Raw genomic sequence first — 72,089 nt, 5'->3', positions numbered from 1 at the left:
TCCAGGAGGGGTCAGAGATGGGTACTAAGATGGTCAACAACGTTGTGGAAGAAAAAGCAGGTAATTTTGGCTAGGCGGATGGGACAGCTTTGAGACCAAGGAAACTTCGAAGGATGGAAGCTTTTGATGGCACATACAGGGTGGGACATATTGAGATTCACAGCTATAAGCTGGTGAGGATGGGCTTCCCACAGAGGAACTGGGTCCTGGGGTCTCTGGCCAGCTGCTTGTGTTCCTAGGTCTCCTCAAAATGTTGATCATTCGGAATTTGGGGAAACAAATTCCAGTTGCTTCCAGGGCAGGCCCTGAAGGGCTCTCCAGCACACAGATAAGTTCAAGTGAACTTTGGCCTGGTTAGGATTTGAAGTGGGCAGGCTAGGCCCACTGGGGAAGGGGACACAGAGCCAGTGTGGTCTCAGAGACCTGACCGGATGGAATGGAGGTTCCCCCAAGCTCCCCCAAGCTTGACTTCCAGTTCCCTGTAGGCAGTTGTCCTGCTTGGCCAGCCTGCTGGTCAGTGGGGCAGCCCAGTCTTTCTTCTGCTGGTCACACTCCAGTCATCAGGGCCACTGTCTGATGGTGGCCTCCCCTCTACCTGGCCCAAGGAAACTGGCTCTTTCACGGAGATGCTGTGAAGTACTCCAGAGATGATCGAGGCCACTGTTGGTCAAAATGTGGCCCAGGGCCACATGAGGGCACTGGTTAGCCAGGCACATCCCTGAATCTTATTCCAGGTCCCTGGCACCCCATCTCTGGGGTGGGCCTGGTGATGCAGACTGAAAACATCTGAGCCAGCCCAGCCCTCATTTCATTTCACATCCAGTGAGTGGACAGGGGCCTGAGAGGAGGAGGGATTTGTCCTGAGTGCCGAGCACAAGAGTCCATGCCCACTGCTAGTCCAGCGCTGGTCACTGTACTCAGCACCCCTGAGCTTCACTTCTGCCTTCTTCTCCCTGAGCAGACCTGGAGTTTAGGTCCTGGGTGTCCAGTCCTGGCTGCCAGGTTAGTGGCCTGACAGTTGCAGTAGGAGCGGAGAAGCCTGGAGTTGGAAAGTGAAGCCTGCAACTGGCTCCCTGAGGCGGATTCTCAGTGGTTTCAGCCTATGGCTGCCTTATGGACAAGCCCTTTCTCCACCCAGCCCCCAGTCCTCCAGCACACCCAGCTACCTGCCCTCAGCCCCAGCCCTACATGCATGCATGTCTTCATAAACACCCACGTCGCATTCAAGCCCCACCTCCCCAACCTCAGGGGTCTCAGGCCCCTCCGCCATGTGCCCCCTGCATCAGAATGTGAACCAAGATGTATGTGCCCTGAAATCAGCATTGAAAGACCCAAGTTGCAGCCCTGTGTGACCTTGAGCACGTCACCACATCTCTCTGGCCTATGCAGGACATCACTCTGTATGTTGTCAATTTTGCTTCTCATTCTGGCTTAGATCACCCCACCCTCAACCTGGGAAGACAAGTCAGACAAAGCCAACCCCTCCCCAGTGTGCCAAGCGGACCCTGGTTTTGCTCAGTTTTATTCCCTGCAGTTAGCACGCTGCTGTTGCATAAAGATGCGCAATAGCTATTTGTTGAATGACAGATAAATGTGAATGTAGAGGCACAGAGATGCCAGAATTGGGTAGAAAAGGCCCCTCCCAGCTGTACTTCTGCCAATGGGTTCTGTAAACTCCTTCCCTGAGTCTTTTAATAAGCCCCACTTTGCATTTGAGGGTCTGATTATAATCAGTAAAGCCCTAAAACGTGGTGGCTTTAGCTATTTCATCTGTAAAGTGATAGACTGGATGAGATGGTCCCAATTCCTCCCTCTGCCTTTCCTCTCGTTCTCCCACCTCCTCCTATCAGTCAGCCTCTGGCTCACAGGTCCCTGCTGGTGTCTGTTGTCCTGAGCCCCCTGCCCCCATTCTCCCCTTGTTCATCAGGGTGCGTCTGTGGCTGTAATACCTCAAGGGCTGGTGGAGGGGAAAGAAGCTCGACCTTCTTTTGGCTCCACCCTCTCCTCTTGATCGTGTACCCTCTTCAGTCCTCCGGGACCGCTCAGTCCACAAGCGCCTACTGGATGCCAGACCCTGCCCTGAGCATCAGGGACGATCAGACAGGAGACGTAGTTCCCGCAGTCCAGAAACCAGCTATGTGTCTGGAGGAGGAGGCCAAATTGAAGATCAAGTGACTATAAGAGGTGCCACCTGCCTGCACGTGGCTCACTCCCCAGGGAGGGTAAAGAGCTTAGCATCAGAGGCGGTGCTTTGGTGCCAGAGTTCTGCCTTACTGGCATGAGGGACCTGGGCACACTGCCTTACAGATCCGAGCCAGTGTCCTCATCTACAAAGTGGGGAAGGCTCATGAAATACAAGATCACCTTTAGGCCCGTATCACAGCAATAACTACTGCAGGCAAGATCCACAGATGGGTCTCAACTCAGTGGGTGGGAGTTGGAAGGGAAGAAGGATATTTGTAGAGTCTGAGTATCTCTCCCAAAGTATTTACCAGTTATGAAGAGAAAAAGAGTAGCTTTACTGTGGAGAAAGCTGGCCAACCCCATCATAAGTGGTCAAGGCTGAGATGACAAATTTAACAAAATAGGACACATCCACCTCATGTGCCCCCTGTAGGATGCACTGAGGGCACCCCTCAGGAGGTGGGGGTGGGGGCAGTTGATGTTCTGGGCTGAGGGGGCAGGGAAAGCAGGTGGAACCTGTCAGGAGCCCCGGGAAGCTGAGCATCCTGTGTAGAAATCCAAACAGCCTGTTTGCTGCCTCCTGGTCCCAGAGGGTGAAATACAACAGGGGAAAAGAAGGATGCTGGGAAGCAGTCCAGGAAGAGTGTCTGGGAAGTCACCCCAAATGCAATAGGAATGTGACTCTGTGTTCTGAGAGGTGGGAGGCCTGATGGCGTGGATACAGGAGGAGACTGAAAATGAGGCTTAAGGTCAAGTTCACTGTATGGGTGAGAGGGAGTGGTCCTGCCTGGAGCTTCCTGACACACCTGGAGGAGCAGCCTGTACCCTCCCTGAGCTGGCATAGGTGGTCTTAGAGGCCCTCGGGAGCAGCTGATTTGAAGGTCCACCATGAATAGGGTGGGGCAGCTTGAACGGCCTAGAGGACCCAGGTGAGGGCCTGGTGGGGACCTCCTGCTCTAAATGCAGCTCCCATCCTCTCCCCTCTGAGCAAAGATGTTAGAGCAAATGGGACCAGAATGGGACTTCCTATGTCTGGTGGAAAGTGTGGGTGGTTCAGCTGCTCAGGGCTTGGGGGGACCAGAGAGTGTCTAGTCTGGTGTTCTCAATCCTGGCTGCACAGCAGACTCTTTTGGGGACTCCTTTGTAAAAACCCCAGTGCTAGGCCCCAGCCCCTAGACATGCCAATGTAGTAATTCCAGGTGAGACCCAGGCATATCTAGTTTTAGGGTATCAGTATTTCTGCTTTTTTAACTTTTTATTCTGAAAAACAGAACAATATTTCCCACCCCCTGCCCATTTGCCCATCACCCTGATCAAACACTTTCCAACTCTTGGCCAGTCTTGCAGCAGCACATTTTCCACCAACTCCCCCCGACCTGCCCCTAGATTACTTGGAATGTAGGAATCTCAGACAGCAGGAATGACTGGGGCATCTCCAGATGGTTTTCATGTGCAGAAGGGTTGAGGCGGGCAGATCTGGTCCAATTTCTTCTCTGTACAGTTAACTGTGGCCCAGAGAGGAGAAAGGACCTGAAAAAAGTCCCACAAAATGTCCCTTCCTCCTTTCACATTCTATGAACACACGAACTTGGAGGCACCATAGAGACTTCTGGAGCATCCTTGTCAGAATGCTTCTGGGAAGCTTCACCCTGGTGCCAAGCCAAAGCCTCCACCCCAGGTGCCAGCCAAAGGGTTCTTTTCTTCTGGTTCCTGGCAGTGCTCTATCTTGCTTCACTCTGCTTAGTCTCATCACAAGACTGCCCACTTAATGGCTCCGTTCAAATCCTCTCAAGCTCTCCGTTCTGTTGCTTGAAATTCAGTGGTTCTGTTTTCTGGCTGCAGGACCAGGTGGGGCTGTGATGACTCAGGGCTGGGAGAGCCGGGAGTTTGGAGCCCATGGGCTCCATGAAGCTCCAGAGACATGGAGGTGAGTATTCCCAGAGGTTCCTGCTCTCTGAGGGCCAGGTGGTAGGGCCCCAGCAGTAGGTGAGCTTCCACTGGGGCCTGCCTGCTGCTGGCCTCTCACAAGCCATGTCTGTCTTCAGGGAGCAGGTCTTCACTGAGAAATGTATGTTGTTGACTCAGGACCTCTTTCAGAGGAACTGGATCCTCAGTGCCCCCAGCGCTAGGGAGAGCTGGGCTTGGCTCGGCTTTGGTCAATGTGCAGAAGCTGGAGTTGTTTCCTCTCCTGCTTTTATGGTTCCCTCCATTTTCATCCTTGGCTGAGGGTTGGCCCAAATCCTGGTGCCCTTCAAACTCCTGTGGGGACAGTCAGCACCCCCTCTTCCCTGTTCTAATAAAGAGGCTGCTGTTGTGGCCAAGGCCGTGTGTGGGGTGAGGAGAGGGGGTGTGTCAGCACCCTGCTTCACTGCCCACACCTCCCAATGAAAGGATCAGGGATGCCATGTCTTCATTTGACAATTAGCCTGAAGTCCCAGGGAAAGTGGAATTTGTCACCTTAAGAAAGCAGTAGCTTCCAGGAGCGCTACACCTGGAACACGGACTTGAGCTATTTCCACGTTCGTCACCTGCATGTTTAACCTCCAGATGGCTGGATAGAACTGGTGCACAGGGGGCTGTTGGGGGCATAGGGTTGTCAGTGTCAAACCTGGGTCTTCATTACAGACCCACCTCTGAAGTAGAAGAGAGCTGGAGAGTAGGATCCCTCTCTGGAGAATAAGGCAGGGCAGGCACATGGGAGAGCCCCAAAGATGCTTAAATTTCTGTGTGCCAGCAAGTATAACCTCGAGGACAGGTACTCCTTGTTGTACTGTTGGAGAAAAGGAAACTTCAGCGATGGGTGGAGGAGACTTGCCAGAGGCCATGATGAAAGCCTGACAGCGCTAAGTGTTGGCCTTGGAACAGGATGGGAAGGTAACCTCCAAGTCCCACACCCACCTCTGGATGTGCACTGTGGGGTCAGCTCAGTTCTGTCACGCCCACCCCAGCCATGGCAGACAGCCTCCTATTTCACCTTCTGTAAACGTATCCTAGAGACCCAAGCCAAGCCTTCATTCTTCTAGAAAATATGCAGATGCACTTTGTTATTATAGGCACACATGTAATTTTTTTTTTTTTTTTTTGCTTTTGAGGGCTGCACCCGAGGCATATGGAGGTTCCCAGGCCAGGGATCCAATTGGAGCTACAGCCACCAGCCTACACCACAGCCACAGCAACACAGGAGCCAAGCCATGTCTGTGACCTATACCACAGCTCATGCAACACCGGATCCTTAACCCACTGAGTGAGGCTGGGGATCAAACCTGCAACCTCATGGTTCCTAGTCGGATTTGTTTCCTCTTAGCCACAACGGGAACTCCCACACATGTAATCTTTATTTTATATAAATGCGCATGCTCTCCAGGCAACTCTCAGTATGCAAGAATGTACTTCCCTAAAATAGATGGTGGCAGGTTCCAGGCTCAGCTTAGGCTGGGAAGAAGTGGTTGGGCTTGTAGAGACTGCTAAGCTCTTCCCTCTAAGTGGGTCCAGGGTGGTGTGACGTGGTGAGCAAGGCTAGGAGGTCACCTGGCCCTGTCACACGTGCGATCTGAGGGAAGTAAGAGATTCGCTAAAACTTTTATCTTCAAATTGCATGGACTGATTTAGCTTCTTGCTATGGTTGTGTTTGGTTAATTCTTTTTTCCTTCCTCCCCCTTTTTGGTTTATTTAAAAATTAAAAATCCAGAGATTGCTATGCCTTGAAAAATGGAAACCTTCGATGGTGTTACCAAATTAGGAGTTCTTCTCTTCACTTTCAGAATCCTAAGGAATTTTATTTCAAGAAAACAAAAAATCGTAGCAAGGTGAGCGAGTTCCCATTGTGGCTCAGCATCTTAAGTACCTGACCAGTGTCTATGAGGATGCGGATTCGACCCCTGCCCTTGCTCAGTGGGTTAAGAACCCAACAAGTGTCCAAGAGGATGCAGGTTCTATCCCTGGCCTTACTCAGTGGGTTAAATATCTGGTGTTGCTGTGGCTGTAGTGTAGACTGGCAGCGGCAGCTCCGATTTGACACCTAGCCTGGGAACTTCCATATGCCGCAGGTGTGACCCTGAAAAGAAAAAATAAATAATAAAAAATAAGGTGAGAGTTACTCTTTTTGCCTGTTGCCTGTTGCCAGGTGATGGCAGGCAGACAGCACTTGGGGACTCTCTGGCCGTTCTGCCGAGTGTGGTGGGTGAGGTCAGGGAGACAGAAGGGGCGGCCCATTCCTGGCCCCTGAGAGTAGGAAAGTGTATAAGGCGGCCCAGGGGGCTTTTCTGTTGGCTGCAGCTCTGCGGTCTTTGGGAAGAGGCAATGTCTGCTGCCCCAGAAGCAGGCTATCTCCCAGCTGTCACTGCCCGGCCAGCCTGGGTCCTGCTGACTGGCCGCCAAGTTTGTGTCAAGTGATCTAGTCTCTCTCCCTGCCCATGGCTTTGAGAAAGTCCATCCCCACCCCAGTCCTGGGACTTTTGTATCCTACTGTCCTCCTGGCTTTGAATACTTGTCCACAGTGTGTCTCATTTCTCTGCTCCTGAAAGCAAGGTCACCTCTGAGGCCAGTAAGCTGCTCCTTCTTCTAGGTCTCTGAGCTCAGAAGAGAGTCCTACAGTTGCTTTGTTCCCTGTGGCATAATTAGGCTTTACTAGTCAGATGCCCCCACCACACTGGCCACCTGTGAATATGTGTGTGTGTGTGTGTGTGTGTGTGTAGGTGGGGGGGTAAGGGGGGTAGTTTTCATTCTCTTTTCTGAGCACTCCCTCCTTGCTCCTCCACCCTCAGGATTTAATTCCAAGGCCCTGAGGCCTCTCTCCCAACTCCCCAGATACTGGGGCCTGCTGGGGAGAAAGAATTAAATGGACATGTAAATTTCCACAAAGGCAACAAACAGACCTTCAATAAGGTTCTGACTTGAATCCTGAAATCTAAATATTTCCAGGCAAAATCCTCCCTTCCTGCCTCCTAAATTCCCCTGCCTGGTACAGCTGACCTTAGAGCACAAAGACCTTCAGGGAGAGGTGGCCTGAGGCATTTCAAGTGAAGCCGTGTCTATGGATGAACATTATCATGGGCATAGAAGCTTTTGGCTGAACGATAACCAGGCCTGACCTTCTTAGCCAGAGGCCCTGGCACACAGGGTCCTTGGTGACTTCACTATGGCCAGCCCACCTTTGGGGGCTGGGTCCACTCGAGCACCCAGTGCAGTTCCCCTGGCACTTCCCTTTCATTTCATTCACCTGACAAGGGCACAGTCCCTCACAGGGAGCTGCCCAAGTAATTTCCTCTGGAGGAAATGTCAGCTTCCTTTATTATCTTCTGTTCCCCCATGATGGCTCAGGGCTTCTTTCTTTCTCTGAGGAGAAGACTGCAACCAAGACCCCTATTTAGGTAAAGCTCTCCCGCCCTAAGGGCTTCTCACCTGGGCCTGTCCTGAGAATAGTGCCTTTGGTGCAATCAAGGTCTGTTGGCAACAGCAAGCTGCATGCCCCTTTCTGAAGGCTGGAAGCTGCTGCTTTTCAAGAGGAGGCCACGCTAAGGGAGCATGAGTATGAGGCCAGAGTGATAGAAAGAAATTCAGCTTCTCAAGACACTGGTCTACAGTTCCAGGCAGAGCCATCTCCAGACCTTGGGCTGGCCCAGGAGCAATCAGCAAATCATCAGCTCTTATTGGGCACTTAATGTGTGCAAAGGCTGTAGGGAGAGGAGCCGAGGTGTCTGATCCACCTCCCAGGAAGCTTAGAGACCAGTTGGGGAAATAAGACCAACTCAGGGAGCAGTTGCAGCACTTCAGGGCTACCAACTGACTCAATGACATTGGACAATGCTCTTAACCTCTCAGAGACTCCTTACCTCATCTGTAAGTTGGGAACAATATTAACAAAAGCCAAGCCTGGACCAGCCAGGTGATGTTCAATGGAGTTCAGAAAAGGACAGGTGCCTTTGGGTGCAGTGGTCAGAGAAGGCTTCCTAGATTGGGGGCTCTTTGAAGGTAGGGGCTGTGAGATTCATCTTTTCTCTCCAGGTCCACTCCTGGGAATTCAGCAGGTACTTACATGCATTTTGAATGAACAGATACAAGAGAGGGAGTTCCCTTTGTGGTGCAGTGGAAACTAATCCTATTAGTATCCATGAGGATGAGAGTTTGATTCCTGGCCCTGCTGAATGGGTCAGGGATCCTGGCGCATTGGTGAGCTGCAGCGTAGGTTGCAGATGTGGCTCAGATCCTGTGTTGCTGTGGCTGTGGAGTAGGCTGGCAGCTATAGCTTCGATTCGATCCCTAGCCTGGGAACTTCCATATGCCATGAGTGAAACCCTAAAAAGGAAAGAAAAAAAAAAAAAGATACAAGAGAGGAAGGAGCTAAGGCTGAGGTTTGAAAGATAGTAGGATTGACAGGTGCCTAGGAGAAGGGAGGGCCTTTGGCCTTTCAGGCAAGGAGCAGACTGAGCCTGGCCACCTAGGTGGGGATAAGGGGTGTGTGGCTGTTGGGGCCCATCTGCCTTGCTGTTTGTTAACACTCTCTGCACAGCAAAGCATTTAATGTCTGGACTCTTCTCCAGTCTTCAGGGCTGCTGACTCTGCGCAGTAAGGCTATGGTGTTTGGGCTGTAAGTCCTCTGGGTTGTCACTCCACATTCCCAATTTACCAAAGTCCGAATCGGGTGTATTTGCCAATCTGCCTGTTTTTGACCTAAATGTCAAGGTCAAGGGGGGTGCCCCTCCAGTCTTACTTCTGGTCTTAATGGACAGTAGGTAATGGGTGGTAGAAAATTGCTTTTGGGTTCTCCGAGATTCTTTTTTTTTTTTTTTTCTGCTTTTTAGGGCTGCACCTGCAGCATATGGAAGTTCCCAGGCTAGGGGTTGAACTGGAGCTACAGCTGCTGGCCTGTGCCACAGCCACAGCAATATGGGATGCAAGCCATGTCTGTGACCTACACCACAGCTCATGGCAATGCTGGATCCTTAACCTGCTGAAGCGAGGCCAGGGATTGAACCCCATCCTCATGGATACTAGTTGGATTCATTTCCACTGAGCCACAGTGGGAACTCCCTGGGTTCTCTCAGATTCTAATGTGTCACTCAGCCAGTGCCTAGAACTATGTGAGGCACAGTTGAGAGAGAAAAAGCGTACGACAGAAATGCTTCCCTCAGAAACCCATGGAGGTTTGCGAGATCAAGACTAGCACAATCAAAAAAATGAGACTACTTAAGAGCGGCCATTAAAGACAACCTTTTTAGAACTTAGCCCTGGCTGGCTTCCTGGGGAGGCATAGTACAGCACAGAAGGAAACCCACGAGTGGTGGGGGTGAGACATTTCTAGAGAGGCCAGAATTGCCTCGAACAATAAAAAACCAGACTCAGAGATGGGAGACGTTCAGGCGACAGGACTCATATCCATCAGGTGGCCTCTCTCTCTTCTATTACAAGAATGTTAAATAATAATAGACATTTCTGAGGTCTCAGGCACTGTTCTAACTGCTTTAACAAAAGGAGGCCGCTTGATGCTCCCAATAACATGGCGATATCAGTACTGTAGTTGTCCCCACCTTATGGACGTGAAAGCTAAAGTATCAGGAAGATCTAGCCACACGGCCAGAACCTGGGGTGCTGACTCTGGAGTCAGGTTCCTGATCACATGCTTAGCTTCCTCCCATGGAGCTGAGCTGAGGCTCTGGCCAAGATGTGGGTGCCAAGAACATAGTGGAACTGCAGCAGAGGTGGTAGGCAGCCCGTGGCTCTGGGCGTTCTGAAAGGATGCCCAGCACAGAGGACCCACAGCAGGGCCTCATAGCAGCAGAGACAACACTATGCTTCTCCATCCCCCACCCCCACCTTCCTTCTTACTCCTACATCATGACAAGCAGGTGGGCAGACCATGGCCCCCCAGGTTTATCAGACCTGGGATGGGTGGGCAGAGAATATATCAGCAAAGAATGAATTACCTGGTTACTTCCAGAAGGGAGTACAGGGGGATGCTGGACAGAGCTGGATATGGACCCTGCTTCTTTTGGAAACTCCCAGAAGAGAAAGAGGATGGTAGGACTTCCTGGAGGTGCCTAGGCTTGAGTTGACCATTGCAGAAGGAGTAGAAGTAAGGGGGCCCATCATCCCAGACAAGTGATGGGCAGGACCCTGGCAGGTCCCCTGGGCCATGCAGGGACCCGGATGGCCACCATGAGGATGGGAGGGGCCGGAGGGTGGGGTGGGGAGGCCTTCCTTGTCAGCTTCGGGAGGGTCTGCCTGTCCCGCTCTGAGTCCTCCAGGAGCCCAAGCAGAGAGCTGCAGCTCCTTCACAAACCCTTGTTCACTCTCTCCATGTAAAACTGAAGCAGAGGGAGAGAGAATTTTGATTTTCCTTTCATAAAAGACAAATCTTCTAATAGCTACTTTGCCCAATCCAGCTCCTTTGATAGGAATTGTGTGCGTAGAGCCATTTCAATGAGCTCTCTATCTGGGGTGAGGATAGTTCCATTTCTCTGCCATGTTTGCTGCCACAGTGCTCTGTGCCCGCAGGCTGGCAAATCCTCTCCCAGAGCTCAGCCTCCAACCCGCTCTCCCACCCACTCTGAAGATGCTTCTCTATCTAGAACAAACAACACTCTGTCTTTCTCCAGGCGTGAAAGCGTGGTAGCATTCCTATATAAAACAGCAGCAGCTGGGGACCTTAGTTGTGTTAAACAGGAGGCAGCAAATTTGAGAACTGGATAATGAGAAGCTGCAGCATGCAGATACTGGGAAATACAAGCATGAATAACTCCACCCTTCTCTTCAAGAGGCTCAGGGACCCAGGGAACCCAGAGGAAAAGACAGCCCTTGGCGCCCTCAGAGCTGGTGGGGTGACTGACTTTACCAGTTTTAGCACCCAAAACTGGATGGTTTGGGGAAGTGTTCCTGGGATATGGAACACTTCCCCAAACCACCCCAGTGCCCCTCAGATAGGGACTGTTGTTCACCCTAACAGGGGGCTATGACTGTTGGAATTCACTTCTTCATCTCATTCCTTGCCTCCACCCCCACCTCTATGGCCTTTTCAAATAAACTAGCATTGCATTTAAAATAATAATGGTAATTGATAATGAAAACAATAATACTTTATCCTTTACTTCTTCCAGGGGATCAGGATAGGCCATCCCCAAATATGCCCTTTTGGAATAAGAATTATTTAAGCTGAAGGCAATTGAGAAGCAATAGTTGCAGGAAGAGTTCTCTGCCCTCCCCTTTTCCACCTAAAAGCAGGGTGTATGTTTCCCTTTTGAAGACATACCCGTTCCCGAACCAGGAAGACAATAGTAACTCTTATTACGAGTCAGCCCTGAGATGAGTCTGCATAAGTAATCTTTACTAAAATTACCCTTATCTCCCACTGGTTTTCCCCATGATTCATTGTCCCTTGAAACCCAGACCCTCTTTCCTTTGTGAAGAAGGGCATATAAGCTCCCAAATCTCTCCACTTCTTTGAGTTTTACTTCTTTTATGTGAGCTCCCATGTGAAATATTAATAAGTCTGTATGCCTTTTATTCTGTTAATCTGTATTGTCAGTTACATTTGCAGTCCCTTGATACAGAACCTAAGAGGGTGGAGGAAAAGTTTTTCCTCCCTGACATTTTCAACCCTAACTACTCATTAGCATCGCTTGAGATTTTAAAATAGATGAGTGTCCAGGACCCTCTCCAGAATAATAAATCAGACTCTCCCCAGTTGCTTTCAATATATAGCTAGGGTCACGAAATGCTGCCCAGGATTTAGGATACCAGGGGGGAACAGCAGGCAGGGGCCACCAAATCCTGGTGTTATTTCCTGAAGTGGTTTTAGCTTCAGACTTGGATTGGGGATCACTCATGGATGACAGAGACAGACTCCACAGGTCCTTAGGCAGATGTTCACGCCACAGGTGCTTTACAGGTTCTGTTGTGGGCCACTTTGGTGGGCAGTAGAATGGCAGGAGAGGCATGCCCACACACCCTGGCTCGCTGTGTCTCTTTGGAGGGACAGCTAAGTGTGTGAGGTCCTCTTCAGGAGGCCTGAGAACCCAAGAGGGTCCCTCCCGACCCCCTCCCCGCCCCCAGCCTCCTGCTTCACTTCAAGGTGTCTTTCCGAGGCTGTTTTCCAGGCTGCTCTTCCCTGGTGTTCTGGTTTTCCCATTTGTCACCTCCGTGAGAGAAATTAACAGTTTTGCCAGACCCCATATAAACAGGAAGGCAAGCTGTTAACAAGAGCCTCCTGCCCCGCTGCCAAGCCCAGAGCTCACGTTTCCTTCCTCAGAGCCTGTCAATTGTGAGAGGAGAAAGGGGAGGAATGGGCCCGCTCTGGGTCCTGTGTGGCTCTCTTGTGGCCACTTGAATGCCAGCGGCAGGGCTCGCTGACAGCTGGGTCTGCAGCTGGCTGGTTTTGTCTGCTTTTTGAGGGACAGCCAGGGACAGCCACTGATTACACTGGGAACAAAGCAAGGCTGCAGGCGTGGCTGTGCACACCAGTGCTGCCAACCAGCAGAGAACAATTAAGTGCCGTGTTGCGGAATGTGTGCAAGGGGGCAGGGAGGCAGCTGGAAAATGTAAGAATGTGCAGGAAAATGTCAAGCGGTGTGTGTGTTCATTAGAAGCCAAGATGGGGAGAGAGCGCGCGCCAGCTCTCCACATGCTCTCAGACCCACCACAGTGTGGGGGCCCCTGTCCCCGCCTGCATGTCCCACTGCCCTCCCAACTGGGGTGGTCTGACATGCTGGTGTGTGGCAAACGGGGACACTGTGCCAAGGAGGATGGAGCTCTTGGGATGGCAGTTGTAGTGATTTGCTTGATTATATGTTACAAAAGTGCCATTTCTATGTGTGTTATGACAGGAAAAATGTTGTCTCCCTGCAGGTCGGCTGTGAGAACTCTGCAAGCCAAGTTCTATGCTTGTGCCCTAAAAGCTTGCGGTCTGACTTTTATCCTAGAACCAAAGAAAGGGGGTGTTGGGAAGGAACAGGAGTCCCCCTTGCTGCTGGGTCTTCAGGGAAGCAGAATCAGGAGAACAGCTTCTGCAGAGAGATGGGGGCAGGGGGATGAGAAAGGGGGGAGAGGAGGGGAGGGTTGTGTGCATGTGATTTAAGCCAGAGAAGCTAAATACATTCATACAATAAAAGAGATGGGAGAGAGGAAGAGCAGCAATGGTGTGCAAAGGAGTCTGGAGCAGCTGCGACATGGTTTGGGGCCCAGACAAGGGGAATTTAGAGTGTTGGCTCCTCTTTGATGTATCTTTATAAATACTAAAGGTTGGAGTTCCTTTTCATGATGCCATTATTGTTAGCTGGACTTCCTGCCAAGATTGAGCCTCATGGGGCCTTGGGATTTATTGATTCCACAGAAATGTTATTTTATTTATTTATTTTTTACTGTGCCTGGGGCATGCAGAATTTCCCAGGCCAGGGATCAAACCTGGACCACAGCAGTGTCAGTACTGGATCCTTAACCTGCTGAGCCACCAGCAAACTCCAGAAATGTTATTTTTCCTGTCCTCGGTCCCAAGAAGGAAAGGCTGAGCCCAAGATAAGAGATGGTGGGCGGGTAGTTTATATGGGAGGGGATCCCAGATTGCAGAAGCGAGGCACTGGGAAAAGAGGGAGGGGAACGAGAAGCCCATATAGGTGTGTTATCAAGGTCATCGCTCTGTAAATGGAGCCTAAGCCCATCCAGGATGGTCTCTCAGGATTGTGTACCTGATGATCAGCTGGAATTAGCATTCCTCGTCAGCTCCCGTTGCCTATTGTTGGAGGTTCCACTGGAGGCATTAGCTCCCCTGCATGTCGGGGCTGTGCATAGAGGAGTCCAGGTGGGCTCCCACTAGTGTCCACAGCAACACAACCATCCCCAAACAGAGGCAGCCAGAATCAAACCTGCTCTTAAGATGCTATCAGGGTAAGGCTGGCACCTGATGAGGTCAAGGACTGGGGTCAGGAAGCCAGAGGCATCTCACCTACCATCACAGAGGACAGGGGCTACGCCCCTGATGTACCCATGAAATGACCGCGACACACGGCAGGAAGGATATGTGGCCTTAGGCCAAGATGTGGCAGAGGGAAGCTCAGGGCCTTGCTACATTCCCTGACGTGCCCTCTCCCACCTTGAGGGGCCCCGCACACCACCAGCGCATCTTAAGGCACTTATACGATGGCAACTCGCCCCTGCTCAGAGCTCCCATGCCCTACTGCCTGAATCCTGTACCCTTGCTCCCCAGAGCTCCACCAGCTGCCACTAACCTCCCACTCTGGGCTGGAAGCATCTCTACCCACTGTTATAAAAGGCAAAAAGATGATTAAATGATTTCATACGGTTGTGACTTGGTCTATCATAAGTAGCACTAGGGGTAAATTTCAAGTGGGTGTGTCTAAACAAGAGAGATTTTTTTTTTTTAATAATTTTTTTTATTTTCCCACTGTACAGCAAGGGGGTCAGGTTATCCTTACATGTATACATTACAATTACATTTTTTCCCCCACCCTTTCTTCTGTTGCAACATGAGTATCTAGACAAAGTTCTCAATGCTATTCAGCAGGATCTCCTTGTAAATCTATTCTAAGTTGTGTCCATAAGCCCAAGCTCCCGATCCCTCCCACTCCCTCCCCCTCCCATCAGGCAGCCACAAGTTAAACAAGAGAGATTTTAAGACAGAGTTGGGAGGGGAGATCAAGAAGCCAACAAGCATCCTGAGTGATGCCTTGATGGAGCTCCAAAGTGAAATCACTTGTTTGCTAAATCTACCTCAGTTCATGTGACAGGATGGGAATGCTTCCTTTCTCAGCCAGTGTTGCCTGTTATGAGTTTCCCTACAGAGCAGAGAAAGGAGTAGCGTGTACTACTCTGTTGCTTCCTGTATAGAGAGAGGCAGGAATGAGGAAGTCCCGAGAACACTGTCCTGGGCAGCTGCCACTAGGGACCTAGCCAAGTCTCCAAGTGCAGAAACGTACGTGGCAAGAAATTCCTTTGTTGCACATCCATGGCTGTGATACACACCCTCATTCAGTGGCCTTAAGCTTATATGTAACTCAACAGAAAATAATTCCTGATTAAGTAATCTAGCTCCTTCCCTGGCCCAAATAGCTCATTGCCTTTTGCATGGGCCTTGCCACTGACTTTAGGCAAGTATGAGCCAATGCAGGATCAATAATAGATGGTCCCATTTATTTCATTTGCTGTGCATCTAGGAGGGCAGGATTAGAATGTGGTTGGTGCAATGGTATTTTTTTTCTAGCTTTAAAAAAAAATTATTTTGAAGCTTACCTTAACTGTCAGGTCCAGTTTCATCCTAATTTGTGCTTCTCTTGAAATGATTTCCAGAGTCTTTTTTTTTCCCCCATAAGCCCAAAAGGGAGGCTGAGGGGAGTTTAGAAAAAAATAAGGCTCTGGTATCATCAGAAAGTGGCATGCAATGAAAGTGGCAGAATGACCTAGAGATGTGTGTGTGGCGGGGGGAAGGTGATTTGACCTCATGCTGTCAGGCGAGCTGGTGACTCTGTAAGGCTATTTTCTTTTCTGTCTCATGGTTGCTTTTGAAGTCTTCAGCGAAGATAGTTGGGAAGGGAGGGAAGGTAGGTATAAAGTGGAGAACAAGGATGAGCGGGAGCCCACGAGCATGAGGTGGGACCCAAGAAGGACTGAAACCAGGTCAGTTCTCACTGCCTCTGACTGGAGGCATGAGTGTCCTGCAGGAGAGGGTGCCCTCTATCAGAGACTAAACACACACCTGGCCCAGGAGTCAGAGAAGCTGAAGGAGGTTCTGGGGGAAGGTGGAACTGTTGTAGGCTTGATGGCTGCCCCACAACAAGGTGAGCCAACAGATTAAGTGATAATATGTGTGAGCTACAAAATGCCTGCTGCCTCATTTCTACCGTGGGAATATCTCCTGCAGCTCGGTCTAACCAGAGACACACAAGAAAGGGAATTCTGGGAGATGGAGTTCAGCATGGCTAAGTTGACTGATTATAGAGCCACCACAGGTCCTAAAAAAAAAATCATTGTAAATTATTGGCAGAAACACTAGCTACCATCTTTTGAGCAACATTTCAGATGCTGTACATAAATTACCTCATTTACCCTTGTAATAGTCTTATGATAAAAATAGTCTATCTCCATTTTACAGATGAGGAAACCAAGTCTGAGAAGTTGCTGTAAGCATATTGTTATGGACCATACAGTACCCAAGACTCTTTGCTGTGAGGAACTCATCCAGGGCAATTTGGGTTGGGTTTATTGTCCACCCTGAGGCAAAGGGATGGAGGTGTGACCCAGACCTGACCCATCAGAAAGCCCCATCTTCCTGGTCAGTTACTGGCCCATAAATGGGCACTGACCCAGACTGGGCCAGTCAGAAACTTTCCTGGGATTTTCTTCCAGGGAGGATATGATCTTTGTATCCTGGGGACTTGGCAGGTTAAGTCTGGGGCTTGGCTTCTTCTAGTCATTTTCCTCACCATATAGAACAAGCTTAGCTGAGGATGGATAGAAAGATATCATTTGGATTCCTAGATTTAACCATGCCGTAAGTTCACAGTACTCTTGAACCACCCAGCTTGCATGAGTCTATAAATTCTTTATTTACAGTAGATAGTTGGTTTGGGGTGTTGTTGGTTGCAAACAGAAGAGACTAATAAACAAAACTGGTGACAAAAGAGGAGTATTGTAAGTGAGAGACCCCCTAAAGTAGATTCCTTATACATGAGGAGCAGACCCTTGTGTTTCCCAAGTACATAAACCAATCAAATTTCAATTAAAAAAAAAAGTTATTTGCAACCAAGGGAGTATGTTTAATATAAACGTTAAAGACTGGCCCAAAGTTGCCCAGTCAGTAAGAGGAAGTGCTAGAACTTGAATCTGGGGCTCTTTGGTTCCAAAACCTTGGCTCTTACCCTTGGCCCACACTATAGCCACACTAACTTAGAGCATCTGAGGTCACCACAGGCTCTGTCTCTGCAGCTTCTCAAAGAAGATGGAATGGGCTTCTCAAAGGAAAGCCTGATGTGAGCTTTTCTAACTCCCTTGGAGACAAAGGAGCCTGGAGTGAAGCAAAGGTGGGTAGACTTTGAAGTTGAGATTCAAGGCTGGGATTTGGGATTACCGTCCCCATGTATATGAGGGACCAAAACAAAACCCTCTGGGATTCATGCAGCCACCCTGCCTTCTGCTTGAGTGCTCTATGTCCTGGGTTCAAACTGATCCAAGCAAATTGGTGATCAAGACAGAGTTCATTCTAGTCAATCTAGAGGTCGTGTTGCTACTCTATTTTTAAATCTTTCCCAGGATGCAAATTTGACAGTGTTCCTTCCTGTTCTCTTCCGGTGTCCAGTCACCTCACAATTAGAGATGCTTTATGACTAACTTACAAGCTTCCTGCTACAGCTCTTCCAACAAGTGGAAAACATCTGGTTTTCGCTCAGCAGTTATCATATTTTAAAGTCCAAAGTCACGCCTCACCTTTTTTCCTTTCAAATTTTAAGAAACTTACTTTAGTCTTAATGCCTCTTTCAGAGGTTCTATTTTCCAATGACCTTGGTGGTATTTGTCTAGACTCTTTTCAGGGCTCCTCTGTCTCTAGCTTAGCAGCATCCAATAAAACTTTCTGCAATGATGGAAATGTCCTAGGTCTGTGCCATTCAGCAAAGTAGCCTGGACCCCTTGAAATGTGTCTAGGCTGGCTGAAGAACTGAATTTGAGATTTTATTTCATTTTAACTCATTTAAATTTAAGTAGCCCCTTAGCTAACTCCCCCAGCCATGTATCACACATATTCTGATCTTGTTTCTGGCCTCCCCAGTATTACCCTTAACCTTTAAAGACTTGCTGACTTTTGTGCAGTTTGTGGCCCACTAAGACCCTTTACTCTGTGTGACCTTTTCATGGTTTCCAGCTTCTATTTGAGTGCTTTGATATTTTTTCTTGTCACCAAGCCTGCATTTATTACTACTGAAATTCTACTTCTACCTCTGTTGGAATAACTTGACTTTGACCGAAAAGGATGGTCAAACTGTAAAGTCAGCTGGTGGATAATCAAATCACATAAGAGCGCCCCACATGAGCAGAATGAGGGATAAAACAAGAACAGTCACGGATTTCCTAACAGATTTGTAATTTCTATCACGGGGGCTACCTACTGCTGCAAAAATGGGGAAAAGAAAATATTAGCTTTCATGCTTCCTTGCTTCTTCCCCCTGAAAACTTTCCCTGATCTTTTTACTTTTTACATGTGTTATTTTATGCCAGTGTTTGGAAATACTATGTCAAACTGGCCTTTCTGAGTCTCAGAGAAGGGAGATTATAAAACTTCAACGAAAATACTCATGAAATGGAAGTGGTTCGAACAGTCTGAGAGTGAATAGATTTGCCCAGACCACTTTCTTCTCTTCGTTGTCCTTTTATTGTCTCACTGACCTGTGCTTTTGACCTTGCATTCGACAAGAGAAGAGTGGTACAAGGCTTTTTTTACATAGGCTTTTTGCATGTGTTCTAAGATCCAAGAGATCAGGGAGTATATCTTTAATTTGATTAATCCAGTGTGTCCTTTCAAAAAATTCTAATGTACAATTCTAATTTCACACTTAGTAAAATGCTCAAACTGCTGACAGTTGACTAGGAGATGCCAACAGAAGATGATCGGCATTATATTTGGCTGAATTACATTTGTCTCTATGTTCAGCATCCACCCCAGTCAAATGATGATTCTCCTGAGCAGCCCCAGGAACCCCAGCCCCTCCAGCCCCTGTACAGAGCCAGTGCTGCTCTGTGCCATTTCAGACTTGCACAGAATTAACCTTACACAGTTAATGTTTAATTTTAAAAGCTGCACTTTTTTTTTTTTTGGATTTCCATTTTGGTGAGCAGACCAGATGCTTCACCAAATTTACCCTCAGCTAATTGTGTAGTTCAATGTCCTGAAATGTGCCCTCGTTTGCTTAAAACCTGCTGATTTGCAAAAGAAACTGTTCCAGGAATGCAGGTCAGGGTGTATGCTCCTGTGGAAGCTGAATTGACCAGGAAAGAGCCTCGGAGACCTGGTAGGGATGCTGAGTGTGTGTAAATCTGCAGGAATAGAAGACTCTCCGGGGCAGGATTGTTATTTTAATGATAAGACTCCTGGAGGTGGGCAAGAGCAGGGACCTGGAGGCATGGACAAAAATCAGTTTGGCTCTGATCCATCATTGGAACCCCCTCAAGCTTTTCATCTTGAGCAGGCTTGGGGGCAAGATTGAAATAAAATATTAATGCACAGCTGGAGGAAAATAATTTTCAAACATGGCATTTGCTCTGCCTCTGTCCCTGGAGGCCCTCTGATGAGATGTATGTGAGGCAGGAATGATCTTCCAACAAGAATAGAGGAAGAAAGACGTTGTTCAGTTACTCTGCCCTGGTCCTGAATCTGGAACCTGATGGCAGAGGGGTTTCTGGGCATTTGGTCCCAGGGCAGATGCTCTAAATCCTGCTGCCTGGGAAGTGAGCTAAGAGCAACCTGGAGGAGATTGAAAAGGGTGCCAGCAACCAAAAGAGACAAAGTGGATGCAGCTTCAGTGGAAGGGCAACAAGCAGGAGGAAGATCTGCCACTCACCTTGCTGCTAGCAGGGGGCTGGGGGGAAGGGTGTTCCCACCCAGCAGTTGGGAAGGACAGCAACCTCTTGTCATTTCTAGCATCTGCCTCTACCCAGGGTGTCTTGGGGGCAGCTGCAGTCAGGGCTTTCCTACTCTTGGTTGGCTGGGTGCTCCTGCTGGCCCTGCTGTCTTGGGGTCTTCCTCTTATTAGACGTTTGGGTGATCTACCAGGCAGACACTGGGGGATAGCTTATTGTATTTCACTCAGCTCTTAGAAGCCATCAAGAATTTATTTCAGTCCTAGGATGTTCAATCATTTAAGTGATTGCATTTATTTTCCTATGGCTCTGTAATAAGTAACTGCACATTTAAATGCTTGAAACAACACAGATAGATCTCACTGGGCTGACATTGATGTGTGAGCAGGGGTGTGCTTCTTTCTGGAGGTTCTAGGAGGGAATTAGCTGTATTTTTTTTTTTTTTAACTTTTTGTATCTTCTAGAGGCCGCCTGCATTCCTTGGCTTATGCCTCCTTCCATCTTCAAAGCCAGCAATGACTGGGGAGTCTTCGTGACACAATCACATCCCTTTAACACTTACTCATCTGCTTCCCTCTTCCACATTTAGGGACCCTTGTGATCACATTAGATGCACCTAAATAAACCAGGATCATTTCCCTCATTCAGACCCAGTTGCCTAGCAACCTTCATTCCATCTGCAAACCTAATTTCCCCTTTCCATGTAAACTAACATGTTCACAGGTTCTATCCAGTGGGACTAGGATGTGACATCTTTGGGGGACTGTTGTTCTGCCCACCTTAATAATAAATGATTACCTCTTTCCAGTCTTTTTATTGATGTCATTTGACCCTAAAATAACTCTGCTGAGTGGGTGGGATAAATGATTTTTATTTTTTTGAGGATATAATGATTTTTATTTTTTTCCATTATAGCTGGTTTACAATGCTCTGTCAATTTTCTACTGTACAGCATGGTGACCCAGTTACACATACATGTATGCATTCTTTTTTCTCATATTATCATGCTTCGTCATAAGTGACTAGACATAGTTCCCAGTGTAAATGTTTTTTAATAATAAGAAAGCTGAAGCCAAAGTAAAAAAGGCAAAGTAAACAAACAAAACTTGCACAGATCTCACGCTGAGTTTACTTTGAAATAAAGAATGGAAAATTGGAGTTCCCGTTGTGGCTCAGTGGTAACAACCCCAGCTGATACCCATGAGGACTTGGGTTTGATCCCTGGCCTCCCTCAGTAGGTTAAGGATCTGGCATTGCCATGAGCTGTGGTGTAGGTCGCAGATGTGGCTTGGATCCTATGTTACTGTGGTTGTGGCGTAGGCTGGCAGCTGCAGCTCCGATTAAACCCCTAGCTTGGGAACTTCCATATGCTGCAGATGTGGCCCTAAAAAGACAAAGAGAAAAGAATGGAACATAATTAAGAGACAGGCCATGGTACTCAGCTCATTTCCAGGCTATACTCTAGGTGACAATGCATATTAAAGAGGAGTGTAGGGAGAGTATAGCCTTGTAGGACCAGTGATCAGACCTGGACCCAAGTTTCATGCTCACACAGACTTGATTTGGCTGTGTCATTTCCTCTTCCTGAGTCTGCAGTTCCCCATTTTGGCCTTCCTAAGTGACTTTGAAAGTGAGCAAGATGATAGTTTAAACATAGATACTTATTGTCAAAACGTATGGCCCAAATGCAAAGCTATTTGTATTTATTAAGATGAATGCTATAAAAACATGCCATGTGGAGAATAAAAGCCATGGCCTTAGTACTGACCTTGTTGAATTTTACGTGAAGGAGAAATAGACAATTTGTAACAAGCAATCAGCATATGGACAAACTTTTTTTTTTTATAATGAATGAGGCTTTTTAAAATTGAGATATAGTTGATATATAATATTATATAAGTTACAGTTGTACAATGTAGTGAGTCACAATTTTTAAAGGTTCTCCATTTATAGTTATCATAAAATATTGGGTATATTCCTCATGTTGTGTAATATATCCTTGTAGTTATTTATTTTCTTCATTGTAGTTTGCACTTTTTAAATTTTTTTCTTTTTAATGATTTTTGTTTTTTTCTGTTATAGCTGGTTTACAGTATTCTGTCAGTCTTCTACTGTATAGGAGTTCCCGTCGTGGCACAGTGGTTAATGAATCCGACTAGGAACCATGAGGTTGTGGATTCAATCACTGGCCTTGCTTGGTGTGTTAAGGATCCAGCATTGCTGTGAGCTGTGGTGTAGGTTGCAGATGCGGCTTGGATCCTGCATTGCTGTGGCTGTGGTATAGGCCAGTGGCTACAGCTCCGATTAGACCCCTAGCCTGGGAACCTCCATATGCCATGGGAAGCGGCCCTAGAAAAGGCAAAATAACAAAACAAACAAACAAAAATTTTCTACTGTAAGCAAGGTGACCCATTCACATATACATACATACATACATTCTTTTTTCTCACATTATCATGCTCCATCACAAGTGACTAGACATAGTTCCCAGCGTCATACAGTAGGATCTCATTGCTTATCCATTCCAAAGGCAGTAGTTTGCATAGTTTGCTCCTCATAATCCTTTATCTCTATCTTGCTCCTCCCCCACTTCCCTCTCTCCACTGGTAACCACTAGTTCTTTATTTCGGTGAGTCTGTTTCCTTTTTGGTTTTTTTCACTAGTTTTATTTTTTAGATTCTGTGTATAAGTGCAATGAGCTTTTTGAAAAAGAAATAGAAAACCTATGATATTTAGGGAAATCCAAAAAGTGACTAGCAAGGAGCAACTCTGAGGACATTTCATGATTGCCATTCGGATACATGGGACTCAATTCTGCTGTTGTCCTAAAAGCTAAGTTTCCACTGCAGTTTGGAAAGCAGGCTGGAAAGTTCAGGAACTGAATCCTGAATCTAGGGACATCAATGAAGCAAGAAACAGAAAGTCCCTAAGCTAGTAAGAGGCTGGATTTTTGGTTTTTTTTTTTTTGTATATAATGATTTTTATTTTTTTTCCATTATAGCTGGTTTACAGTGTTCTAAGAGACTGGATTTAAAAGGTTTATACTTGAACTCCTGCTTGCTGACCCTCTCTCTCTGTTTTATTCTGTCCTTTTGGGGGAGTGGAATTGAAGACATCCTCAACCTTGATACAGTTTGGCTCAGGGGCCAGATTTAAAAACAACAAAACCACACACACCCACACACACTCACCCCCCCACCCCCCATACACACACACCCTATTGGAGTATTTGGCTATCTTTCCATCAGTAATACAGGGGCTTTACTCTTAAGCCAAGAATTAAAGCTGCAAACAATGTGCTTCCATAAATGAACACCTTTATCAGGTGACTGAAGGTTGGCAGCATACACCACACGTGTCCCCCGAGGCCTGGAAAGGGTCACTCTTCTGGAGTGGCCCAGCATCTCAGAAAGCGATTCTGCAAAGATTCTCGTAGGGCGGGTTTGCCCCCAGGGTGAGTGGTGACTGATTCTTCTTCTTCCAGCTCCAAAGCTTGGCTGTCTCAAATAGTTAAAATAAAAAGGGAAGGAATGTTTTCATTGGAGAGTCCCCAAATGGTTTCCAACATATTTTCCATTGGCCTGACTTTTACTCTTGACTTTGAATGAAGTAGAAGGTGGAACTTTCTCTCCTGAAATCGTGAGACTCTGGCATGGGTGCCCTCACACTGTTGTTGATATTGCTCACAGTGGTAACTGCAGCTGCGCTGGCTATGAGCGAATTGTTTTTGTGGTGATGATCAGGTTGACTTGTGATTGCCCTGCCATCCAAGTGGGCCTTTTAGTAAAGCTTAATTACTCTTGTATTTTTGTTGAGTCTTTTCCACTCTTCTTCAACTCTTGTGCTGATTTGGGCTTGTTTTCAATAAGAAGTATTTGGCTCATTCCATTTCATGCAATAAAGGCAGCAGCTTATTTCAGGCTGTTTTTATAACCTAGAAGACTGAAGTTTTCAAAAGAAATTTGGCAAGCCCCAGGTGTTATTAAGATTTTCTGTGATAGGGAGCCACACAGTAAGAACACATGAGCCTCACCCTCAACTTTATTTTTTTTTTTAGTTTAAAAAGCAAAGCAAAGAAGTTTCTAGGTGGTGCAGTGGGTTAAGGATCTGGGGTTGTCACTGTTGTGGCGTGGGTTTGAGCCCTGGCCCTGGAATTTTCATATGCCGTGGGCACAGCTAAAAAAACAAAAACAAAAACTTTCCATCAAAATGTTATTAGCAAAGCTTGGACATTTGAGCTCCGTGTTTTTTAGTATATATGAAATCCAGAATCAGTGAGTTCCTTTTTGTTTCTGTGGGACCCAGAATGGATATCAGAAAATACTGAACTCCAATGTTTTTTAAAAAACCCTCCAAACTGGAGTTCCCGTCATAGCTCAGCAGAAACAAATCTGATTAACATCAATGAAGACACAGGTTCAATCCCTGGCCTCGCTCAGTGGGTTGGGGATCTGGCGTTGCTGTGAGCTGTGGTGTAGGTTGCAGGTGAGGCTCAGATCTGGTGTTGCTGTGGCTGTGGTGTGAGCTGGCGGCTACAGCTCTGATTCAACCTCTAGCCTGGGAACCTCCATATGCCTCCAGTGTGGCCCTTAAAAAAAAAAAAAAACCACCACCACCAACAACAAAAACCTACTATAAATGCTGAGGTATAAATACTGAGAAAGATCTGGCAACTTCACATATTTTAATGATTATAATTAGGGAATTCTCTGAGTTATGGATTCACAGGGCTCAAGAAGTTAGGAGTTTGTGGAAAGAGTTCCTTGTTTTTAAATTGTAATACCAGGCCTTTTACTAAGAGAAACAGAAGAGTGTGGTATTTTAATTGGCATGGACAACCCCGCCCCGCCCCCAACTCCCACCCCTACCACCTCCTCCACGATTCAGATTGCCTCTTAGAATCCTTTTTTGACCACCCCATGTGACTGATTGGTTCTCTCCTTTGTCAGCTCTGTGTGAGCTCTCAGTTTGTACTTCATTAATTTGCATTTGCAGGAATTTCGCTTTATGAACTGTGGCTTTGGGTTTTGTTCTAGATAGAAGAAGGAAGTGAGTGTTCACGCCAAGCTGCTTTATAAGCACAATTGCTTCCTGCTTCCAACAGTGGGTTCATGCTCTGGACGCCTCAGCTCCTTGAAATGGGACAGAATCCCATCCAGTGTGGCCCAGAGTTCCCCCAAGCACCCCTTTATTACTCTCTCCAACACCCCAAGCTTTGAAAGGGGCTACTGGATTCTAAGTCTCTTGAACAGTATTTTAACTCATCCTGGAATCCCTTGTGCCAGCCAAACAATAGAACCTCCGTGAGTCTGTAGGGCTGAACTGTGTGGTAAAGCTTTGGAATCAGACGTACCTCAATTCAAATCTCAGTTCTGCCAGTTACAGGTTATGGGATCTAGATTAACTTATTAGAGCTCTCTTTTATTCAAAGATACTCACTTTTTCTCATTTGCAAAATGGAAAATGATATTATTATAAAATAATTACAGATGTTCATGACTTAGGATGGTTTGACTTGAGATTTTTGGACTTCATGAGGAAGCAAAAGTCATACGCCTTCAGTAGAAACCATGCTTTGAATTTTGAATGTGGATGTTTTCCTGGGCTGGCCCCATGCTGGGGAAGTAGGGCAGCAGGGGCTGCAGCTCCTGGTCAGCCACAACATCATGAGGGAAACAACCAATATACTTAACAACCACTGTGGCTCCACACAGCCATTCGGCTTTCCTCTTGCAGTGTATGGTATTTAATACATTAATGAGATAGACAACACTTTATTATAAAAGAGGCTTTGTGTTAGATGACCATGCCCAGCCGTAGGCTAATGGGAGTGTTCTGGGAACGTTCAAGGCAGACTAGACGGAGTTCAGTAGGTTTGGTGTGTTAAATGCATTTTTGACTAAATATTGTCTGATTATGATGGCTTTATCGGGGCATAACTCCATCGTAAGTAGAGGAAGATCTGTATTAATTAATGTAATATAATAATAATATTAGAATTCCTTGGAGGAGTCAATAAGATAGTACATGAAGTGCGTTTAGCCTTTCAAAAGGAATTACTTCAGAAAATAGCGGTCCTTTTTGTTAGTTTATCAAAAGGTTTCTCTACTTAAAATTAATCAAATACATATCTCTTTAACTGCCAGTCAACTTGGATGAACCTGAAATGACCAATACTTATGCTCAGAGTTAGTATAATTCCAACCAAAAGCAAAGAACCCAGACTTTTAGTTTGCTAAAAATCGCTCCACCTTTCCATAGGTAAATATGTTATTCTATTTTTTTTATTCTATTTTTTAAAAAACAATGATTGGCGTTCCCTCTGTGGTGCAACAGGACTGGCAGTGTCTTGGGAGCACTGGGACACAGATTCTGTCCCTGACCTAGCACAGTGGGTTGAGGATCCAGTGTTGCCCCAGCTGTGGCCTAGGTAGCAATTGCAGATCAGATCTGATCCCTGGCCTGGGAACTCCATATGCCACAAGGCAGCTGAAAAAGAATAAACAAACAAATAAACAATGATAGTAGCTTGCGTACACCTTTTCACTGTTTTCCTGAACCCTAGAAGTCTGGGATCCAAGGAGAGAAACATCATTTTTCCTGCTTTGGCTTCCAGATTGGACAGGTCTAAATCAACCCAAAATATATTATGCTGGGGACAAGGAGCACTGCTTCGTGAAAGAAAAAAAGAAGCAGCATGGTCTTTAGATCCCAACAGGATTGTATTTAAATCTTGTCTTCTGTTTATGTGCTGTGTGATTCTGGACAAGATCTTTAACCTCTCCCAGCCTAGTCCTGTGTTAGCTTCTGTAAAATGGGGATAAATCCTGCTTTAAAGAGGTGTCATGCAAATGAAATGAGAAAAGAATAAAGTCCTACCTGATCTTGGAGAAGGGAAACAGAAAAATGAGAATTTTGTCAGGAAATAGCCTCAGTCTTAGCTGTGTTATTAATAAGAAAACTACCTTTTGGAGTTCCCTTTGTGGCACAGTGGTTAATGAATCTGACTAGGAACCATGAGGTTGCAGGTTTGATCCCTGGCCTTGCTCAGTGGGTTAAGGATCTGGCATTGCCATGAGCTGTGGTGTAGGTCACAGAGGCGGCTCGGATCCTGCATTGCTGTGGCTGTGGTGTAGGCCGGCAGCTATAGCTCCAATTAGATCCCTAGCCTGGGAACCTCCATATGCCATGGAAGCAGCCCTAGAAAAGGCAAAAAGACAAAACAAAAACAAAAAAAACCACTACATTTTATACCAACCTTGTCACTAAGAATTTTAACTTCTCTAGAGATGAGGGATCCTATTGTTTTATGTTATATCGTGATACAAAAGCATGATGCAAATCAACACAGGACCCCCAAAATTAATGCGCTTTTTGAGAAGCGAAAAGTCACCTTCAGGTTGGTAAGGACTTAAACTTTGTTCCAAGGGTAAAACACACAGGAAATGAGAAATAACTTTTATTTATGTTAACAGTATACTATTCACTTTGCCGTACACATGAAACTAACACAACATTGTAAATCAACTATACTTCAATTAAAAAAACTTTAAACATTAAAAAAAAAAAAAAAGAACAAAGTCCTAGGAGTTCCCTTCCTGGTGCAGCGGAAATGAATCCAACTAATATCCATGAGGATGTGGGTTTGATTCCTGGCCTCTCTCAGTGGGTTAAGGATCCAGCATTGTTGTGGTGTAGGTCACAGACATGGCTCGGATCTCGCATTGCTGTGGCTGTGGTGTAGGCCAGCGGCTACAGCTCCAATTTGACCCCTAGCCTGAAAGAAAAAAAAAAGAATATAGTCCTAACACAGCTGACACGTGGCAGACCTTCAATCAAATGGTGGTGGCTGTTACTTGTATTTGTTTTAATTTTGATATGAGTGGCTATTGGTTTTAATTTTTGGATTGTTTTTTATGGGAGAAATTTAGGTACGAGCAACTATGGCATTTCTTTTTCTTTCTTTTTTTTTTTTTTTGTCTTTTTGCTATTTCTTGGGCTGCTCCCTCGGCATATGAAGGTTCCCAGGCTAGGGGTCAAATCGGAGCTGTAGCCATCAGCCTACGCCAGAGCCACAGCAACGCATCTGCAACCTACACCACAGCTCGAGGCAACGCCGGATTGTTAACCCACTGAGCAAGGGCAGGGACCCAAACTGCAACCTCATGGTTCCTAGTCGGATTCGTTAACCACTGCGCCACGACGGGAACTCCAGGCATTTTTGTCTTCTAGGGAGCTTATCCACTAGAAGAATTACTGTATATTAAGAATAGAGGCAGGAGCCCTGAGTTCTAAGATGGCTTGGTTACTCACTCATTTATCTTTTTTTTTTTTTTTTTTTTTGTGGCCTCACCTGCAGCATGTTGAAGTTCCTGGGCCAGGGATGGAATCTACACCACAGGAGTGACCTGAGCCACTGCAGTGATAATGCTGGATTCTTAACCCACTGCACCACAAGGGAAATCCCGCTCATTCATTCATCTCTACATTCAGTCAGCATTCTTAAGTGCCTGCGATGTGCCAAGCATGGTCTTAGGTACCAAGCACATAGCAAATAAGATCTGGTCTCTGTCCTTAAGATGCTCATTGACTACAGGGGAGGTAGATATTCAGACTTGTCTTCTGCCTCATCAAGACCTCTGTCCCATCCTTTTCTTCATGGCTTTGCTTAGTGCAAACCTCAGGGTTCATCATTCCTTTTGCCACTATAAACAGCACCTAAAAATCTTTGTACTGTTGGTTTTCCACTTCTTACTGTCGTATATTTGCTCCATATACTCCTAGTTCTGGATCAACTTAGCCATCTAGCTTCTGCCTAAGGGTACCCAGATAACTATCAAAAATGACCCAGTTGCATAGGTTGGAATAGCTGCACACATCCATGCTTTCTACCCCCAGATAAGCTCTCAATACCACTTAATAATTCTTGGCCTGCCCCTGATCACTCCCTCAACCATTTTCTACAGCCCATGATCTGGTTTCCTTTACCTCTTCATCCTCGTCTGTCCTCTTTTTTCCTCTCACCTCACCCTTGATCATCACGCTCACTGAATGGGATTCCCTACACACGCCATGAGATGAAATGTCTGCTCTCCCTGACTGCTCATGGCATCCCCCAGTCCTGGGGAGAGGAACCCTGGTCAGCCTGGGTTCAAGTAGTCAGTTCCTTGGCAGACACATCTCTAGAGCAGAGATGAGCGCCTTGCGTTATCATAGCGAGATGACGTGAACTTCCATTTCTTTGATCTCATGATTAGCAAGCAACTTTAATAATTATAATTTGGCTTTTTAAATAGATTTCCTACAGGAAGAAAATATACTGGCAGTTGTATTTTGTATTATAAATGAATGAATTTGTATTCTGGCTTGTACATCAATCTTGTTTACAAGTTTAGTTTCTGTGGTCACTCCTTTTGGGTCTCTTTTAGCTTGGGAGATACTAGAAAGATTTGAGTTTCTGGATGGAAAAGCCAAGGGTCAAACTGCTAACCCCACACAGTTAGCACCAAAGTAATCAGCCAGCCTCCTGAGACGATGTAGCTATCTTACCTCCCTACAACAGCTGTGACTTCTAAAGACCTTTACGACTCCAAGATCATACTGCCTTCAGAGAAAGGCATAACCAAAACATCTTGAATGTGACACATTCTAGTGGAGATGTCCCTAATGCATATATACAGCTTGTTAAAAACATCCTTGTAACAATATCTAGTTTCCTTATTTTTAAATTTTTACTTTCCAAGCAACCTCTGCATTTTTAAAATGATTTTTATCTTTTCCATTATAGTTGGTTTACAGTGTTCTGTCAATTTTCTACTGTACACCAAAGTGACCCAGTCTCTCTCTCACACATGTATACATTCTTTTTCTCACATTATCCTCCATCACAAGTGACTAGATAAAGTTCCCAGTGGACCTCTGCATTTTTAAGTTGATCTCCAAACGGACCTGGTCCTTCAGGGAGGGCAAGCCTTATGCCCTATTCAATGTACAGGGCACTCAGAGCAGATACAGCTCCCAATATACATCATCAGTAAGTCTCTTTTCAGTTAGATGGAGGTAAGCAAAACCCCTACCTGGTCAAGCCAGAGGGTCAAGTTGCTGGGCACCTAAAATAATGAAGTGAGCTTAAAGACCTAGAAGAAACTAAATTGCCCAGGAAATTCAGAAGATAACATTAGAATATGAATATTTACCATATATGATTACTTGTTTTACTACATTTATCTCACTTAATTTTTGCAAAAGCTCTATGAGCACCCGTTTTAGAGATGGGTAAACTAAGGATTAGGTAAATTAAACAACTTGACTAAGCCAATGAATGGAGCAAGGATTTGAGCATAGGTCTATCTGCCTCCAAAGCTGGTGCTTTTAACCACTGTGCATCACTGACTCCCCTTAAACAAGTCCATTCATTCCTTTATTCACTGTCTTGAAGGAAGAAATTTTCTTTATGGTTGGTCTAAGAATTATATTGATATGAGAGAGATTAATAGGAGAAATTCAAAGAAACGTTTAATCACATATATACTTGTGAGAAACCCAGGAAAACCCAATAACTTGCCAAAATGGCTGAAACCCTCGCCTTAAACAATGTATTCAGCTAAAGACAAAAGAGGATGTAGGGGGCAGTGATTTGGGATTTCAAAGGGGAGGAAGGCAAGTGACATGAAGATGGCAAAGCAAATGTTAGGTAAAAAAAAAAGTTTGCTGGACAGAGACAAGGGGACACAGAGTGGACTCTCATCTCGGAGAGTTTTCCTCACACCCCCCACCCGCCCCATAGTCCATATTCTTTTCAGGAATCTCCATGATAGCTCCATCTGGGAACAGGTCCTCTATCTAAATTCTTTTTAGGCAGTTGAGGGCAAGCTCAATATTTCTTCCTGAGTCTTTTAGGCCTTGATTCTTTTCAGCTCTAAATAATCTAGATGTCAGAGACACTTTGGGGTGGCCGAGTTTGCTCCCCAACCTCACCAAATATTTATTGAACACTTACAATGTGTTAAGTGTTGGAAATACAAGGATGACTAAGACACTTACCACGAAGACCTTACAAGTACATAGGAGGAGTCTAATATATACATATATGTATGATAAATCATTTTAGATGCAGTCATAGAAGATGAGTAGCAGAGATACAAAGAAAAGGGTGCAAGTATTTACCTGGAAGTAGGTAAGGGACAATGGGACATTTCCATAGAGGACATGACAATTGAGCATTAAAAGATAAGCAGACTTTTACCATGTGCATAAAATGACCTCAGGCCAAGAGCAGTGTGGAGGGAGAAGATCTGGAGACAAAATCCGAAATAATGAGCTGGTGGAGCTGCAGGTGTAGCAGTGGAGGGGTGGCCAGATGAGGCCTCACAGGTGGGAAGAGGCCACGCTAAGGCGTGTCGGGTTATGCTGCAGGAAGTGGAATGTCTTGTGGAATTTTAAGGAGAGTAGTAATGTGATTAGATTTAGTTTCAGATTTCTCAGTAAATATAACTGTAGGGAAGGTACAACAAAGACAAGACGTTGACGACTGCAACATGGAAGACAACAGTGAGACTGTTCCCTTCCATTATCTGGTTATGATACCTTCATTAATACATGTTGTCCTCTTTTAAGACCACCAAGATATTTCCCTTTGGTAAATAGCATGTAAGAGCTCCTTAAGTATTAGTGAACTGATTTTTTCCTTTTTTAAAATTGAAGTATAGTTGATTTACAATGTTATATTACTTTCTACTGTACATCAGAGTGATTCAGTTACACATACATACTTATTCTTTTTTATATTCTTTTCCATTATGGTTTATCTCAGGATTTTGAATATAGCTCCCTGTGCTATACAATAGAACCTTGTGTTTATCCATTCTATATGTAATAGTTTGCATTTGCTCACCCCAACCTCCCAGACCATCTCTCCCCTCCTCCCTCCCTCTGCAATCACAAGTCTGTTCTCTATGTCCACGAGCCTGTTTTTATTTTGTAGATGGGTTCATTTGTGCCATATTTTAGATTACACATATAAGTGATACCATATGGTATTTGTCTTTCTCTTTCTGACCTACTTCACTTAGTAAGAGAATCTCTAGTTCCATCTTTGTTGCTACAAATGGCATTATTTTGATCTTTTTATGACTGAGTAGTATTCCACTGTATATGTGTACCACATCTTCTTAATCTATTCATCTGTCCATGGACATTTAGGTTGTTTTCTTGTCTTCCAACTGTGAACAGTGCTGCTATGAACACAGGGGTGCATGTATCCTTTTGAACTACAGTTTTGTCCAGATATATGCTCAGGAGTGGATTGCTAAATCATATGAAAACTCTATTTTTAGTTTTTTGAGGAACCTCCATACTGTTCTCCATTGTGGTTGTATCAATTTACAGTCCCACCAACAGTATAGGAGGGTTCCCTTATCTCCACACCCTTAGTGAACTAATTTTTTTGAAAGGTGTAGGTAGGAGGAAGGGTATGTGTGTGTCTGTGTGTAAAATATTTTTGTGTCAACACTTAGCCTGTTAGGAGATTCTTTAGAAATGTGATTATTACCATCTATCAAATTAGCTCTCCCTCTCAGCTTTGTATCATTCTCAAATATGCACCAATGTCTTCTTATTCTGCTTAATCATTCATTGCCTACAGTATTAAGTTCAAACTATTTATTATATAAAAAACTGATAATTTCCCGATGCCAGTCTTCCCAGTTCTTCTCAGGCCGTTCTCTACAAGTCATATTTTAATCACATCAAACTATTTTTGATTCTGTTCAGGCCTTACATTTTCAAATGTCCATACCTTTGCCCATGCTGGTCCATCTGTCTGCAATACTATCTTGCCCCCTAGTCAGGATTCCTCACTTATCTTCATATTTTACAGAGCTCTATTACAGTATTATCATAAGCCATGATGATCATCTTAAATTTGTCTCCTCATATAGACCTTGGCTTGGAAGGGCAGGGACTCAATCCTATTTATCATTTTGTTCTGGAGTATCAAAGCACAGTGTTGAAGCTAACTAAATTAAGTTTACTTTGCAGAACAAAATCTTAGCATACTAAAAATACAAAGGGTGACTATATCCTTGCTGCTTTGTTTTGGAAATTACCTACCAATCAACAGTGAACTGCTCTCCTTCCTTCCTTATTAAGGACTTATTGGCCATCAGGAGCTCTTGTTTTTAGAACAGCAAAAAATTTGACTCTTATTAGCTTTCATTCTTTTTAGGAAAGCTACTGAAGCAAAGTCCTAAGCCTCCACTCTCTTTAGCAATCATTTTAGTAGTTGGGCACTAATGAATCAAGCATTTGTAAAATAATTATTAAATGTGCACATCAAGCATTTTTTGAATTTGAATTTTCCATTTGAATGTCAAATATTTTTCTCTTTTGAGTTATAACTTTGAGCAGTGTCTCCAATGTGTTTTTAACTATAATATAAATAACTCAAGATCAGGAACTAAAACTCTTTAGAGATGAATCGATAATACCTCTTTCCTATCAGCCAAATATAGTGCTATTAGAGCTCTGAAAAATGAAAAGACTAGGCTATTCTTGGTCAATTATTGTTTTCGAAAATTTACGTTTTTAACGTAGCCAAGTGGTAAACCCTTAGGCCTGTGGAACAATGAAGGACAAATAAATTGCTATGATATGTACACTGTGATTGTATATATTTCACTAGGTTAGAAAGCTCTTTCCAGACAAGGGTGTGGTTATGGAACTTGTTTAGATTGAGCATGTTGATGAGCTAAATTTTCAAGTGTCTTTAATTCTCCATAGAATTACCTATCCTCTGGTCTGCGTCTTATTTTTTAGGAGCTCTATTCTTTCTTGACTTTGGGTAAAATGGCTACACACCGATGCCTAGCCTCATTTTCAGAAAGATGTACATCTGTGTAAGCACCAGGATAAATTTAAACATTGTGGTTAAACCTGAATTTAAACACATTTTTCCAAGACCTGAATGTTTTTAAATGCTTAATGCTCAAACTCTGCAGCAGGGGTGGTGGGGTGCAGTGGGCAGGAGATTTTTAGGATGCTTCTTAGGAAGATTTTTAGAAAATAATCAATTAACTATTTTTTGTTGACTTAGAACCCTCAAATTAACTCTTAAAACTAGAATAAGATATATACCCATAACGCATTAGTGTTAATGGCACTTAAAAAATACAGCATTAAAATTCTCAGACAAACCTTTTCTAGGACCAAAAATCTAATGTTTTACATTGTCACAAATTTACAGGATAAACCGTTCCACTTGCCTCATTGTTTTCTGCCTCCATGCCTATTTTGCTATGCAAAAGCTTTATGTCAATTTACTTTTTGAGCTGTTTAAGACCAAACCAAATTATTCCTTCAGCACATTTTAAACAATCCCTTAAAGACCTCTTTTTCTTGGCTATGTTTCCAATCTTGGCTTATCACTATAATATTTCATGCTCCATGCTTCTGAAAAAATTCAATATTCAAGAACAAAGTAATCCAGAGCTTTACTTCATTTCAGTCTTTTTATGTCCTAGGGCTGTCCCAACTCAATGACCCAGTTTTTATTGTGTCACATCTGTCTGTTGCAGACTGCGATCAGCTTGCCTAAGCCTTTTCCTGTCCTTTATCAATTTTCCCTGAATTCAAAAATCCTTTTTTTAAAAAAAATCTTTGCACTTCTTTTAGCCTCTTTTTTTTTTTTTTTTTCTTCTCCTCCTTAGGAGACTCTCTTCCTATGGTAGCTACTTAGAAACACAAAGATGAATGGGTAACTGAGGTCCGTAAGTCTGTTCTTTTCAAAATTTTCATAGTAGTTATCTTTAGAATTGCAGAAAGCAGATATTATCACTTGGCAATATGCATTGTGTCCTCCATAATGTTCATACCTTATGATTCAGCAACTTCACGTCTAAGAGTCTAGCTTACGAATTAAAAAACCCATCTAGGGGAGTTCCCTTCATGGCTCAGTGGTTAATGAACCTGACTAGGATCCATGAGGATGCGGGTTCAGTCCCTGGCCTCACTCAGTGGCTTAAGGATCCGGGGCTGTAGCGTAGGTTGCAGACGCAGCTTGGATCCTGCTTTGCTGTGTCTGTGGTGTAGGCTGGCAGCTATAGCTCTGATTTGACCCCTAGCCTGGGAATGAGTGTGGGCCCAAAAAGCAAGTAAACAAACAAAAAGCCATCTAGGATATGGAAAAAGCTACATAAATGAGATGTTCATTACCGCATTACGTATTGTTGGGGAGTTCTTTTGGCTGGTCTAATAATTAAATTGAAGCAAATAAATGAACAGGAGAAAAAAACACAATTTAATTCATATACACAGAGGTCTTATAGAAATAGGACCCCTGAAGTGAGCAAAGCAGGCTGTTTATATATCATTTTTAGATCAAAAAACAATTATTTATGAAGATTTAACAAAGGAGCTTGTGCTTGGGATAGAAGACTAAAGAAGAAACAGAGTTTGTCTATAGAGTTTTCATAGCCTTGAGTTCCTAACTCTGGTGACAAGGATGCTTTCTGTCCTGCTCGTATGAGGAGGACACTTTCACATGGGAGGTTATTTCCTGCTTTCAAGGGGAAAGAGGGGGTCAGGGTGTTTTTCTATATTATTTATTTTTTCCCCTGGCTGTTTCTCAGGTAACTTAAATTCAAAATAATCAATATGTCATTGCAGTGTACCTTGGAGCTGTTTGCTCTGAGGCCCCACAGCATAAAAAGCAAAAGAAGAAAACAACACAATAATCTAACAATAGGAGAGAATTTAAATAAATTACCGTCTGCCGACTTGATGGAATACTGTGCAGTCATTTAAGATGATGGTTATGTGACTATGTAGAGGGATGGGTAAAAATGTACAATGTTTTCAGAAAAGCAGGGTACAAAGTTGTAGATGCTGATGATCACAACTATGGTTTTAAAATGCATTTACAAAGGGAAAACTGCAGGAAAAGAGGACATTTGCTAAGAGTTGTTATTTTAGGATGTTGAATTATAGATGATTTTTCATTCCTCTACTCTCAAAGTCTTGATTCAATTTCTTTTAAAATGGAAGTTTTTATGAATCCGACTAGGAACCATGAGGTTGCGGGTTCGATACCTGGCCTTGCTCAGTGGGTTAAGGATCTGGAGTTGCCGTGAGCTGTGGTATAGGTTGCAGATGGGCTTGGCTCTGGCGTTGCTGTGGCTGTGGCGTAGGCTGATGGCTACAGTTCCAAGGTTCCGTAGCCTGGGAACCTCCATGCGCCATGGGTGTGGCCCTGAAAAGACCAAAAATAAATAAATAAAAATAAAATAAAATGGAAGTTTAAAAAAAAATTTCTTTGGGAGTTCCCATCGTGGCTCAGTGGAAATGAATCTGATTAGTATTCATGAGGATGTGGGTTCAATCCCTGGCCTTGCTCAGTGGGTTAAGGATTTGGTGTTGCCATGAGCTGTGGTAAAGTTTGCAGATGTGGCTAGGATCTGGCGTTGCTGTGGCTGTGGCTTAGGCTGGCAGCTGTAGCTCTGATTCGACCCCTAGCCTGGGAACTTCCATATCCTGCGGGTGTGGCCTAAAAACAAAACGAAACAACAAAAAAAACCCAAAAAGCAAAACAAACCCAAAAAGCAAAAAACGAAAGTTTCTCCTCAAGTTTATTTTACTGCCACTGACTTTATCCTGGCCAGTTTGTTCTCCACAAAGTTACTTCATCAGGTTCTACCTCTAGTCCAACACTTGCAGTACATTTTCAACTTCGTCTTTGAAAAATCTTTCTGAAAATGTGTGATATTGCACTGTTTATATTATTGAGGGAATTCAGAATATTAAAGTCTTTAGCTTAGTAGCCCCTCCCAGGCTTCTCTATATTATTCTGTGTCCTTTCTTCTCATGTACCCTTCCCACCAGTTGTATCATACTGCCTGAAACAGTACTCAGTCACTATTATTTCTGCCTCTGAATCGTGAAACTAAACACTTAATACTCATTGGTCTTCAAGTCTCAGAGCGCTACTTTATTTGGGAAGGCTTTCCAGATTCCTCATCTTTTCTAGGTGCCTTCTCTGAATCCTGCAGAGCCCCATCACACTGCAGTCTCTGATTTGCTCATCTGCTTTTTCCACCAGACAGTACACTTCTTGTTATTATGTGACAGGCAAGTGCAAATGAGTGTGTGTGTGTGTTTAGCAGCACTTGCTGCCCCCTGCTCCACGTCCCCTTCCTGTGCACTGACAATAAGAGGAGAGGTGATTCTGAATGATGGTGAGGAAGGGCCAGAGACACCAAGTGCTAGGAACAGAGGGGAGAAGCGCTTCGAGCCCAGCACTGTTAGCTGTCAGGTAGTTACTAGGTTAGTTTCTACTCATTCAGTGCACTTCACAGGTGAAGTTAGGCTTTTCTACTTTGTCTTAAGGTTCTCTTGCAAATATTTTACCTTCAACATTGTCCTCTTGAGAGTGGGAAGCACACTTATTTGTCTATGAACCCCCTGCTATTCCTTGCACATACCAGGCATTCAAACATATGTTGATTAAAATCCAGTTTTTAAAAATCAGTCTGACTTATACTGACCTTGTCTTTATTGAGAAAAAGCCCTTGGAAGAAAAAATATATGAAAGACAAAGTATTTGTGAATCTCAACATCCTAACTAGAAAACTTCAGAATGGAGTTTAGGATAGGATAAAAATAAGGTAATAAGATAAAAATAAGGACTGCCTCAACTCCAAATGTGATGACAAGGAAATATATTCTCTATCTCAATTTTTATATGCTTACTTAGGGAACAGGCATACTCCAACAGAAAATACTGTTTCGCCTAACACAAAAATCATGATATTATTGTTTAAACAATAAACAGATGACTTGGTCATGTTCTCAACGGACTTTCCTAGTTTCTTTTCCCCACCCTTATTATATTTACATTTTAAGCAATATAGTTATTACACCAAAATTGTAAAAATTCTAATACATTTCCCCCAAATGTTTACTCATTAAAAATTTTTTTATTATAACATTTTTTGTGATTAATCTCTTAACCCTAAATTAAAGTTTAAATGTGTCAGAGACCCTGACATATAAAATTTGGGGAACAATTATAAAATAGAAATGGCTTTCTTGATCATCCTCTTAATTTACTTGCTATGCAGATTTAGTGTTTTTATTTTACATTTTCTTATAAATTCACCTATTCCTATCTGGAAACAAATGCAAACAAAATTTTAGAAAACTATCCAAACAGGAGTTCTCTTCGTGGCTCAACAGTTAATGAACCCAACTAGGATCCATGAGGATGCAGGTTCGATCCCTGGCCTTGCTCAATGGGTCAAGGATCGGGTGTTGCCATGAGCTATCATGTAGGCTGCAGACAAGGCTGGGATCTTGCGTTACTGCAGCTATGATGTAGGCCAGTAGCTGTAGCTCTGATTTGATCCCTAGCCTAGGAACCTTCATATGCTGCAGATGCAGCCCTAAAAAGCAAAAACAAACAAACAAAAAACCAAAAAAAAAACTCCACAAAAAAACAAAAACAAAAAACCCCCAAAACCAAATAGAATTCTATTTTGAATTTCAAATTATTGGGATTTACCTAGCGATGGCTTTGTTATAGGAGGAAGTTTTATCAGCCAGTGCATGGGGAGAGAAATCTTTGCCTGAACTTTATATACAAAAGCAGAAATAATAAAATTAGCATAAACAGGAGTTCCCGTCGTGGCGCAGTGGTTAACGAATCCGACTAGGAACCATGAGGTTGCGGGTTCGGTCCCTGCCCTTGCTCAGTGGGTTAACGATCCGGCGTTGCCGTGAGCTGTGGTGTAGGTTGCAGACGCGGCTCGGATCCCGCGTTGCTGTGGCTCTGGCGTAGGCCGGTGGCTACAGCTCCAATTGGACCCCTAGCCTGGGAACCTCCACATGCTGCGGGAGCGGCCCAAGAAACAGCAAAAAGACCAAAAAAAAAAAAAAAAAATTAGCATAAACAGTTTGTTCAGGTGTGATTAAGACTGGGAAGTGAAAACATTTACAAAAATTAGGTAACATATAAGAATGAATAAGGAACAATATGGAAATCCTAAAATGAGCAAAAATTACAGAAGAGTAAAATTGGAAAGAATGATTTTTAGTGTAGCTTCAACTGTCTCTTGGTAAAATGCATTACTTATAAAGGCACATTTCCTTATAGGAAAGAAAATAATATATCCCTAAAGATAATCCAATAATCACTTTATTTTTTTATTTTTTATTTTTTATTTTTTTTTGTCTTTTTTTGTTGTTGTTGTTGTTATTGTTGTTGTTGTTGCTATTTCTTGGGCCGCTCCCGCAGCATATGGAGGTTCCCAGGCTAGGGGTTGAATCGGAGCTGTAGCCACCGGCCTACACCAGAGCCACAGCAACGCGGGATCCGAGCCGCGTCTGCAACCTACACCACAGCTCACGGCAACGCCGGATCGTTCACCCACTGAGCAAGGGCAGGGATCGAACCCGAAACCTCATGGTTCCTAGTCGGATTCGTTAACCACTGTGCCACGACGGGAACTCCCCAATAATCACTTTAAAATAATGTTCAAATATATCCAAGTAAACTTTGATCTTAACAGAATTTCCTTAATTATACGCTTCTTCTGTTAGCAAGGGAACACGCTCATTTAAGATCAGGAGTATCGTCCCTTTGGCCATCCCAGCTCTCTGTATTATCATGAAGATTGCTTTTCAGACCAGTCTTCATGTGAATTTACTGGGAATGAAGCAGTTCTTCAGTGAGAAATGATTTGGCAGGTGATAGCACAAGGGCTAATGAACCCAGTGCAGTGCCAGCTATACAGAATTAATACATGCACTTAATACGTGCACTTTTCTCTTTCCTCTCCTTGCAACTCTGCAGTAAAAAAAAATTAACAAACCCACAGCCCCAAAGAACTGTACAAAACAGGAATGATTTCTACAGGTACTTTGACATAAATATTTTATAATTTATTGTAAAGACATTTTGCACACTACTGCCATAAATACTGAATGTGGTTTCTGAAAGTTACAATTTTAGGATAAAAATACTTCCTAAATACCATGGTAATGCACCTGTTTTCTTCTTAACCTCAGTATAACAGCCAAGACCCTAGCAGACAGGAAAATTTGGTGTCTTAGCTTACGAATGTAGTCTAATATATCAGAATATTGACAAGCATTTCCATGTGCTTCAGATGTACCGCTAAGATACGGATAGCCAACAAGATAAAAAGAAATACACACATTTCTAGTTACAGGTACTAACTAGAAATATTACAGTAAAGATGTATGTAATACCACCAATACAGATTTCTACACACCGGAAAAAGGTGACAACAATGAAATTAAGATATTTGGCATCAGGTAGATAACATCTAGGCTTTAGGGCTGATTTATTGCTTTCATGTACTGTACAACCTTGGCCTTTCAGAGCTAGAGAGTATACAATTCAGCTTTTTTGTTTTTTGGGCTGGGCTGGCAGGCATGTGGAAGTTCCCAGGCCAGGGAATGAACCTGTGCCATAGCAGTGGACCAACCTGCTGCAGTGACAATGCTGTATCTTCAAACTGGTATACCACAAGAGAACTCTGAGAGTACACAATTCAAAACACTTGATTTGTCCTTTTCTCATGCTAGCCTTCTTTGCAAATTTCCTAACTCCCACAGTCTTCTAGAATGATCTTTCAGATTTTCACTCTGAAAAAACACTTGGTCAAATCTCTTCTATACAGGGTCTCATTCTTCTCATGCCTCCTCTGCTTGTAGAGAGCTGGTCAAAGTCTTGAAGATGGAAACGAGTTGCCAACTGATTTACCATTTTCCTCAGGGTAAGAAATGCGGAAACAACTTGGAAAGTAAGAAATATAGTGAAGATGATATGTACTGCTTTTTCCAAGGGCAGATTTGTTAGGCCTTCATTAAAGAGCAAGAAAAGAATTAAAGGCAACTGCAATAAAAGGCTCAAAAGCCAAAAGCCAGCCAACTCAGGAACCTGCAATGATACACAATATTGAGTATCAGATCCGTGAAGTACAGTCTTTTGTTTATATTAACAAGCAAGTACTCAGCACAACTGTAAACCTTCACTGTGAGCTCTGCAATTCAAAAGGAATATAACAGGGTCCTTGTCCTCAGAGAACTTACAGTCTAGACTGGAAGGGAAAACTACTTTATGTGACAGCCCTAGAATACTACACACACTTTAGTGAATAATGAAATGCACTACTTAGGAGTTATAGACTAAATGCTACAAGAAATAAGACAGGAGGCTGAGTAGGGTAGGTAAAAGAAAAAACTCAAGGAGGTAGGCTTTTCAAGTTGGGTAGAAAGAGGAAGAGACAAGAAGTTCAGTAAGCAAAGACATGGAATAAGTATGACTGGGAATCAACACATCAGTCTGGAGCGGATGCCTGGGGTAGGAAAACGCAAGAAATACAGAGGGACAGGCTGGGTGGGGTCTAATTATAAAGGGCTTGGAAGACCACAGAAAGCTTTAGGCATTATCTCTAAGCTCTGGTAACTTTATTATTATTATTATTTTGCTTTTTAGGGCCCCGCCCGCGGCATATGGAAGTTCCCAGGCTAGGGGTTGAATTGGAGCTACAGCAGCCGGCCTACACCGGATCCTGACCCACTGAGCAAAGCCAGGGATCAAACCCGAATCCTCATGGATACAAGTCGGATTCGTTTCCCATGCGCCACAATGGGAACTCCTCTGGTAACTTTAAATGCTTAGGCAACATGAGGGTTCAGAAAACATGTGCCTGGCATAGGAAGTGAGTTTGTCATTTTCCCCATTTTCTTATTTTGAACAAGTGTTGGGTGAGAAGAAACTATCATTTCTTAAGTGTTGACTACATTCAGGCACTTTATATAAATTACTGAATGTAATCCTAACAACCCTATGAAGTAAATATTTCCCCCTTTTTATATGTGAAGAAACCAAGGCTCAAGAGATTAAGCCAACAGCCCACAGTGACAGACATGGTAAAGCTGGAGCCAGGCCTTGACTACAGGTCTTTGCTCCTTCCCCCGTATCCCACTGCCTTTTCCTTGTTATGAACACCTTTCTGCATTTAGGTGTAGCACTGAGAGCAAGGAAAGATGAGCCTACCTACCTTCTCCTGCAGGTTCCCCATGTAGCCCAGATACAACCTGATTGCTTCAATTAAGGTTATCAAGATGATAACAGTGACCACAATGAATTTGTAGTAATCAGGCAAGATTGAATACTGAAAAAAACAAACAAAAAACACGTTTGCAAAATCTCATATACGGTAAGACGGACCTCAGATTAGAAAAAAATATGAACTTTAATTATATTGACAATGTAATGCCAAGGATACAGAAGAGACCTCAGCAGAGGTAGCAAAGCTTAGATTTACCTTCATCTGAAGCATCATAACGCTGCTCACCCACCAAAGTGGGAAAAAGTAAGTGTTAAAATAAAGTGACATCTGCAATGCCAAACTGGAAACCATTTCATTATCTACAGAAGAAAATAGAGAGAAAATGAATAAACTCTTAATCCCGATCTATGCCCTATAAATCCTTTAGCTCTTTAGAATTAATAATAATACTATCAGCTCAACAAAAATCAAAATTTTAAGCCTAGTTATAATCACCGACAGCGAAAGGAGTCATCATAATACTATTTAGTTCCTATGTTGGCTACTAGGGGGCATATCTGATATTTTTCAATTACTTTATCATTTTCCATTATAGTCAGATGACTTTTTTTGCAACCTACTGGTATAAGGTAAAAGTGGAATATCAATATGAATCCTACTGAACAGATAATAATTACCTACTTTGTAGAGTTTTATGTAGAGAGCCTATGAAATGAACACATAAAATACATAAAAACTAAACACTCATATATAAACTAATCTCAAATAAAAACTTATCTCCTAGGAGTTCCCATCATGGCTCATCAAGTTAAGGATCCAGTGTTGCCGTGAGCTGTGGCGTAGGTGGCAGACCTGGCTTGGATCCCCCATTGTTGTGGCTGTGGTGTAGACCAGCAGCTGCAGCTCTGATTCAACCCCTAGCCTGGGAACTTCCATAAGTGTCGGGTACGGCCCTAAAAAACAAAACAAAAACAAGCAAACAAACCCCCAATCACCCTAAGTTATAATTAAACTCACCCTTTTTCAGGCATACTGAGGCTTTGGAGTCCAAGTAAACCCAGAACTCCCCAAATGCCCTCAGAACTCTGGATGCCAGTTTAGGACTCTTTGAGCCTTAATTTCTTTATCTGTAAAATGGTAATATTAAAATCACCTCACAGGTTGTTTGTGAGGATTAAAGATAATAGAAATTACTTCACTATAGAACCCTGCCTGGCCCTCAGTAGGCACTCAATAAATATTAATCTCCTAATTCCTTCTCTTTGTTGACTTATACACAGACTCACTGTAACCGCAGAACACAATATACTCAAATTTGAGACCCTCACAGAACATAGCATCTTGCTTTACACAAGGTAAAGACCAAATACAAATAAGTAGAAAGAATTAATGAACACATACTGTTATAAGGACATTAGCAGTAGAGCCATTCATGATACATGAATGAGTTTCATTTATCTAAGGTTGATTATAGCTGCAGCTGCCAGTCTACACCACAGCGACGCCAGATCCGAGCAGCATCTGTGACCTACACCACAGCTCACAACAACTCCAGATCCTTAACCCCCTGAGCAAGGCCAGGGATTGAACCCATAACATCATAGTTCCTAGTGGGATTCGTTTCCACTGTGCCACAATGGAAACTCCAAGAATTTGGATTTTTAAAATTGAGCCCCCCCTACAAGGCAGCTCTGTGGCACAATTGATAGTACATTGGATTTTTAATAGATAAGCAATGAGGTCCTACTGTATTGCACAGGGAAATATATCTGGTCTCTAGGGATAGACCATGATGGAAGATATGAAAAGGAATGTGTGTGTGTGTATATATATATATATATATTTATATATGTGTGTATATATATATATATGACTGGGTCACTTTGCTATACAGCAGAAATTTGGCACAACACTCTAAATCAACTATCCTTTGTTTTTTTAAAAAGGAAAAAATATAAAAAGACTTTATAAATTAGAAAACAAATGAGCCCTACAAATGCATCCTAAATTTGACTAAGAATTCTAACAATTTAAGAACAGATAACATACTTTGAAATCCACAGTTCTAAAAGAATGGATTTACAAAGACTAAATTTTTTTTTTTTTTTTTTAGGGCTGCCATAGGAAGTTCTCATGCTAGGGATCAAATCGGAGCTATAGCCACTGGCCTACACCACAGCCACAGCAACTCGGGATCTGAGCCGAGTCTGGGACCTACCCCACAGCTCATGGCAACACGAGATCCTTAATCCACTGAGCGAGGCCAGGGATAGAACCCGCATCCTCATGGACCCTAGTTGGGTTCGTTAACTGCTGAAGGTTCTAAAATTTCTTAAAAATATTTTTTTATTTTTCTCTATAGCTGAGTATTTTATATCTATCATTTAACAATTTTAAAATGTAAAATAATCATAGTCTCTCATAGCAAGGTTTTCTTTAGCTCCAAGAATATCCCTCGTTATTATGATCTACTTTTTAAACATTGTGTGATTATGATCTACTTTTGCTTGTACTTATTGATTAAATTGCCACTGATCAAGGCATGCATTCTTAAAATCTGTTAAATCTGAAGATAACTCACCTGCCTAGGATTTTTTTTCATAACAACCATACAACTCTTGGTCAGCTGTGGACAAGGTCATAATATACCCTTGTAATTACAGTACAGATAATCGAACCTATTTCAGATCCACAAAGAGGAAAATGTGGAAAAATATGATAAATTAGTTAAGCTGAAAATTTTTAATAACTTTAGAGCAAACACTGTAGTCAAATTTTGCAAAGAAGTTATTATGTTAAGAATTTTGTACACAAGCCTCTTAAGAGTTATGCTATGTCTATATTTCAGAGATCAAACTTATAATCATGCAGTTGAAAATCAAGTTAATATGTAAATGAACTTGAAAGCAAGCACAAGACATGAATTTACTAAATTTTGCAAAAGTACAAGTTGGGTTCTATAAATGGAATTTAAATTAAAACATTTTATAGTATAAATCAGGGGTAGGCAGACTACCAGCCAGCTGCCTGTTTTTGTATAGCAAGTGAGCTAAAAATGGTTTTTTCACATTTTTAAATGGCTGAGAAAAAATATCAAAGAATAATATTTTGCGACACTGAAAATCATATGAAATTCAAATTTTAGCATCCATAAATAGTTTTATTGGAACACTGCCAAGTCCATTCAATTACCATCATCTATGGCTGCTACATGCATCTATGGCCTGCAAGGTCTCAAATATTTACTATCTGGCCCTTTACAGAAAACCCCTGATACTTTACATCATCAGATTTTAGTGCCTGTTAAGCTTTAGAATCAGAAATGTAAAAGCCAATTTTTTTTTTTCACATTATGTTTTTCTCTGTACATCCTAAATCATGGAGGCCTAAATTGGAGGGACAGGCTAGTAATCAGCGTGGAAAAATGAAACTATGGGAAGAGACTTCTCTCTGCCTCCTTAAAAAAAAAAAAAAAATCCCTAAACCGAGCAAAAGGAAAAGATTTCTATTTCCCAGCACAGTTCAGTGATAAAAAGCGCACGGGTTTGGTTCACAGTATGTTGTCTATCATCATGATTTAAGAGGGGGAAACTGCGTTGTCACTTGTCATGTTGAATGTAGCATCATGGTATTCTGTTACTTGATTTAGGGCAAGAGTTATATATAGGGGAGGAGAAGAAAGCAGGGAGAGGGTGAGTTTTGTTGGAGACGATGCTAGTGTGGCAGCTGCCAATCTGAATTGGATAGCGTTTAAAATAGTTCATTATAACAAAAACAAAAACTTTCCATGCTTACTGCCAGAAAACGGACTTGTGGTGGAACGTACTTGTTCTGGTAGAAAAGAAAAAAAGGAAAAGATATTTTACTGGGGTTGGGGGTGGGGTGGGACGGGGAGATTGCCTGGGCTGTTTTCACTCCATCCTGGACATAATATGCCAGGGCGGATGCCGCAGAGGAAAAGCAAAGTCGGCCTTCTCAGCCTTCTCGGAGGGCGCGGGACTGGACGCGGGATGCGAAGGCGGGTTTTGTTCTTGTATTTTTTGAGGAAGGCTGGCGCCACGTCGGCCGCCCCTCTTGCAATTCGCCAGCGAGGCTACAGCACTATCAGCCGAAGACCGCCTGGGTATCTGGGCCCGAATATCTGGTCCCACCCCCAGCCCCAGACCCAGGCCCAGCCCCTCCTCCAAGGAGCCTCCCGCAGTGCGGGGAACTCTCTGAAGACGAAACCGCCATCTTTGGTCTGGGCAAAATCTGGCCGCTCCACGCGCTGCGCTGAGCCTCGGCCACTCACCCGGACCCTCGCTATACTCCGGCCCGGTCCGGTTGGAGTCGCTGAACACGGTCCGGCTGAAGTTTCCCAGCCGCTGGCGGACCGGACCCGGCAGCTCCATGCTCAGGCCTCAGTACTGCTCCCAGCTGGTCTTCGGGCACCGTGGCGCTTTGAGGTTCCCACAGCAACCCGGCCGCGCGAGGCTGGGGGCTGGGGCGCACGCGCGGCCCCGCTGCGGGGCTGAGGCGCCAGGCAGCCCTGGAAGATAGAGGAGTGCAGGGAGCCGGTTCCTGCCCAGCGCGTCAGCATGATGCCAAACCGCAGATTCCTAAGTCCTGCTTTAACGGCCACCATTTTAAAAAAGGAATAAAAATAATAATTAGTGACTAGAGTTGGATTGTGATACAAGGAGCTCTAAGACCTTGCCAGTGGGATACAATCTTTCTGGGAGAAAATATAGAATGAATGCTGAGTTAACAGACTGTTCATGACCCAGTAGCTTGTGTGTGTGTGTGATATTATTACATCCTAGGAATATTTTTTAACATATGCATGCCGTATGTATATAGACACATATGTATGTATACACATACATACTCTTATAGGAATACGTTATATATTAGGAATATTATATATATACATAGCATATATATACGATACACATATATATTGGGTGAAATACATTGCAGCAGTTTAAAAGCATGTTTGCAATGAATATTTAATGATGGGTTAACTTTAAATTAAAAAAAACCAGAAGTAAAACTAAGTAGGAATGAACCTAATTTAGTAAAATGTGTGTGTGTAAATATATGGGGAGCAGAGAGGGGGAGAAGCACTGGCACAAGCACTGTGGCTGCAAAAGAAGACTAGAAGAAAATAATCCAAAATGTTAGTAGTAATGTCTAGATAGTGATTGTGGGTGATTTAAAAAATTTAAAATAGGAATTCCTGTTGTGGCTCAGGGGTTTAAGAACCCAACATAGTCTCTGTGAGGATGTGGGTTGGAACCCTGGCCTTGGTTGGTTAGAGATCCGGAGTTGCTGTGGCATAGGCCTGCAGCTGCAGCTCCAATTAGACCCCTAGCCAGGAAACTTCCATATGTCACAGGTGTTGCTATAAAAAGAAAAAAAAAATTTAACCACTTAGTATTTTTCTAGCTTTCCCTCAAATAAGATGTATCGTTTCAGACAAACAAACAAACAAACAAACTGGTTAGGTACAATTATGTACGGAAAAGTGTACAAACTGAATATACAGGTGTAACAAGAACCCAGATCAAGAAATGTAACTTTGGAGTTTCAGTTGTGGCGCAGTGGAAACAAATCCCACTAGGAACCATGAGGTTGTGGGTTCAATTTCTGGCATTGCTCAGGATCCAGCGTTGCCTTGAGCTGTGGTGTTGGTTGCAGACGCGGCTTGGATCCTGTGTTGCTGTGGCATAGGCCTTCAGCTGTAGCTCGGATTGGACTCCTAGCTTGGGAGCCTCCATATGCCATGGGTGTGGCCCTAAAAAGCAAAGAAAAAGAAAGAAAAAAAAAAACTTAACTTTACCAGCACCCTCAGAAGCTCTCCTTTCCTATTTCCTTGCAGTCACTAACCCTCCACTTCTAACTAACCTTTCCTGACTTCTAATACCATAGAATAGTTTTGCCTATTTTTATTCTTTATATAAAAGTAATCATACAGCAAGTGCTTTAAAAAAAGAAAAAAAAAAAAGCTGACTTTTTGCCCTCTTTCCTTGCGGTGTGACCACACCACAGTAAGTTTATGCAATCTACTGTTGATGAGCATCTGTGTATTTTCTAGTTTGGAGCTATTGTGCATAGTGCCGCTTTTGGTGAATATATGTCTTTTTGGGAACATATGCATGTATTTTTGTTGAACTTATCTCTAGGAATGAAATTGCTGGCTTATGAGGTATGACCCAACTTTAAAAGATCTTGCCAACAGTTTTCCAACGTGGTGGTACCAATTTCTACTACCTCCAGTAATGTACGAACATTTCTGTTGCTCCAAATCTGTCATCAGTCCTTGTTTTCCATACTTTCCTTTTAGCCATTCTGATGGGTATGTGGTAAACTATTATTTTTACTTCATAAAAGAAAGCCACACTTATGTATATAAATGTCAAGAGCAAGGTATAGGAGGAAATAGCTACAATAGGTAGAATTTCAAAATAATTCAACAAATGTTAATTGCCTTCCTACTGCTTTTGGGCATTGTCCTAGACTAATTAGTGGTATAGTCCCTCCCCATCAAGAAAATCAGCCAAGTGAGAGACATGGAAACAAATAAGTAGAGCACACTTCAGTAATTAACATAGATGAGAAAGCAACTGATTCTGGTCTGGGATGTTGGAGGCGGGGAAAAGCTGGCTAACTTCTGCTTCTCTTCAAGGTGGAGCTCAGGCCTCAGCATCTCCAAAAAGGTTTCAAGGACCTCCCTGAAGCTGGTTTAAGTGCCCTCCTCTGTGTTTGTCAAAGCATCTTCCTCTCTGTTACTTAGCTCACAGTGCCAGTCACTCTGTACTGTACTTGTCTATTTATGTCTGTTTCTCTTGCTGGTTCACAAGCTCTTTGAGGTCAGGGATGGGCTTTCATCTTTATATCCTAAACACTAGCACAATGCCTGACCTAGAATGGGAACTAGATAGCCACTGAATGAATAAAGGGAATCAAACGTCTAAAGACCATTCCCATATCTTTCTATTTCTAGTTCAAGGATTTAGCCAGCCTTCATATAAGTTTCACTCCATAGAACAGAGAATTCATGTATTAAAACACAGTGAATTAGAGCAACCAAAATGATTTTAAACTTAGCAACCAAAAAACCCCCAATTTTCATCTGTTCAGTTAACCAAGATTTTTATAAAGGGTACAGTGGAACAGGAAGCCATATCCTCTGATAATTGGATTATAATTTAAAAAATCTTACTGAGTAAAGCAATCAATAATGTGTACAAATTGCCTTAAAACTATTCCTAGCTTTAAGACACGAGTCTGGGAATTCCTTTGTGGTACAGTGGATTAAGGATCTGGTGTTGTCACTGCAGTGGGCTTGGGTCATTGCTGTTGTGTGGGTTCAATTCCTGGCCATGGAATTTTCATGTGCTGCAGGCACAGCCAAATAAAACTGGAAGCTAAAAACAAAAACCCAAAACCAAGGACCTCCCCACCCCCCGCAAAAAAAAAAAAAAACACCACTCCACACTATTCCAAATTTTAAGCTCTATTTGGAGGAAATAATCAATAATCATAAAAACAAAGTTTTATACACCAAGAAATTACTTCTAACATTACCAGTGTTAGAAAAAGTGTGTAGAAGCATTTGAAATGTATAACCACAGGGCCCAGTTAAGCAGATTATGATATTATGGTGAAGTGTTAGGCTGTAGTGGAAGGGATGCCCTTGCAAGTAGAGAGAGCAGGGTTCAAGTTTGTTAAAATCCTCATTTTACTATGTAAGAGCCATGTGATTGCTTTCAGACCTTTGTTTTGTAAAGTGGAGAATAGTGATAACTCATTGTTACGGTTGATGTGAAGGTTATACCATTAAATAGGACTTTCTATAAATGATAGCTTTTATTGACACATCTATTAAAATGATATTTGTGAAGAAGAAATATCTACAGTGGGGTGAAATCATACTAACATTTAATTTTCTGTACCTTTGAGGCAATATCTCTATTGCTTTCCTAGTAAAGACGGCAGATGTGATTAACCATAAAATGGTCCATGTGTGTTAACCAAATCTGTCAAAATCTTGAGTGAAGATTTTAAAAGTATTTTAAATACTTTTTTCTCAGCATTGAAAAAAGATGGAACACATCTTTTTTTTTTTTTTTGCTTTTTAGGACCATATCCGAGGCATATGGAGGTTCCCAGGCTAGGGGCCGAATCGGAGCTACAGCTGCTGGCCACAGCCAGAGCCGCAGCAGTGCAGGATCCAAGCCTCATCTGTGACCTACACCACAGCTCACAGCAATGCCAAATCCCTAACCCACTGAGCAAGGCCAGGGATTGAACCTACAACCTCATGGTTGGTTCCTAGTCAAATCTGTTTCTACCGTGCCATGATGGAAACTCCAGGACACATCTTTTTTAGACTGCAGTTATTTCATCAAAATCCTGGAGGAAAAATTGATAAAGCTGTGTGTATTTTTCCTTTTATTTACTATTCAAATTTCCTACAATAAGCATGCATTTCATAGTTTGAAACAAATCCTATTAAAAATGGGGGGAAGAGGCAATGATGGCACAAAAATATATTAGAGATTTTTAAGAGGAAAAAGCTGTGGTTTGGAAATAATAGAGCTTTTTTTTTTTTTTTTTTTTTTTGCTTTTTAGGGCCACATCTTTGGCATATGGAGTTTCCTGGACTAGGGGTCTAATCAGAACTACAGCCGCTGGCCTACACCACAGCCACAGCAATGCCTGATCTGAGCCATGTCTGCGACCTACACCACAGCTCATGGCAACACCAGATCCTTAACCCACTGAGCGAGGCCTAGTCGGATTCGTTTCTGCTGCGCCACGATGGGAACTCCAATACTGCCACTATTGATGTCACAAATTGTCCAAGGTCTCAAAGAATTTTCCAAATATTACTTTGTTAGTTGATTCTCACAATAGTTAGAAACAATCACACTGGTGAAATGCTGAAGGACAGAGAGTGGACTCCACTTTTGTGGAATCAAGAGACTAGCGTAATTTGGATTTTTCACATTCTAGACCTATTACTCAGGATCTAAAGAGAGAAGTGTGGCTTTCCATTGTTAAAATCACAGGGGTCATTCCCAGCAAGATTAATAAGTAACCCTATAATGTTAAACAGTTTACTTCTTACACCAGGAATGGTGGTCAGAATAATAGCTGCCTCTCCAATAATTGTTTAATATATTTCATTGGGATTTAATTACATCTATGATTTACCATCCTAAATATTTATTTTCACAAAAAATTTTGAGTCTGTGCAATGATTTTTCCTTTTTGACAAGAGGCAAAATTACCTGATAATAATATCCTCTATGGCAAGAAACTGATTTGGGGAGTAATTAAAAAATTTAAAATTACCCCTTACCATAATACAGGTATAAATTATTTCTACTTGATGCCAATAAAGAGTTTAGAAACAATATTTTCAAGTGAACATATTATTCAATTTATTGCCTTAAAGTGAACTGAGACACTTATAAGAATTTAAATTTAAAGATAAGTTATGGAGTTCCCGTCGTGGCGCAGTGGTTAACGAATCCGACTAGGAACCATGAGGTTGTGGGTTCAGTCCCTGCCCTTGCTCAGTGGGTTAACGATCTGGCGTTGCCGTGAGCTGTGGTGTAGGTTGCAGACGCGGCTCGGATCCCGCGTTGCTGTGGCTCTGGCTTAGGCCGGCGGCTACAGCTCCGATTGGACCCCTAGCCTGGGAATCTCCATATGCCGCGGGAGCGGCCCAAGAAATAGCAACAACAACAACAACAATAACAAAAAGACAAAAAAATAAAAATAAAAAAAAAGATAAGTTACATATGTGGGTATAATGTCTTCAGCAATGATTCCACATCAGCATCTGCATTGAAAAAATCTCATACCACTCAATATAAAAAAAAAAACAAAAACAGGAGTTCCCGTCGTGGCTCAGTGGTTAACAAATCCGACTAGGAACCGTGAGGTTGCGGGTTCGGTCCCTGCCCTTGCTCAGTGGGTTAACAATCCGGTGTTGCCGCGAGCTGTGGTGTAGGTTGCAGACACGGCTCGGATCTGGGGTTGCTGTGGCTCTGGCGTAAGCTGGTGGCTACAGCTCCGATTCGACCCCTAGTCTGGGAACCTCCATATGCCGCGGGAGTGGCCCAAGAAACAGCAAAAAGACAAAAAATAAATAAATACATAAAAAATAAAAAATGGGGAGACCTCATTTCTCCAAAGAAAACATACAGATGGCCAAAAAACACATGAAAAGATGTTCAACATTGCTATTGAGAAATGCAAATCAAACTCACAATGAGGTATCACTTCGCACCAGTCAGACTGGCCATCATCAAAAAGTCTATAAGTAATAAATGCTGGAGAGGGTGTGAAGAAAAGGCAACCCTCCTACACTTTTGGTGGGAATGCAAATTGGTGCAGCTACTTTGGGAAATAGTATGGAGGTTCCTCAAAAAATTCAGATCAGAGTTATCATATGATCCAGCAATCTCACTCCTGGGCATACATCTAGAAAAGATGAAAACTCTAATTCAAAAGACACATGCACCCCAATAGTCATAGCAGCACTAGATATAATAGCAAAGACATGAAAACAACAAGTGTTTATTGACAGATGAATGGATAAAGAGGATGATTCCACACAGTGGAATACTCACCCATAAAAAAGAATGAAATAGTAGTTCCTGTCATGGCTCAATGGTTAATGAGCCTGACTGGTATCCATGATGACGCAGGCTTGATCCCTGGCCTTGCTCAGTGGATTAAGAATCTGGCATTGCCACAAGCTGTGGTGTACATTGCAGATGCTGCCTGAATCTCATATTGCTGTGGCTGTGGTGTAGGCTGGTGGCTACAGCTCCGATTGGACTCCTAACCTGGGAAGCTCCATATGTCTCAGGTGTGCCCTAAAAAAAAAAAAAAAAAAAAAAGACAAAAAAGAATGAAATAATGCCATTTGCCACAACATGGGTGGACCTAGAGAATATCAGACTAAGTGAAGTAAGTCAGAAAGATAAATATTATGTGATAGATGTGTAATCTAAAAAATAATACAAATGACTCTATATACAGAACAGAAACAGACTGACAGACATAGAAAATACATTTATGGTTAGCAAAGGAAGGGAGGGATAAAGCAGGAGTATGGGATTAACAGATACAAATTATTATACATGAAATAGATAAGCAACAAAGATTTACTGTATAGCACAGGAAACTATATTCAGTATCTCGTAATAACCTATAATGGAAAATAATCTGAAAAAAACATAATTGAATCACTTTGCTGTATACCTGAAACTAACACAATATTGTAAATCAACTATACTTCAATTAAAAAAAATCTTATTCTAAATTACCTGAAACGTAATCTCAAGCTGTTAACGAATCATCAAAAGCTTTTTGAACCCCAAGTATAAAATATTCTATTCACAGCACTTTTCAAAGGTTTGTAAGAAAGAATCAGGCTATGAATTTACATAGAAAGTCAAATCTCATGAAAGGAATTTCTCCTACTACATTAAGTGATATTTCAAGGCTGACTTTAATATTTTGTCTTAAAAGACATCCACATTGCACACTTTTACCAGAAAGTTCTTTCCCTTTTAAAATGCTGCTGATGTTAGAGTTTTTTGGTTTTGCGGCATATCTTTGTGTTAGATTACCACATTCTTCATCTGCTATAGCAGGCAGCTGCACCACGCGTCAAACTATGCGGGAAATGGGAATGACAAACCTGGGGAAGATCAGTAAAGCAAAACCTTTAAGGAAACCTCAGATCTGTCAAGTGAATTATGATAACTGATTTGAAACAAGTGGCCATTATTCCTAAATAAGTAATAAGTTCCATTTTTGGTGGGATAGGATTACTGTGCGAATATTTTTTATTTTATACTGTGTAAAATGTACATCCTTGCCTTTTATGGATAATAAAATATTGCTCCCTCCTAAGTACTGATATATCTTACCTTTTCTTGCTTTTTAAAAATTGTGATTTTGGGAGTTCCCGTCATGGCTCAGTGGTTAACGAAACCAACTAGGAACCATGAGGTTGTGGGTTCGATCCCTGGCCTTGCTCAGTGGGTTGGGGATCTGGCATTGCATGAGCTGTGGTGTAGGTTGCAGACGCGGCTCGGATCCCGTGTTGCTGTGGCTCTGGTGTAGGCCGGTGGCTATAGCTCCGATTAGAGCCCTAGCCTGGGAACCTCCATATTCTGCAGATGCGGCCCTGGAAAAGGCAAAAAGACCAAAAAAAAAATTGTGATTTTGTGATTTTGAGGAGTTCCTGTCATTGCTCAGTGGTTATCGAACCCGACTAGAATCCAAGAGGACATGGGTTCGATCCCTGGCCTTGCTCAGTGGGTTAAGGATCCAGCATTGCTGTGAGCTGTGATGTAGGTCGCAGAGGCGGCTGGGATTGTGTGTTGCTGTGGCTGTGGCATAGGCCAGCGGCTATAGCTCTGATTTGACCCCTAGCCTGGGAACCTCCATATGCTGCAGGTGCGGCCCTAAAGAGACAAACACACACAAAACCCAGAAAACCCAAAAAACCCAAGTACTTTGTATTCAGTAACTTACTATACATTGCTTGGTCGTGTTCAATTTTGATCTGCAATCCCATCAAGTTTGTTAGAGTTGATATCTTATAAATGGACAATTTAGTATTAAAATGAAGAGTATATACAGAGGTAAAGAGTTCAAATAAATTTGAATGATTTATTATATTTATGAAGATAAATAAGAGAATCCTCCCAATGTTCTTGAAGGTAAATTTGCTTTGCAAAATAGAAAATCATTGCAATTTTTTTTCCTATATACCATTTCTTTTCCTACCATATTTGTAGTTAATGCATAATTATTCTTCTCCCCCCCACAACACATGCTGTGAAGATGAGCAGAACTTCCAGCTTGTTGGAAACAATTATAATAGGATGTCAACAGGGATGTTCCCTGGGCCCTGGCTAAGTCCCCAAGCTGTACACAGAGGGTAGTGAGCTCACATATTCTAAGTTCAGGGACCACGGCCAGCCTACCAAGACATGTCAACATAGGGCAACAGCCCTAAAACCAAACAGTCCCCAAACCATCCCATCCCTACTCCCTGAAGTATAAGGAGAGGGTGAGTCTGGAGGAGGTGAGCTTTTTGTCAAGTAGAATATTCATAAGGATATGCTATTCTCTCTCTTCACCCCATTCTCACTGTAATAAAGGAGATGGAGGTCCTTCTTCCTCTCAAAGTCTAGGTAAGAACATTCAGGGAGTTCCTGTCATGGCTCATCAGCAACGAACCCTACTGGTATCCGTGAGGACGCAGGTTTGATCCCTGGCCGAGCTCAGTGGGTTAAGGATCTACTGTTGCCGTGAGCTGTGGTGTAGGTTGCAGACTTGACTTGGATCTGGCATTGCTATGGCTATGGTGTAGGCTGGCAGCTACAGCTCCGATTCGACCCCAAGCCTGGGAACTTCCATATACTGCAAGTACGGCATTAAAAATACAATAAAAATAAAAATAAAAAAATTCAGGAGCGTTGTTTATAAAGTTTACTTAGAGATGCCCAATCTTTCCCCTGTACTAGGTTGGAGACTAGTCTTTGTCTCACCTCTGATCTCTCCTGGACTGGCAGAGAGCTCAGTGTTTTAGGACAGGGGATGGGGTAGTAGAGAGATGGCCTAGATGAGGGAAGGGCACCACAGTGGCCCATATTGCCCCCTCCAAGAGAGGCTGCTCATTGGACCCCATGTGGAGGAGGTCAAGTAAGTGCAAGATAGGCCCCAAGGACCCTCACCAATGAAAGAGCCAGAACTTGGGTTCTCTCCACTATAGAGAACATTGAAAATCTGACAGCCTTAACTAGAGAAGCAGCAGCATCCTAAGAAAGGGAATTGCCATCTTCCTACTGTGGAGCCACATAAGATAGCCACTTTCTCATTTCTCCTCTTGCCTTAATGTTAAAAGCAAAGCATGGAGGAGTTCGCATCGTGGCTCAGCGGAAATGAATCTGCCTGGTCCATGAGGACGCAGGTTCAATCCCTGGCCTTGCTTAGTGGGTTAAGGATCCAGCGATGCCGTAAGCGGTGGTGTGGGTCACAGATGCTGCTCAGATCCCATGTTGCTGTGGCTGTGGTGTAGGCCAGCGGCTACAGCTCTGATTCAGCCCCTAGCCTGGGAACCTCCATATGCTGTGGGTGCGGCCCTAAAGAGACCAAAGTAAGTAAAGAAATAAAACAAAAAATGAAGCACAGGGAGAGGAGAGGGGAGGGTGTAAAGGGTAGAGCTCTCCTGTCTCCCCCACCCCCGACCACACATGCACATACTTCAAGCCACTAGCAACAGACTTGTCTGCCTTTCTCTGGAGGGAAGGGAGGAAAAAGAGTTTTAATTCAGTTTGAACCTTGATAGAAAATGAACAGAATTGAATCTAACTAACCAGAAAGAGAGGATCCTGAAGAGGCTGACTAATGGGATCAAGCCAAGGTGTGAGGCAGAGACTTGATACCCAGCAAGAAAGCGGCAGGGGAAGAGAGCAATTAGTGTGTGTGTAGGGGGGGATTATTGGAAAAATAAAACCATTTCATGTTTATAGCCCAGTGAATGGTCAGTCTTCAAGGAAGTAGTTACAAAGTTAGAGAAATGCTCATTTTTACAGGGGAGTGGGATGATGGATTCTGAATAACAGACTGTGAGAATGATAGCAATTGAAGTTAAGAAATTATGATAGGTTCCCCCCCCCCCCCCCCGCTTTTTTTAGGGCCACACCCGAGGAATATGGAAGTTCCCAGGATTGGGGGTCAAACTGGAGCTGTGGCCACTGGCTTACACCACAGCTATAACAACCCCTAGCTCTGAGCAGTGTCTGCAATGTACACCACAGCTCACAGGAACGCTAGATCCTTAACCTACTAAGGAAGGCCAGAGATGGAACCCATGTCCTCATGGATACTAGCACAATTCGTTACTGCTGAGCCACAACGGAAACCTCTGGTTTTCCCCTTCTTTTTTTTTAAATTTATTTAATTTTTATTTTTACTTTTTTATTTTTTTTCCCACTGTATAGCATGGGGACCAAGTTAATCTTACATGTATACATTTCTTTTTTTTTTCCCACCCTTTGTTCTGTTGCAATGTAAGTATCTAGATGTAGTTCTAGATGCTACTCAGCAGGATCTCCTTGTAAATCCATTCCAAGTTGTATCCGATAACCCCAAGCTCCCGATTCCTCCCACTCCCTCCCTCTCCCCCTGGGCAGCCACAAGTCTTAATTGAAGTATAATATGCACACAAAAAGTACACAAATGGTAAGTGTAGAGCTCCATGAATTTTGACGAGGTGTACCCACCTGGGTAAAAAGCACCAGATCAGAAAATAGAATGCCATCAATACCCAGAGACCCCATATGCCCCCTCTCACTCCTTATTCTCTTCTTCCTCCTCAAGTCACTGCTATCTTGATTTCTATATGTGAAGGTTAATTTTGCCTAATTTTAATTTTACATAAATGAAATCCTAAATCCCAATATGTACCTTTGCTTTTTTCATTCAATAGCACATTTGTGAGATTTATCCATTGTGGTGTGTATGAAAGTAAATGGAACATGTCCATTTTTATTGCTGCATAATGTTTTGCTGTTTGACTCTACCATGAATGTTATTAATCCAAATGATAATAGACATTAGGTTGTTTTTTGTTTTTGTTTTTCCCCAGTTTGGGGCTTTTACAAAGAGTACTGCTGGACTCTCGCTAGTATTTTTTTTTCGTCTTTTTTTTTTCCTGCGCCTGCAGTATATAGAAGTTCCTGGGCCGGGGATTGAACTCATGCCACTGCAGAAACAATGCCAGCCCTGCTAATATTTTATCTAGGACTTTCAAACTATATTCCTGAGAGAGGTTAACCTGTAATTTTCCTTTCATGTGATGTTCTTACCAGCTCTTGTTATCCCAGTTATACTGACCTCATAAAATAGTTGGAAATATTCCTTTTTTTCCTGTTCTCTGTAAGGTTTTGTGTAAGATTTGTGTTTTTCCTATTGTATTTGGAGGAATTCACCAAAGAAGCCATCTGTGGATGAAGTTTTCTTGTGGAAAGTTTTAAAATTATGAATTTAATTTTCCTTCCTTCCTTCCTTCCTTCCTGTATTTCTGAGGCCACACCCATGGCACTTGGAAGTTCCCAGGCTAGGGGTCGAATCGGAGCTGTACTTGATGACCTACGCCACAGCCATGGCAACACCAGATCCAAGCCAAATCTGTGACCTAGACCACAGTCATGGCAATGCTGGAGGCTTAACCTTCTGAGAGAGGCCAGGGATTGAACCCGAGTCATCATGGATACTAGTCAGCTTTGTTACTGCTGAGCCACAGCAGAAACTCCTGGCCATTATTTATTTAAATATTGCTTTTTCTCGTTTTCTCTTTGTATCTCCCCCACCCCATGCTTTGGTCTATGAATGTATGTAAAAGTAACACTTGGGATTATTAGGCAGGATGTGTTTACTATAAACAAATGATCTCATTCTAACCTCACTTTCTTCTTTGCCAAAAGGAGCAAATTAGTAGTATCAGACACATCAGTCAGAGTGCCTACCATACTCAGTGTTTAACTTCTAGGTTAAAATGACTCCCTCCTGCTCAGGAAAGCAGAGTTTGGTCTAGTCTTTGCAGTGGTAGCCAATTGGATTAGCTCTCTCCATGATTTGGAGTGCGACAGAATGGAAGAAACTGGTTAGTCGGTTTCAAAATGAGGGCAAAGAAAATCCTGAAACAGAAACCAGCACTTGATGGAGACTCATAAAGGAGAATGGAAAGAGCATATTTTCTCAAGAACTGCCTTGATTCTCAGGATTTATTTAGTTTTTTTGTTTGTTTGTTTTTGTGTCTTTTTGCCTTTTTTTTTCCAGGGCCGCTCCCGCGGCATATGGAGGTTCCCAGGCTGGGGGTCAAATCGGAGCTGTAGCTGCCGGCCTACGCCAGAGCCACAGCAAGCAGAGCCACAGCAACGCGGGATCCAAGCCACATCTGCAACCTACACCACAGCTCATGGCAACGCTGGATCCTTAACCCACTGAGCAAGGCCAGGGATCAAACCCCAACGTCATGGTTCCTAGTTGGATTCATTAACTACTGCACCATGACAGGAACTCCAAGATTTATTTGGTTTTATATAGTGGATGTGTAACTTAAAAAACACTAATTTCTTAAGGTGACCTAAATGAGACCGTCTTCATTGCAATCAGGAGACTAATAATGTATTAGTGAAACATGGCTGAATGTGTGAATCTGAGCTTCAGCAAAGTACTTACTAAGTCACATAATACCTTATGGACAAGATCAAGAAATTTTCAGTAAATGTGAGTGTGAACCAGTGAATTAGAAATGTATTAAATGACTATACCCAAAAGTTACAATTAATAAGTTGCCTCAGCCTGGAGGGAGGTTGTTTTTGTTCTTGTTTTTATTTTTGCTTTTGTTTTTATTATAAAGTTTTCCCCTTGACCTGTTCTAGTCAACATTTTTATCACTCCTTTTTTGAGGACATGCTTATCAAATCTGCTGAGGAAAAAACACATTGCTTAGCAGAATCTTACAAGCTGGAACAATGGCAAAGTCCAACAAGATAACACTAAAAAATTTTTATCTCAAAAATAATGTATCCTCATTGCCAAATATTGAGAAAATTATTCTCTTTTGTACAGTTTTTTTGGTGAAAAATATAATTAGAATAGTAATTTAATACTATTTTCTAAACATTTTAGCACTTAGAAATCATAAACATTTCCAAATCTTTAAATATTATTTTGCTATATATATATATATATATTTTTTTTTGTCTTTTTGCCTTTTCTAGGGCTGCACCTGCGGCATATGGAGGTTCCCAGGCTAGGGGTCTAATTGGAGCTGTAGCCACCGGCCTACACCAAGGCCACAGCAACGCTGGATCCGAGCCGTGACTGCAACCTACACCACAGCTCACGGCAACGCCAGATCCTTAACCCACTGAGCAAGGCCAGGGATTGAACCCGAAACCTCATGGTTCCTAGTCAGATCCTTTAATCATTGAGCCACAACAGGACTCAATATTGTTTTAATATATAATTTATTTAACCAGTCTCTTCTCCAAAAAAGGCTGTAATGCTGTTTTCTGAACTTTTTTTTTTTGGCTTAAAAACTAGGTTTTTAAATCATAAACAATATCTCTCAATTGCATGACTGTACTATTATTTATGCAATTAGAATATGTCCCCCTCCTCCTTTTGTGTTTATGATTCCCATGAATATTCTTATGGTATTATTATTAGAAAAATGTTATAGCTGTTTCTTTCTGATAAACTCCTAGCAATGATGAGGATCTTGGTCCATTTCCCTGTTGCTTCACCATTGGCTACTATGATTTTCAAAATTCTTGCCAATTTCATAAGCACAAATTAGAGTCTTGCTTTATTTTGCTCTTCTTTGTATACTAGTGAAGCTGAACATTGTTTCATGCATATATTGACTGTTCACATTTCTTGTTTTGGAGCATCTATTTCATGTCTTTTGTTCATTTTTTAAACTAAAGTGTGTATCCTAACATTTCTTAAGGGCTTTTGTATATTACACACATTAATTCTTTCTTGAAACACATATTGGAAATCTCTCTTCCAGGTCTGTCATTTGTCTTTTGCTTATTTTTTTGACACAAAGAATTTCACTTTTAAGAAGTTGAACCTGTCAATCATCTTATTGTTCTTTTAATTGTTTTTGCCTTTCATGTCCTACTCAGAAGGAGATCCTCATATTATATAACTATCTATCTATGTCTTCTGTCATATAGTATTTAACATGAATGGAGTAAAGACCAGCTCTTGGGGCCAGGATGCCAATTACAGAGCCTCTGACTGGGGGAGCTTTGAGGTTGCCAGCAACGATGTGCTTTGGCTACCAAAAAACTATTGGGATCTTGGGCTTCATTAGAAAAATTTAAGGACCATATAACCAAGAAAGCTACAGTGCTATAACACTGTCCAAAGCTTCAGAGTACGTTTGAATTAAATGTGCTTTAGGGAAGTTTCTGTCGTGGTGCAGAGGAAGCAAATCTTACTAGGAACCATAAGGTTGCAGGTTTGATCCCTAGGTTCAATCCCTGGCCTTGCTCAGTGGGTTAAGTACTCGGCGTTGCTGTGATCTGTGGTGTAGGTCACAGACGTGGCTTGGATCCCGAGTTGCTGTGGCTGTGACGTAAGCCAGTGCCTACAGCTTTGATTTGACCCCTAGCCTAGGAACCTCCATGTGTCTTGGGCACAGCCCTACAAAGAAAAAAAAAAAATTGTGCTTGAGGTTGTTTTCTATTTTAACAATTGTTGGGGAATCTGCATAATCAAAAACACTTCCTCATCCTCAAGATAAGGCAATTTTCATAGTGAAACAAGGTATAGAAAGCACAGCTTCAGTTACTTGTTTTTCTTTGAGATTGTCAGATACAAACATCACAGCCCTTAACCTCTATTAAAACTCAGCTTCCTGTAACTGCACTTCCATTTCCAAGAGCTTTAGCACAAGTTTGGACAAAATTTGCTCGACATAGTGGGGCTTCGTTTTAAAATCAAGGAGACAGGGATAACTACTACCCTCTCCATTCCCCACATTTTATTCAGCACTGAACCAGGCAAGGAAAGAAAAAAAGAAAAGAGAAGAGAAGAGGAGAGGAGAGAAGAGAAGAGAAAAGGTATAAGGATTAGAAAGGAAGAACCAAATTTGTCATAATTTAGAATCAGAATGTCTTATACTTTTAACTTCTTAATTCTCACCTGGGCTATTTCATTAGCTGTGTGTCACATTTTAAGAGTGTTACGTGGGCATAAACCAAAAGAGATTTATAGGGAAATAATCATGGTGGTGACAAGGAGGGGACTTTGAAAACATGGCATATGGGGAAACGACTTGAAAATATTTTACATGGGGGAAAGATAGGAGGGGAAAAAAGCCAAATTAGCTTGTTTTAAGCTATTTAAAGAAAAAATTGTTATGTGGAACAGAGATTGAATTTTTTTTTTTTTCCCCTGAATGGCCCAAGGAAATGTAATCAGGGTCATTAAGAGGCAAGAGGAAGAACAATTTAAACTCTGGCAGAACTTTTAAGAGTTAGTAATTCAGGAGTTCCCACTGTGGCACAGTGGGTTAAGAATCTGACTGCAGAAGCTCTGGTCGCTGTGTGTTCTATCCCCAGCCCAGTGCAGTGGGTTAAAGGATCCAGTGTTGCTGCAGCTGCAGTTTAGTTTGCAGCTGTGGCTCTGATTCAATCCCTGGCCTGGAACATCCATGTGTCACAGGTGTGGCTATTAAAAACAATACAAAACAAAACAAAACAAAGAATTCCCATCATGGCTCAGCAGTAATGAACCTGACTAATATCCATGAGGACATGGGTTTGATCCCTGGCCTTGCTCAGTGGGTTAAGGATCTGGCGTTGCTATGAGCTGTGGTGTAGGTTGCAGACAAGGCTTGGATCCATGTTGCTATGGCTTTGGCTGTGGCTGGCAGCTGGAGCCCAGATTTGACCCCTAGCCTGGGAACTTCCATATGCCTCAGGTGCAACCCTAAAAAGACAAAAAAAAAAAAAAGAAAAGAAAAAGTGCTAGTCATTCAAAATTGTTGGTGGGATGCCTTAGGTGGTGGAAAGTGCTTTGCCACTAGAGGTTTTCAACCAAAGGCTGAGTGACCACGTGGTGAGAATGCTGTAGGAATGAAAAAGCTCACTTTTTTGAGCATCCACTCACTATACTGAGCCATGCAGTACAGATTTGGTCATTTAGGTCATGGCAACCCAATGAGAGACATTATATTGTATTCCTGTCTAACAAAGGAAATGGAAGCATAAAGAATCCAAAGGCCTGCCTGGTATTACATAGATGGTAAATATGAGAGCCTGAGTACAGACTCTGTTTCCAGAGCCTCAACTCTTTTTTTTTTTTTTTTTGCTATTTCTTGGGCCGCTCCCGCGGCACGTGGAGGTTCCCAGGCTAGGGGTCAAATCGGAGCTGTAGCCACTGGCCTACGCCAGAGCCACAGCAACGCAGGATCCGAGCCACGTCTGCAACCTACACCACAGCTCACGGCAACGCCAGATTTTTAACCCACTGAGCAAGCACAGGGACTGAACCCGCAACCTCATGGTTCCTAGTCGGATTCGTTAACCACTGCGCCACGACGGGAACTCCTGTTTGCTATTTCTTTAGGCTGTTCCCGCGGCATATGGAGGTTCCCAGGCTAGGGGTCAAATTGGAGCTGTAGCCCCTGGTCTACGCCAGAGCCACAGCAATGCAGTGTCAGTATCGGAGCCGCGTCTGCAACCTACACCACAGCTCAGGGCAACACGGGATCCTTAACCCACTGAGCAAGGCCAGGGATCGAACCCACAACCTCATGATTCCTAGTCGGATTCGTTAACCACTGCGCCACGACGGGAACTCCCAGAGCCTCAACTATTAACCCATGCACCAAATTGTCTGGAAAGAATGGTTGACTTCAAGAACATTCAGGATTTCAGGGAGTTCCCATCGTGGCTCAGTGGAAACAAATTTGCCTAACATCCCTGAGGATGCAGGTTCAATCCCTGGCCTTGCTCAGTGGGTTAAGGATCCAGCATTGCTGTGGCTGTGGCATAGGCCAGCAGCTACAGCTCCTATTTGACCCCTAGCCTGGGAACTTCCATGTGCCACAGGTACCACCCTAAAAAGACAACAACAGCAAAAATAACATTCAAGATTTCATCAAATCCAGAGATTGCATAGTTGTTTGGAGAGAAAAGTCATGCCTTAAGGGATTTACATTAAAGATTAATTTTGTTGGCAGCAATATTAGGTGGCTCCTGTTTTAGCATCTAATCTTTAAGTTATGAATAAAATTGAAGTTACTGAAAAATCCACCCATTATTTCTAAATTAGAAAGCTGTTGGATATTCATATATCTACTAAGGTACAAGTAAGTTGGTAGACAATGGCTGAGATCCCAGGCAGATGCTCTCGGGCTCTGGCAATAAGACTACGCCTATAAATATCAGATGTAGTATGTCTTACAAAACCAAATATCAGCAGTTTTGAAGCATCATGGTGTTTTTTGTGTGTTTTTTTCCCTTCTGAGTAGATCCAGCAATTGGTCTTGGGTTACTTGGATGGCATCTCAAACAAAATTGTTTTATTCGGCATTTTTTGAGTGTTACATCACTGAGTAATTCTGTCTCATAGCAGTCACAGAATGCTGTTTAAAATTTGCAGCTAGGTACATTCTTCAATGTCTGTATATAACTTCTTAAAGTATAGAAACCAGATCAAATATACATAGAAAGAATGTGTGTGCAAGAGATAAGTTCAGAGATTGGCCATTTGCCATTGTTATTAGGAAGAAAGGCATGTACACTGAGAGTTTTAACAAATTACAAACGCTGGGAAGAAAATAACATGGGTGTGTTTGAAAAGATCATGCTATTTACTTGACAGGCTCTGCCAGGGCAAAGTTACAGCTGTGGCCCTGCTTTGCAGATCATTTAAACAGGCTTTTCTTTGTGTCACTGACACTTTAGTCGCATCCACAGAGCTTTGCCATCAGTAAATAATAATTATTATGGGTGAGAAGATAGCTTATGGGCAGTCTTAGTGTTAACACCACCACAAATAAATCAATAGAACATACATTAGTTAAAATGGTTTTTGCTTATTTTTTCCACTTTATTAACACCATCAGACCTATTGGAAGAAAAATAGGCTAACATTTAAAAAATTATGAAGTGACGTGTGTGTTTGCGTGCATGTGAACCAAAAAAATCAGGACTTTCTCTTTTTAAAATTTTTTATTATAGTTGGTCTACAGTGTTGTGCCAATTTCTGCTGTACAGCAAAGTGACCCAGTCATACATATGTATACACATTTCCTTTCTTATTTTTTCTCCTCTTCATGGCCTATCCCAAAAGACTGACTATAGTTCCCTGTGCTATACAGTAGGACCTCATTGCTTATCCATTTAAAACGTAATACTCTTTTTAATGTGTTTTTTTTTTCTGATCCTCTCAGTTAAAAACTTTTCTTTATTCTTTATAGATGAAGATTTACCATGTTCTCATTTCTTATGTCCTATTATCTCTGTGTTCATCTACCTAAGTAAATATGGGGTGATGGAGAGAGTCTGCTTTTGAGCATCCAGCTGCATCAGTTGAATTCTCTGAAATTCAATTTCCTCATTTACGGTAATACATACCCAAGAGTTTGCTGTTGTGCAGATGAAAGGAAATCATGAAGACAGAGATGTTCTGTAAACTATGAAGCATCATACCAAGGTCAGGTCCAAAGGTCCATTTCTCCCAGTCTAATCTGTGATGGACACTTAAAAGATCTGGAAACTATCTTTCAAGTAAGAAACATTGGAAATAAGCATGGAAATAAGTCATGGTAGACTCAAGGGAAACACATTTCGTGGAAGACTTTTCTCTTTTTCCTTATTTTAGTTTTCGTGGACAATCACACTAGCTACTGATCATGTTATTCCGGTGAAAATTCCTGTGGTTGTTATTATGGCTGTCGTTCTAGTGGTGTAAGAAACACTAGAAGCAGATCGTGGGCAGGTCAGAGAAAAGGCACAGCAAACATAGGTATGGTTGGGACTTAATAAACATTTTTGAATTAATACATATGAATGTACCCAGATCTCCATTTATGCTAATTTTTTAGAAATGTAACAGAGAAATGGCTCGGCAACTGCTGAGGCTTCATTTCTTAGAACCAACAGAGCACTTCAGTGCTACAGGAGTAGGTGGGACAGCAAAACCCAGATTGATTTTCTCAAAAGCCGCAGAAGGCACTAATAAGGGGGTCCTGTGGAAAAAAACGATCTTTTGACTTTTTTCAGAATGTGACTCGAATTTCAAATTGCTTTGTTCATAACAAGTTTGTTGGGTGTTTCTTTCTTCTTTTTGTTGTTAAAAGAAAGACTGATCCCTTAAAAGCTTTGGGGAGGGGCAAATTTTTTGCTTAGCCATCTGTCACTGAGGTGGAAGACTGGTTCGATTTGAATGGTACTGTGCTGTTTTATGCTTTCATGAGTGTCTGTCAGAATTTTTCAAGCCTGAAAACTGTGAGGCAGGAGATGTCATTCCCCAGTGGCAGACAGTGAGCCCTGGAAAAGGCCAAGGAGAGAGACTGTGGCTCATGTACAGGGATGGAGGGGGACCAGGCAGGAGGCTGGAGGAAGAATGGCTGCTTTCTTAGTCATGGGTGGATTGTTCACTCAGTGTTACTCTTCTTTTTTTGTTTGTTTTTTTAGGGCCGCACCTGCAGCATATGGAAATCCCCAGGCTAGGGGTTGAATCTGAGCTGCAGCTACCAGCCTATGCCACAGCCACGGCAAGACCAGATACAAGCTGCGTCTGTGACCTAACCACAGCTCACAGCAACGCTGGATCCTTAACCCACTGAGCAGGGTCATGGATTGAACCCGTGTCCTTATGGATACTCGTTGAGTTCATTACCACTGAGCCACAACGGGAGCTCCTTGGTGTTATTCTTCTGTAGTGACCCAAATCCTTCTTACACTCAGAAAGAAAAAGCCTGTGATTTTTAGGGAAAAGAAATGCTTCCAATTCTAACGACACACACCTGTATGAGCAAGGTGTTAGTGCTGTTTGGTTTGTGTGTTTTTGTATGTATTATACAGGTTTGGATTATAACAAGTCCTCCCACTTGCATAAGGTTTTGCAGTTTTAAAAGCACTTTATGCTCTTAATCCTCACAATAAACACTGATAGAAAGAGTACAGATGGCTCTTGACTCACATTAGCTTCACTTTACACCCCTCCTGTTATGACCTTTATTATTGTAAATATGACTCCCCCAGTATTGGTCAAATCTCACCACATGACTGCCTATGACTGTTATCATAAGTGACAGGGAAACTGAAACTGCTTTATGTTGTTTGGTGCTAGAAGTAAGGTAGAACAACTTTTGATTTTATGGATGTGAGTGTACAGGAAGCAAATCCATGTGCATCTGAATTAGGCAATTCTCTTTCAAAGGCATTGTCTATTATGTTGAAAAAGAGCTACCCCAAGACATCAAAGGAAGAAGTTTTTATTGCAAGCAAAAGTTGATTGAATCACTTGCAGAAGATAGTTGGAAAAACATTAACTATTCAGGGAAGAAGCCTCAAGAACCAGTTGAATAGCATCAGATTATTTACTTACAAAGTCCATTAAAGATAAAGGCTGGGTGACTAATGATGATAAAATCAGGCACAGAGATGGGAAGAGGATGAGGAGGTGCAGGAGAAGGAGCAAAGGAAGAAAACACAGCAATAACGAAAACTTTAACATTCAAAGAAATTTCCACCCACTGAATCTGCAATGGTAGTTTTTAGACAGATGGCCCTAATTTTGATCACAGTTTGAAGGTCTTTTGAGCACTGAAGCATTTACTCGCTTCAGAGAGATTTATCAGAAAAATAAAATATCTTTAGTTAGAACTTCTTTGGACTAGTATTTTAAGAAGTCAGAGAGTTGATTAAAAAAAAAACTAACTTTTTCTTTAAAAACTTAGAAAATCATTGCAAAAGACAAATCATGCATTTGTCCTTCCATGATTGATTTTGTATTCTATGGTATAAAATGTATCTTTAGGAACACTATTTTCATTTATAACTTCGTAGATAATAAAAGGTTTGACTTATGGAAGCTCAACTTGTGATCAATATTCAGGAATAATCAAATCTTAAATACCAATTGTGTGAGTCCCAGTTTATTAATGAGGAACAGACCACCAAGTAGTACATAACTTGCTGACTTCCCCTAAAAAAGGCAGATGAGATCACATAATGCCAGACTGCTAAAGTTTAATGATGCTTTCCTTTCTCTCCCTTACCTGAGGAGAACACATTTTTCATAGACCATCAAACAAATACCCATCAAACATCTGAGGGGCTATAATCTTCGTACTATGGTAATATCAAGTAAATTAGATGACGGACATATATATTTATTATCAAGTACTATCAGTGGTTAAATTAAATTAAAAATTATCAGATGGCATAGGCATTTCTGTCTCTTGACAGAGGCCAAGTTTCAGCAATGCTTCCTTGCACACGCCAGCATCCACTTCCATCATTACATCTCCCAGCCCCTCTCCTGTGGTAAAAATCTCTCTCTGCTTCCTTCATATAAGGACACTTGTGATTTAGGGTCCACTTGGATACTCTAGGATAATCTCCCCATCTCAGGATTCCCCATTTAATCACATATGCAAAGTCACTTTTGCCATGGAGAATAACTGTCACAGATTCCAGGGGGTGCAATCTAGTTATCCTTGGGCCCCAAATCCTCAATGGATTTGCCTGTAGCTTGCTACAGTTTGCACGTCCCAAATTTCAGTTCCTCTTCTATTCCCAAATAAACTCAATTTCTGGTGATTCAAGCTTGCCACAGTTTACCCCCCTTTTATTTAGGCTAACAGCCTGGGAAATCTTTCCTAATCACCAACCTAAAAAATTCTTTTCAGTTCTTCAAGAACCAGTTGAATTCTTAATTTTCCCCAAGTATTGCAGGCATCTACCATACAAGATTAAAGCTCTGTTAACACTCTAGATATTGATTCAATTATTTAACAATATTTACTGAGAGTCAAATATGTCAAGGACACTATGGAAAGCAGTGGGTATCTAGGAGTTCTCATTGCGGTGCAGCATAAACAAATCCAACTCGTATCCATGAGGATGTGGGTTCAATCCCTGACCTTGCTCAGTGGGTGAAGGATCCAGCACTGCCATTATTCAGCCCCCCACCACAACTTCTAATCCTGATCTCCAGACTCAAACTTTCAGTTTCCTTTTGAATACCTCTGACATGTTCCCCAGGCACTTCAAACTCATTTTATCTAAAGCTGAATTATATTCAGCCCAGGGTTTGGGGCCTGCTGTATTTATGGTCAAGGAATTTAAAACAACGAGTTTAGCTAAGATCCACGTAGCAAGTTCTTTAGCTTGAGGATGGGGATGGTTTTTGGCAGACATTCATTGGTCAAGGGGCAACTTTCAGTTTTCTGTAAATCAGCATTTACGAGAAATTTGTCTCGCAGTCCTTAAGTTTCATTTTCCTGAGGGTACCTGTGTGAGATTCTCTTGTTCCACTTTAGACTAAAATCCTTTCGCAAGGCAGAAGGAATAGAATGTGTAAAGGCCCTGGGGCAGGAGCAGAATGACTTCTGCAATGAACAGGGTACAGTTGGGGTGGCTAGGACACAGTGGTACTTGGTAGGGCATGGCAGCAATGAGGCTGGTCTCAAACACTATGGCCAGATTGCAAAGGGCCTTGAATGATGTGTGTTTGAATGAGCAGACAAATGTAGAGCCCTTTAGGAGATTTGTGTGTGTGTGTGTGTTTGGGGGGGCTAGGCTCATGGCATGCAAAATTTCCCGAGCAGGGATTGAACCCCGGCCACAGCAGTGACACAAGCTGTGGAAGTGACAGGGCTATGAAGGCACTTCTGAGCCATTGAGCCATTTAAAAACCCCTAGGAGATTTTAACAGGACAGCAACATAGTTGTTTGGGTTTTTGAAAAGTAATTAAAGGCAACAGGATAATTTTAAGTGGGAGATAAACAGAAGGAGTTCAGTTAGGTCACAATTACCTAGATAGCAAGGTCTGAAAAGTAGTGGCCGTAGGGATGAAGAAAAGGCTGGGTTTGAGAGACATTTTAGAGGTAGACTAGACAGGAACTTGGTGACCAGTTGGATGTCAGAAGTGAAGAAGCAGTAGTGTATATTGACCTTGAATTGTATCCTTGGGGGAGTTCCCATTGTGGCTCAGCAGAAGGGAACCCAACTAGTATCCATGAGGATGGGGGTTCGATCCCTGCCTCACTCAGTGGGTTAAGGATCCGGCATTGCCATGAGCTGTGGTGTAGTTCACAAATATGGCTTGGATCTGGCGTTGCTGTGGCTATGGCTGGCAGCTATAGCTCCAATTTGACCCTAGCCTGGAAACTTCCATATGCCATGGGTTCAGCCCTAAAAAGCAAAAAAAAAAAAAGTATCCTTGAGAGTTTAATGTCATCACAAGCTGAATTGATGAATATAATTCAGCTTTAGATAAAATGAGCTTGAAGTGCCTGGGGACATGTCACAGGTATTCAGAAGGAAACTGAAAATTTGAGTCTGGAGATCAGGATTAGAAGTTGTGGTGGGGGGCTGAATAATTGCCACTTAGGATACCTAGATTGCACCCCCTGGAATCTGTGACTGTTATTCTCTATGGCAAAAGTGACTTTGCACATGTGATTAAATGGGGAATCTTGAAATGGGGAGATTATCCTAGAGTATCCAAGTGGACCCTAAATCACAAGAGTCCTTATACAAAGGAAGCAGAGGAAGATTTTACCACAGGAGAGGGACTGAGAGATGTAATGATGGAAGTAGATGCTGCAGTATGAAAGGAAGTATTGCTGAAACTTGGCCTCTGTCCACCAGTACTGAATAGAAATGTGGAGACTGGTGTTCCCGTTATGGCTCAGTGGTTAATGAATCTGACTAGGAGCCATAAGGATGAGGGTTCGATCCCTGGCCTCACTCAGTGGGTTGAGGATCCGGCATTGCCATGAGCTGTGGTGTAGGTTGCAGACGTGGCTCAGATCCCGCATTGCTGTGGCTCTGGTGTAGGCTGGCGGCTACGGCTCCGATTAGACCCTTAGCCTAGGAACTTCCATATGCCTCGGGTGTGGGCCTAGAAAAGACCAAAAAAAAAGGAAAGAAAAAAAGGAGTGTGGAGACAGTTTTGGGCGAAGGAGGAGAAAAAAAATAGTGTTTATTGCTTTGCCTGGTAAATGAGGCCATAGCAGGCTAATGTCTTAGACTGTACCCTCTCTTGGGAGAAGAATTACATGAAGTTTTATGGTCTAAAGGGAGAAAAACAGGGTTTCAGATAAGAATCAGGATTGGAGCAAACATGCGTTCTTCTTACTTTGGGATAATCTTAGTCATGGAAGCTGGCGTCAGGAGATCTTGGTGAGATGCTGGTGGTGGTCTTCTGGGTTATTGCCTTGAGGGACAGTACTTGCAAAAAAGACATATTGATCAGATTAGAACAAACTAGGAACGTTCTTGAAAAACATCATGTGCTAATCATCTTTAACCCACAGGCAATTGTGCTCAGGGTACCCAATCTTTAGTTCACAGGTGATTGTGTCTAGGGTGCAGTCAAACAAGGGAGAAGCCCAAGGAAAGGGCTCCAAGCTGTTCATTTTTTAAAGTATTCTTTTTAAAAGAAGCGTAAGGAATGCCACTTTTCTCTTAGGTGTATAAGATGCCCACATCATTATGTGTATCCCTTGAGGGGGAACCAGGATCCTGCCCCAAGGCTGCGCTATTGTTGCTTGACTCTTCCTCCCTTGACTTTGCATCATCTTCCTTCCCTGATCAGCAACTGTCTGAACCTGCCCCTTGGAACTCAGGGAAGGTCATGAAGCCTGAACGAGGCCCATTTCCTAAAAGCAAGAAATGGGGCACACAGAAAGGTTTTTGTGCCCAGGAGCCCCACGGGCCCTGCTCAGTTAGAGAAGGGGTCATAATCCAAGGAACGTAGGAAGCTCCAGAATTTGGAAGAAGAAAGGAAATATTTCTCCCCTACAGCCTCCAGGGGAAATTAGCCCTGATGACATCTTGATTTTATTCCAGTGAAATTTATTTCAGACTTCTGGGTTCCCGAACTCGAAGAATATAAATGTGGGTTGTTTTAAACGAAATTTGTGGTAAAGTTGTCCCAGCAGATATAGGAACTAACACAGAGGTATAACTCATGGAATAATTGGTAAGGAGTACCAAAGTAGTGGAAATGAATAAAATTGTTTAGAGGGAAAACGTGTAGAATAAGAAGAGAGGAGGAACCAGGAAGGAACCCTCAAAATCAACTCTCAACCCTCAGCAGAGGCAGAGGGCCATCCCTTTCTGGCAATATGATGGATTATCTATCCCAAGTCATCCTCTCTTTGAAAGCAACTAAAAATAGCTGACAAAGTATTTTTTTAATCTTTTGAAATGCATTTTGTGCTGGCAGCAAAGTAAAAGACACTTTGAGGCTGAGAAGGAAATGCAAATGGGAACCCAGGAAATAAGCAAAAACCTAGAGAGGTGTTTGCCTTGAGAGCATTTGCCAAATGAGTAAGTACATTGGTCGAGGTGTGCACAAAGTGAGAAGTCTAAGTATAGGCCCATCCACCCCTGCTTAGGCTGGATCCCCCAAAGAATACTCCTTTTGTGTAAGGATGA

At 42.8% G+C, this 72,089-nt stretch overlaps 1 protein-coding gene across 4 annotated transcripts; it reads right to left on the bottom strand.

Annotated features, from left to right (window-relative positions):
* Positions 1–39,662: 39,662 nt before the first annotated feature.
* Positions 39,663–46,384, bottom strand: TMEM17 (transmembrane protein 17). 4 transcript variants are annotated; one of them, XM_047781977.1, is made up of 5 exons: positions 46,141–46,373; positions 45,645–45,680; positions 42,105–42,208; positions 41,838–41,951; positions 39,663–40,711 (listed from the first exon to the last, which is right to left on the bottom strand). In XM_047781977.1, the coding sequence occupies exons 1-5, from the start codon at positions 46,238–46,240 to the stop codon at positions 40,433–40,435; spliced, it is 633 nt and encodes a 210-aa protein (XP_047637933.1). In that variant the 5' UTR covers positions 46,241–46,373; the 3' UTR covers positions 39,663–40,432. The 4 variants fall into 4 exon arrangements, with proteins under 4 accessions (XP_047637933.1, XP_047637934.1, XP_047637935.1 ...); XM_047781980.1 differs by having other exon boundaries at positions 40,650–40,711; positions 41,834–41,951; positions 46,141–46,384; XM_047781978.1 differs by lacking the exon at positions 45,645–45,680 and having other exon boundaries at positions 46,141–46,369.
* Positions 46,385–72,089: the final 25,705 nt, after the last annotated feature.

The sequence above is a fragment of the Phacochoerus africanus genome, chromosome 5, assembly GCF_016906955.1.
Source record: "Phacochoerus africanus isolate WHEZ1 chromosome 5, ROS_Pafr_v1, whole genome shotgun sequence".
Taxonomy (NCBI): domain Eukaryota; kingdom Metazoa; phylum Chordata; class Mammalia; order Artiodactyla; family Suidae; genus Phacochoerus; species Phacochoerus africanus.
The sequence above is the reverse complement of the archived record's forward strand: the minus strand, read 5'-3'. Positions and strand labels throughout refer to the sequence as shown.

What these genes read in the sequence shown, in the direction of transcription:
- TMEM17 (XM_047781977.1), bottom strand. Translation starts at nt 46,240, where the DNA reads ATGGAGCTGCCGGGTCCGGTCCGCCAGCGGCTGGGAAACTTCAGCCGG. An exon ending in GGAGTATAGCGAGGGTCCGG is followed by an intron (nt 45,681 to 46,140) that starts GTGAGTGGCCGA and finishes CTTTTCTACCAG; the next exon opens with AACAAGTACGTTCCACCACA. An exon ending in TGGGGAACCTGCAGGAGAAG is followed by an intron (nt 40,712 to 41,837) that starts GTAGGTAGGCTC and finishes GTATCATTGCAG; the next exon opens with GTTCCTGAGTTGGCTGGCTT.